Here is a 72067-nt window from a genome sequence, read left to right as displayed (position 1 = left end):
CATTGTTGTTTGGCGGGTCCGGGCTGGGGATTCGAACCCGCCACCTTAGGTGTACGTGGCTGGCGCCTTAGCCGGTTGAGCTATAGGCGCCGAGCCTCTCCAGCATGTTTTATAGCACCTGTTCTCTGTGCCAAATTAAAAAAATAAACCAACTCTAACATGTTGACAGATTTACTCGGAAAAAACAAAATTGACTTCGTATTTGTTTTATCTTCTACTTACCACCAAGAATCACATACTTCACCAGCTGATCACAACAAAGAACTTAAATTCTATTTGTAGAGTCCCCACTAGAGCCCAGAAAAGATGACTTTATTTTAGAGAAGCCACACCAACTTTCTTTTTAGAATGGTAAACTATGCCTGCCTGGTTGCCTTTTCATTCCCCATCTGTTCAGTATTCCTGATACCTTGTCCTGTAAATTACTCCCACCAGTTTAGAGGTTCTAATTTCTCAGCACTCCTTCCAACCCTTCCACCCCTCACTGTTAGTGCATTCCCGCTGCCCAATTGCCAACCCATTACTTATTCATCCTGGTTGTCCTCACCATTCCCGCAGCACTAAACTCACTATATCCTAATATGTGATGACTCCTCTCTACTCCAGTTTATTGCTTGCATCCTAGTGGAAATTGAGTAATGCACTGACATTATATATCCTTACTGGCCTGTCTGGTAAAGGCTTTCTTTCCTCTGGCTCTTCTGTCTCAGAGCAGAGACTACTGAGTAAGAGACAGCCGACTGTCTCTGTCCTTCTGCACCACTCAGTTGGGTCTCTGATGTACCCACTTCACACTGACCATGCAGAACAACTACAGCGCATTCATGTCACACTCATGTTCAGAGTCACCACTCCTCTACATATCATTCATGCCACATCCTTTGGATCTATTCTGTCTTCATAAAACTCAACCTTAAATCACTTATCTCATAAATGTAGCATACATTTACTCTACTGCCATTTGAAGCCAGAGATAAAGGAATTGTCTTAATAATCAGGAAGATCTGATTCATCATATGTCCCCACACACCATTACCTTTTTTTGTTCCCCTAAAACACAATTCTTTTTATGTAACTCTTTTCCCAGTGTCCTTAATGATTTCTCTGTATTTTCAAGGATAAACACAGATTAGGTTAGGGTTCCTACAATATATAGACCTCACCTTACAGTATTGAAGGTAGCAAACAAAAATACAATACTTTATATGGCAAACTTAATTGAAAAGTAATCAGCTGCAACATAAGACTGCATGAATCCCAGACTGTACAAATGCCATGATTACTACTATTTAGAATTCTAAACAATCAGTACCACATGGACACTAATGAATCAGAATGGATCAGATGGTTAATGAGATGGTAAGGTACCAACCTTGAGTTTTTCCCAGCTCATACTGCTTTCATCAAAAGAAATATCCATTGTTCTCTTCTTCATTCATCTAAATATAACCCATCTTTCTTTTTTTGAGACAGAGCCTCAAGCTATCCCCCTGGGTAGAGTGCCATGGCACCACAGCTCACCTCCAACTCCTGGGCTCAAGCGAGTCTCCTGCCTTAGCCTCCCAAGTAGCTGGGACCACAGGCGCCCGCCACAATGCCCGGCTATTTTTTGTTTGCAGCCATCACTGTTGTTCAGCGGGCCAGCGTTGGATTCGAACCCACCATGTTAGGTGTATGTGGCTGGCGCCTTAGCCACTTGAGCCACAGGTGCCGAGCCATAACCCATCTTTCAAAGATGTCTTAATGTTAACTTTCTCTGTAACACCTTTCTCAACTAACTAAAATAATATAAGTTTGGTATTAAAGATCAAGTTCATCATCCCCTTATCTAAATTTCTCTATCAAGTACTGCCTATGTGGCTCATCTTGGGAGAAACTGCCTATTACAAGACAATTTCCATGGGCCTTTTGTGTTTCTGCATGTCTTATGAACAGAGATGCCAACTGCCATTTGTTCAGGACTATCTTTTTGAGGAGGATGTTTACATAGCAAATATCCCTGGAAAATAGAGAAAGGTTTCCTTCTAGGCCAAAGGGTAGGCATACTTTCTGCTTATAACAAAAAAAAAATCAGGTTCCCTGGGCATGGTGTTCCTATATCATAATGAATCCAGAGAGTAAGGAGGCATTCATCTGGCCTATTGGTGTTACTTCTATGGAACTTAGAGGCAAGGAGAACTGACTTAAACATGCTAATGATCATGTCACTTACTGTTCTGGGAGTAATGAAGTCTTTGTTCTCTTACCTTAGATTCTCCTGTCTTCTTCTAGCAGCCATTAAGCTGTGACAGGCCTACCTGTAAGTTTACAAATAAGGTAAAATCTTAGACACTTCACAGTTCTCCATATTGCCATCCTACTTAAATGTTTCAGACATGTAAATCTAACAACCCCAACTAGACTTTATTACATTAATTCTACCTTTTATTCAATGCCTGCACATAGCGACAACTTCTCAAAAATCTCACTGAATGATACTTTAACGTATTTTGAAAGGCAAAACAAAAAACAAGAAGGGAAAGAGGTTATGGAAGATTTTAGGAAAGCCTATAATGGGGGAAAGAAATCCCTCAAGATTAGGCATTGTCTTAAAGTTCAGACAGACAACTGGCAAGTCTTGCTTTAGCCAGTTGTTCTCAACCTTCCTAATGCAATGCTCCTTTAGTACAGTTCCTGTGGGTCTTGACCCACAGATTGAGAACTGCTGCTTTAGGCATTCCTTCAAGCATTGAAGGCCTGCACATTAACTGGGCAGGCTTTGCCTAACTGAGTCAGAAAGTCTCAGAACCTTATCTTGAACTACCCTGACCAAAACAAGATGGAGGCAGGACAAGTTCCAACTGGTTGGAACCAAATGGCAGTGAAATAGACAACTTCTTGACCTCATAGCTTCATTATACCCTCATTATCATAAAATTACATAAATTTTTCTAAGCAAATCTCCCACTCCCATCATGGACCTGATATCATGACAATTCTTATTTAACCATATTTAGTCAAAAGGAAGGTGTCACCCCAATTCCAGGAAAACACACCAGCCCTTTCCCGTAAATAATATGAATATTCCTCCCTTTGGTTACTCTATAATTAAGTCAATGCTTAAATAAAGGGACTAAATTTCTCCTCTTTAGGGAGAACTTACCTCTACCCTGTCTGTGGAGTAGATTTTCCACACTTCTAAATAAAACTCACTTTCACTTTATGCTTGTTCCTGTCATCTTTCTTGTGTGAAGCCAACCACCCCCCTTGGACTTCTCTCCTATGCCTACTCAATAGTCTTTAAAAGAATGCCTGTGCCCTGGGGACGGTATAACTGGACTACAGGAATTAGGAAGGTAGCAACACAGAGCTCCTCTAAGCCTTCATAGGAGGCTAGGTTTATATGGCAACCTTAACTGAAAAGTAATCAGCTGCAACATAAGACTGCATGGATGGTGGACTAGAGTTAACACTCTTCTGGCTGAGGACTTCCTAACAGTACAGGCCACACTGACATAAGCAAGAAGCCTATGTAGTAACCCGATGCAGGAGCTACACTGAAACACGGGTATCTGAGCAGAAGGTCACCACATTGTGCTATTTGAGAGATATAACATCCATATGACAAAAGCTTTAAATATCTCACTTACAATGATCTGTATTTATTTAGAAAGTGAAATCTGTAGCATTACTGGCCCCAGAAGCTCTGGGAAAAATGTGTCAGGATTGACTTCTCCAGGAATCTACAGGTGATTTGTGATAAAATATATAACCTTTGTCATTAAAAAATAATAATAATTTGTAAAATAAATGTGTAAAACAATAAAAAAGGGCCCTGTAATGGTTATAAACTGATGCTATAAAAACAAAAACAAAAAATAGTAATAATAAATGGAATAACCCTTGATTTTAAGAAGTAAAGTCCAAATCTGAAAAGTAAAACCTTTCTTGACCAGAAACATTAAATTCCACATAAGCACATAATTGTGAGCTAAATTTCAACTTTTTCCCATCCTTCTTCCATGACTTTTTTCCACTACACAAGACAATTTTGGATGCCCTCACGCTGAGTCTCATCACCCATTAGAACATTTAAATTAAAAACATCTGACAGACGGACTTGGCTTGTGAATTCATTTTCATAATGTTCAAATATCCACATCAAGGCTCTATGCCTGACAAGTGGGCTTTTTTTTAATGAGCATATTATAAGCCAGCAGGAGTCACCTTACTAGTTACATTTTCATGCAAGAATTAAATATTAGGAGATTCCTAGGTCAGAGTAATCAACTAAGATTTAAACTTTCTTTAACTTTTTTTTTTTTTTTTAGGATTTATGAGCTTTTAGAAATGAATGGACTATCAAAATGAGATCAAAAATGGCAGGAAAGGAAAGCACTGTGTTATATATTTTTTTTTATATTTTTAAGTTTCTTATCCTCAAACCTATAACTAAAGTAAAATAGGTTCATAAAATATGTATTCTACAAGTTTCTTCCTTTTCATTTCAATAAGGACTACAACTTGAAAATCAGTGAATTTTATCTTACCCACTTCACCCCTAACCTCAGTCAGCCTCTACCCCAAGCAATTCTTTAGCCCTTTAGCCTCTAACACTCTATAGCTAGCCCTGGTGTCATACACCAAGTCTCTGCTTGCTCCCCAGACCTCAATCTTAGACCTCCAGGGGATAGCCACACGCAGTAGTTAATAGTTCCAAGGTATAAAGAAAGACCAACCATTTGACACCTTGTTCTTCTGAGTTCAAAAACCCTTACCTCATCATAGCCTTCCTAAGTATGATTTTCCTAACACCAAAAGGTGATTCCAAGAGTCACCTCACATAGTCTGATGCATAGCATGCTCACTTAATGCCTTTTTACCTGAACTAACCTATCATAACTATTTTTGTTAGATCAAGAGAGAAGACATTTTACATGACACAGACCAAGGGCCTGATAGACATTAACCAATCAACTCTGCATAGAGAGAGGGAGAACATACATGGTTGAACACAACCAAACATTAGGTCTATTAATTTTCTCAATAATTCATTATATGAGTAAATTTGAGCCACTTGATATTCATTATTAATTCATCAGATCAATTAATAAAATTGTGATAGTAACCATATGGTGTAACAATTTTAGGCACTTACTATGCATTACATATTGTGGCCACCATTGTTGTATACATTGGGCTATACCATATGTATCAGTCAGGTTATGTGAGTTTTTGCTACAAAAACAAATGGTGGGTTAAAGCAGCAAAGACTTCCTTCTGCCTCATATTATATGGTCAATGGGGACTAGCTAAGGCAGAGCACCATGTCAACTCTTGATTTGGTGACTGGCCAAGGTAGAGCACCATGTCAACTCTTGATTCCATAAGCCCCAAGATAGGAGAAAGGATATAACAACTTGTATACTTATTTCTAGCATTTTCTACCTGGAAAAGACACACATCACTTCAAAAATCAATTTTAATTCTCAAAAATCAAAAAATTGAGTGTATAATGAAACTTAGAAATGTCTTTAAATAAAGTTGTTATAATGATAACAAAGAATTAAAGTAACTAGACTGCCCAATAACTAATATAATAGGTTCAAATTATAATGATAGAAAAATGTAGTGAACATTTTCTGTATACCAGGTACTATTCTGACCTTTAATTAGTATGAGCCCATTTAATCCTCATGACAGCCTTTTAAGGTAAATACTAATACCTTCTTCAGTTGACTGAAGAGGTAAGAGAAGAACAATGAGGTTAATAACGTGCTCAAAACCACACAGCTGTGGACCTGAGGTTTGATTTCAGGCATTCTGGTTATGGTCTGTGTGCTCTCAATGTCTCTCATTCTAAACCATTGCACTACATGTGAGGACTTTATTTATCTGTGAAATATATGTATGAAAAACATATGCAACAACCTACAAATAATATACAGTGTTCACTTAATGTTAATTTCAGTTCCTTCAGCAACATGTGGCTAAAGGAAGTGTTTCTACCTAGCCTTTTCGTTTTGTCTGCTCTCTACGTTCCTGTGGGGCAGAGATCAGGCCAACATCCTACACATGTCAGTAACAATTAATGCTTAATAAACATTTGTAGAGCAAATGAATAAATTCAAGTTTTCCATTGCTTCTGATTTATCAGTTTGACTCATCACATCCAAACTAGATGGTCCTGTTATTCAATTTTTTAAATGTTAATGCACATTTCAAAAGGCTTTATGTTCTAGGCCTGTAAAGTTCAAATGTAGCCTATGTATCAAATGTTAATTTCCGTCAATACACTCTGCAAAATTCTGGCCAAGTATTCTGCCCAAGAAACAGCTTGTTGCTGTTGCAAGAATATTCCTCTGATCTCCCCATGCTGTTTAACCATTTGATGCTGTGTGCTGTAGCCTCACATGTATCCTTCAGCTAGCAGAAAGCAAGCTCTCCCTGAGTGCATGGGAAGAAATTCATTTGCATATAATGCTCTCATACAGAAAGTTCCCAGTGTGCTCTTGTGTGTACCCCACTAACCAGAATCCAGACTCCAAGAAAACTAATACCAGACACAAGATTCACCTTCTGTGAAAATACACCTTTTCACATAGACATGTACACTGGAAGTTCCTTTTTCCTTTGATGTATTGATCACTGACTGTAACAAAATAGGCACAAGAAGAGAAAGATAGAGAAAAAAGAGACTGCAAGATAGGCTATTATACCCTAAGTACTATTGTCTATATTGGGAGTGAGACTGTCAGGATCCCTTTCTGGCTGTTGTACTAAGTATATAGTTTCCTATGTGAACTCTGCTTTATATACTTATAGGAAGTTCTCTAAGAGTTTGGAATAAGCCACAGGACAAGGAGAACATTTTTGGAACTATGCTCCCTTGATTTGATTTTCTTCAAAACATTTATATACTTGATATTAAATAGATATTTTTATAAAATAAAACAGGAAAAAAATGCACCTAGAACAATCAAACAAATTTCTTTGTGCAGAACTCAGGTACTTTTTAATGCACACAATTGTATAAACAAGTTGAAAGTTGTCTTATGGCCATTGTATTTTCCCATCTTTGTACAACATCATGGTGAAATAAGCTATGCTTTGGAACATCCATTTTTCTGTAGAAAACGTAGGCTTTATAGTTAAGGATCTGTGTGTCAAAGAAGCATGTCATTTTAATACTCAGCCCCCCTAAGTGCGTGTACTCACACACACACAAAGACATAAGATCAGTAAACTTCATTTTCCTTGTCTAGGCAATTAATCATTCTGTATTTTGTAGTTTCTTACTTAGATGTATCTTTCCTTGAGTTGGGGGTTCACCTTCCACCTAATTAATACATTAAGAATGACTAACCAGCCCTTTTATCAGTTCTGCATGAATCAGCAGTATACTTAAAACTGCTCTCTTTTAACATCCTTCTTTCCCTATGATTATTATATTTGAGCTAGAAGACCTAAAGTCCACTTCGAAGATTACCACTTAGTCACTGCATAATTAGTCACTGCATAAATTGGACAAATTATTTAAACTTTGTTGTTCTCCATTTCCTCACCTATTAATTGCAAATAGTCATACTTCCCTTGCAGAGTACTTGTGAGATTGAGTAATAGAGAGCTGGTATAACTCAGTAAGGGGAAGGAAGGCCTCTAAGGTGCTGCCTTCCTTATTCCACCACTTCCCCTCCACTTCCCTCCCACTTCATCATCTAATAACTCTAAATATTTTAGTTAAAAAAATGCCAAAGTATACTTCCTATTTTTTCTAAAACATATAACCAATTTCTAAACTGTCTGCCTAGCTAGTAGTTCTCTTAAGAGGTGGCGAAATTACAAAGAAAAACCAAAGGCACAACCTTGCTATGGGTGGATACATTTATCTAGTCATCAACCACAAAAAAAGATGCATTTCCCTCCTTGAAAGTGCTATAGAAAAGCCTTATGAAAAGATATTTAATGAGAAATTTGAAAAAAAAAATAAAAGAGACACATTTTCTTTTTTGTTTACTTATATCCTTATACCTTATTTAAAGAAAAAAATGTAGGTGATCCATTTCAAGCTTCATATTTCTTATTAAAAACAGGAACGTTCTTTTAATTGTAAATGTGGATTTAATACACCATTTGAGCTAATGCATATAATTGTAGGCATGATAAATAAGGCAGATAAAGCTTTCTTCTTATTCTAGTTATGGAAAATTAAAGTACAAAAAAAGTACATGCTTTGATTTTGAGATATCATTCAGATCGTGTTTCCATGCCTGAAAGAAACAGAATCAGGTTGAACATGTTGGTGTCTGCTTCAGCTCAACAGATCAGACATTTCTCTGATTAACTCCAACATAAAAAAAAAAAAATCATAGATTTTCCTAATTTCCCCCTTGCTTTGTGATATATTGCCAGTAGGATTTTAGAAAACTGTAAGTTTCATTCTTCATTAGCAAAACAATTTTCTTTTTGAAAAGTATTATTACTCCTAAATTATAATTTTAAAAATAGTTAATATCCTCCTTTACCTCTTAAGCAATAAAATATACGTTGTTTCCGACAAATTTAGGCTATCTATAATGTTTTAGAATTGGGATTTTTAATCAAAATATGCCTAATAGAAAAATAACTTAACACGCTGTGATTCACCCAGTGAGATAAACTCATTGTTGAAGAAGAATCTTCTTGTTCTGCCTATGTAGAGTTGCTCTAGTCATCGTTTGTTTAATCACTGCCATTGAGCATAGAAGGAGTTCCTGATAAGATTGCCCTTCTGAATAACAGCAACCTCCTTTCCACTTCCTGGTCAGAATTTATTGGCCTAGCCAAATATTGTAATCACTTTCTTCATTTTACCTAAGGATGATGAAGTTTTCAAGGGGTGACGGTGTCTACTTCCAATTAAATTGGTATCTCTAGAGGCATTCCCCCACTTCAAGCTAGATTCAGAAACCAGAGTCCTGAGAAAGTAGAAATTTTCTAAGTCTTTTACAACCATATCTTTAATACTGGATGAATTTCACTCATGTAAGAAACAGCACCACATGTTGGTAGTTGATTCAGAACATATGTTGCACAGTGTAAGAAAGAATTGCATCCTACTTGGCATGAACTTTAGTACAACATCCTACTGTTTATAAAACTTTAGCTACTTTGGGGTGATGAGGAACATCATTATACCAGTAAATCCCAAGGCAACATCCCAACTCTTGACTTCTCTCCCTCTACCAGGGATCCTCAAACTTTTTAAACAGGGGGCCAGTTCACTGTCCCTCAGACCATTGGAGGGCCGGACTGCGGGCCCCGGGATGAGTCGGCTGCTAAGCAAGTCAGGCAGTGGCAGCAAAAACACCCAGCAGGCCAGATAAATGTCCTAGGAGGTCTGCATGTGGCCCGTGGTCCATAGAGAACACCTGAGAAAGAAGCAATATTGTGTAGGATACTCTGCTGCCAACCACATTCAGTAATTCTCTGGCAAGGGGCAGTTGAGGGGTTGATGTGATGCTGGCAAGAGTGTAATGGAGGAGGAAAATCAATCTGAACCCAGAATATCTATCTATCTCAAAAAGGGTAAACCGCTACCTCCTCCAACCAAATCAAACTGTTGCAAGGTAGATGGCAGGTCTCTCCTGGGTTAGTATCAAATTGGGGCTCAGTGTTGGACCCTCTACTCCTCGGAGGGCACTGAACAAGTATGGTAGCTGTGTTCCTAAGTATAGGAAGAACAAGTACATGTTGCTGGGCTCAGGCCAAGTTTGTTTTTTTATTTGTTTGTTTTGAGACAGTCTTAGTATGTCACCCTCGGTAGAGTGCTATGGCATCACAGCTCACAGCAACCTCAAACTCTTGGGTTTAAGCAATTCTCTTGTCTCAGTCTCTCAAGTAGCTGGGACCACAGGTGCCTGCTACAATGCCTGGCTATTTTTTGGTTGAGTTGCCATTGTTGTTTTGTAGGCCTGAGCCAGGCTCGAACCCACAAGCTTCAGTGTATGTGGCTGGCGCCCTACTCACTGAGCTATAGGCGCTGAGCCTCAGTTCTTATCCCTGACATTGCAATCACTTTCTTCATCCACCTATTCAGTTTCTTCAATGCAGTTTTCAGTGTTAGTATTTTCACTTTCTTGCCTCAACTTACTCTATTGCTCGATCCAGACTGGCATTCATACTCATGACTATACTTAAATAGCCCTTTTTAAAGTAACTAAAAACCTCCATTTGGTCCAGCTAACAGTCAGTAATCAATCCATATCCTGATCAATTCTCTCCTTGAGACTTTGCTTATTTTCGCCTCTGGGACCCCATTTTCTTCCTACTTTGCTCCTTCTTTATCCTCTTTGCTAGATCTTTCTCATCTCCCAATCTCCAGTCCAGGAGTTCCCCACAGCTCTGCCTTTGGATATTTCTGCTCTATCTACACCGTCTGTGAAGATGATACCATCTAAGGCATTGGTTTTAATTTTCTCTATATTCTAAGGATTCTCTGCAGCACTAATTCAAACCTCCACCTTAAATTCCACACCTATATAACTAAGTGCCCATTCAACATCCCCATGTATTTAATAAGAATCTCAAAACTGCTATGTCCAAAAACAGTTTCTTCGTATCTCACAGTCTGCTTCTCATAAAGGCCACTTTAGCTCAGTAAATGTTAATTTTACACTTCTGTTTGCTCAGATGGAAATGTTTAGAGACAACTTTATTTTTCTCATATCTGTCTCCAATCCATTAGCAAATTCTGTTAGCTCTATTTTTGAAGTATATCCACAATTGTACCACTTCTTACTACCACCTTCCCTACAACCACCCTCATCTGATCTACCTTCTCTCTTCCTGAACCATTGATGGTTTCCTAGCCTGTTTTCTTCTTCCCTGCTCACTCCCTGTAGTCAGTTCCTCGCATGGCATTCCATAAGTTCTGTCATGTTACTATTCTGAATGAAACTCTCTAGTGTCTTCCCATCACTTAGAAGGAAATCCGAAGTCTTTATCGTGGTGGATGATACCTTACATGATCAGGCCTCTGCCTCCTGCACCTTTTCCCTTACTTGCTGTCAAATTGGACTCTGCAGATTCTGGAACAGACCAAGCACATACCTGCTGGTGTATTTCAAACTGTAATGCATTTACCCCTTATTAGTGCAAAATGTTGCAAATAATATCTAAAAAATCACTTCATTACTCTCTACCCTCAATATTATGGCTAGACAGGTAAGATACCCCAATTTATGAGGAGGAACTTGGGTTACTTCATTCCCTGGTCCTGTGGGTTGTACTGAGCAGCTGCAAACAAGACCTGCTCCTCAAAATGAGTACATTTACTTTTCCAAAAGGAGCAGATTCTCCTCTTAGAGTTTGACTTAGGTTCACATAAATTCCCAATTTGCCACAGGCTTCATCGCTTAGCCCAGTAAAGCAGACTGGCACAGCCACTAGCCTGGACCAGTTAGAGAGCTCTGCAGGGTCATAGAACATATGCAGATATGAAATGTGTTACCTCTAAATACACACTTGCACACACCCACAAATTCCAAAGGATTGTACCTCTTTCTTAGTGGTAATGAATATTTGTATTGATATTCCCTAAATATTTCAAAGAAATAACAGACCTCAGGCTCCAGGTAAGAGCACACTTTGGCCAACATCTCGTTAGACCCTGAGAAGAAAACCCAGCCAAGCCAGTACAGCCTTCTGATGTACAGAACTGTGAGCTAATAAATGGGTATTGCTTTTAAAAAAAGAAAGAAAGAATAGACCTCTATACTATTGAGATGCTTATCTTCCTCCTCTGGCACAGTTGTCAAACCAAGATTTACAGGATTTCTTCTTCTTCCTTTTCTCATCATATATTATCAGGATGTGATAAATTCAGTGAACCAATTTATGACATTCTGTGGGACATTGATATGGTTGTATTTCCATTAGATAAAACTGTGGCACAAAGTTGGACAGTTGACTGGATTCTGAAGCAAAATAGTAATGGTGTACTGTTTTCCCTTTCAGGTAAGAACAAACTGCTTCTGCTATTTTCTATTTACCAGACAAACGCAGTTGGGAGAGGGGGGTCACCTGTTTCATTGCTACATAACAGATTCAAAGGTCTGTAGTGATTTTCTGTACTAAGAAGATCTCATCAATAAAATCAACCATAATTGAATTCACCACCTGATTAAGCATATAATAATCCACCATTATTCTTCAAGATACATCTGTCTTCTGCATTAATCTAACTGGGGATGTGAGAAGAATCATCCATCTTCATCTTTCAAGCCTTTCATAATGGCATTAACATCTATATTTCTGCAGAGACACATGGTTGGTTTTGATTTACACTTTTGGAAGAGAGGGGAAATGCCAAAAGCTTCCTTCCACTTTGGCATTTCTACCATGGTGGGATTTACACTAGTGGTTCTCATCTTACAGCAAAACTGTGATGCAATAAATTATGTTTATATTTCTCTTTTCTCTCCTTTTACTTTTTACTCCCAACTTTACAGACTTAATGCCTGATTTCTAACAACCTCCTGTATACAAAGCCTAAGATGTTCTGTCATTTGCCCTGTAAAATATGTTGATGTCCAAATGAAAAAGATCAAAAGCTTCAAACAGAACCAAACAGATTTCTAGTCACAAATCCATCATTTACTAAATCATCTGAAATTTTGCCCACATTATTTAACTGCTCTAAGCCTCAGTCTTCCCTAAAAGGTGATTGATACCTTCTCTAAAGACTTAAGAAGCAAAATCACTTAACATAATAACCACATTCGTAGGAAGGAACCACAGGATTCTAGAGCACATCCTGTTTGCTTTGTCGGAAATTCTCCATCCAATTCTCCAACCTTTCTACTCTTCCTTAAGATTTCTCTGGAAAATATCCATTTCTTTTCTCTGCTTAGGTTAAATTTCCCTCTTCTATATGCTGTCTCTCAGACTTTCTTTTCATTTTTTACCTGAGGTGCTATTTTATATTTATGTTACATGTGTGTAATTAATGTCTGTCTTCACCACTGCTCTATATGCTCCTTGAGGGTAAGCCATGTCTGTTTCTGCACATCTTCATAGTCCCACTATTTAGAGCTTGACCTTATGGGAATTTAAAGATAGTTGGATAAGGGCCTGGCTTAGTGGGTCACGCCTGTAATCCTAACAGTCTGAGAAGCCCAGGTTGGTGGATTGCCTGGAGCTCAGAAGTTTGAGACCAGCCTGAGCAAGAGTGAGACTCTGTCTCTCAAAGTAGCCAGGCCAGGCATTGTGGTGGGTGCCTGTGGTCCAAGCTACTTGGGAGGCTGAGGCAAGAGAATTGCTTGAGCCCAACTAAGACTGAGGTTGCTGTGAGCTGTGATGCCACGGTATTCTACCCAGGGCTACTAAGTGAGACTCTGTCTCAGAAAAATAATAATTAAAATTTAAAAAAAATAGATGAATGAATCAATGAATCAGTGAGTTCACTATTGAACTCATTCAGAATAGATGAATGAATCAATGAGTTCACTACTACTATTAGTAGTACTCCCTATCATGTGCTTTATGTCCACTACCATGTTTAATACTCAAGGAAAGAATATTTTTTGTTGCTAGGAAAGAATACCTGGGGCTGGGTAATTTATAAAGAAAAGAGGTTAATTTGGCTCAGAGATCTTCGGGCTGCACAAGAAGCATGATGCTGGCACCTGCTTCTGGTGAGGGCTTTAAGAAGCTTTTATTCATGACAGAGATGAAGAGGGAACATGTGTATTATATAGCAAGAGAGGGAGGAGACGGGAGGGAGATGCCATACTTTTTGACAATCAGCTCTAATAGAGAACTCATTACAATGAGAGGGCACCAAGCCACTCATGAAGGATCTGTCCCCATGCCCTAAGCAGCTTCCACTAGGTCCTCAACTCCAACATTGGGGATCAAATTTCAATATGAAATTTGGAGGGGGAAAACATCCAAGTTATACCACCAAACATTACTCATACATCTTCACCATAAATTTAAGAAAATGAGATTTAGGGAACAGTAAATGCCGAGGTTTTACTTGCTGTTTTCTTCATTGGTCTGTCTTCTCAAAGTATCAGGTATTCAAAATCTTAGGCCCATGATATAATTTGTGTGCACATTCAAGACTTCTAACACAATTCCAAAAGTTGATTCTGAAACTCTGGTCTTCATCAGAAATACTCTAAGAGCTGGTTTAAGTATTTTTCTTTTTCATAGAGATTCTACTTCTATAGTTGAAAAGTGGGACCAAGCACATGTGTTTATATAAAATACTTCAACTGACACTAATGCTGATCAGACAATATGCATATATTACTTTAGAATTTTTTAGCTTTTGGAATCCTGAGTTAGGTAAGGAAACAGGTGGTAGAATTGGAATGCTTAGTGGCAAGATCACAAAGAACTTCAATTTTTATTTTTCCCTGAGACAGGTTTCACTTTGTCGCTCCCAGTACAGTGCTGTGGCATCATAGCTCATAGCAACAATCAGACTCCAGGGCTCAAGTGATTCTCTTGCCTCAGCAAGAGAACAACAACAATGCCCCAGTGAGGCAGGGTTTCACTCTAGCTCAGGATGGTCTCAAACTCATGCACTCAGGTGATCCACCTGCCACTCTCGGCCTCCCAGAGTGCTGTGATTACAGGCATGAGCCACTGTGCCTGGCAAGAGCTTCAAATCTTAAGGAAAAGAAATTCTCAGTCTGGGAGGTTGAACTCTACTATTTTAAACTGAGCAAATGTTCTAAGGAATCAGAGATTATAATTTAGTACCATGCTATGCAAAGAAACCATTGACACTAAAAATTTGAAATACATATATCAAAAAGTTGGCTTCACAGGCTAAGAAATCTTGCTTTAGTTCTATGAAAGAAGCACCAGAATTATTTATGTGAATTGTCTTACACTTATGCCTAATCACCAGGCAGCCTAACAATACCTGGGTATATTCCTAAATATGTGTCAGAGTACTATTCATTTTTGGTGGTTGTTTGTAACATTGTTTCTATACCCTACTAAAAGGAGAGAGTAGTACATACCTTATCTAGAGAGTAATTTGGCATCTCTGCACATAACAATTGATATTTTAGAGATGTACACAAAATGATTTGTGCTCCTATACCCATTCCATACAGTATCTCTAGCAGTGGACAGAGGAGCCTTGTATACTCCACTACAGCCCACATTTCAAGTGCTTCATAGAACATAGTACATGGACCCCAACAAGAATGGACATTTTCATTTCATGAACTAAATGATCTATCTTGCCTTTGTTTTTCATGAAAATTATTAGATTTTTTTCCTTAAAAGTATTTGCCAAGATCTCCATAAAAAAATAAATAAAATTTTCACTTTCACATTCAACCTATACATTTTTTATATAATTCTTCATATATGAACATTTAGACAGATACAACAAAGCCCAATGAATTAAGCTAAAAATAAATATATTATCAAATCAAAGTAAATTCAAATCTAATGCTATAAATTTTAAGTTTTACCCAACTCTTCTTCTTTAATGCAATATAAATATTAGATTGCTATATATAATTGTTAAGCTAAGATTGACCCTAGTTCTATTATCAGCTTTACCATCTACTAGCTGCGTGGTAAGAAACAGAGTTTATGTCTCTAAGACTTGGGCTATTCATTGTAAAATGAGGATAATATACTGCATAGGTTTGACAGACGTGTGCCTTTAAAAGTAACTAAACTATATCTGTTTCAAGGAAATATGGAAGAATTATTATTTTTTATTATTACTAGCATCATGGTTAATACAATATATTGAGAACAATCATGATAGTGACTATTATGGGGATATGATAGAAAGGATCAGCTGTTTTTTATGAACTTTAGATTTGTAAGTACAAATCAGTTATTTGTAAACTCCATTTTTAATTCTGCCTTTTAGACTCTGATAGTTTCCATTTTTATCCTAATTGCTAAAAAATATTTTTAAATTTTAGATTAATTCACCTGTTGAACAAAATGAAAAGGTTCTTTCTGTTCCCAGTTTCTCATGATTCATGATTATTTTAGTGGATTTTTTTTTTTTTGAGAAGTAAATCTATTGTGATATTCAAACGGAAGCAACTTGTATCAGATGGTCCATTAGTCAGTTTTCTCAACATGAAAAGCTGAACCTTGTCTATACAGCTGCCACTTAGCATTTTCAACTGTTAGAAGAAAAATTAAAGGAGGATGGAAACTTGCTATTTTTCTGTTTCAAAAATGAAACAAGGCAAATAAAACTAAAATCAGGTCATTTTTCTCAGAAAAGCATTGGTTGTCACCCCAAAAGTATATTGAATAGTAAGTGGAAACTATCCTCACTTATTTTTGCAGGACAAAGCAGAATAAGTGGGGACAAAGTGGGCCAGGAGCTGAAAATTAGGGAGGAAACTAAACTGTAAATGAGCATCCATGAATTCACATTAGTGTTGCCTTTGCTTTCTTTGATAAACAAAGAAATGATATGGAATCTGATTTTATTGTTAAGTTGATTAACAAAAATAAGTTTAATTTGAGGTACTTACTTCCTATGGTGCTAACTTTGGGCTTAGAATTATAGGCAAATCACCAAGGACTCTGTCAGCTATAGATGAAATATTAGAAGATATGCATGTAGGGTGCCTTTGTTTCCAGTACCTCAATGTGCATTACTTTGGATATAAACAGAAATGATGATTTGACTCAAATATTCAATAATAGTGCTGAGTACAAATACAATCACATCATATCTTACTAAAACTTTTAATTTGTCAAGATAACACTACAAATAATATTGTTGTACTATAAAACATTTATCCCCAAGTGTGATATATTAAAGATTGAAGAAGACACTGTATGATTGAATAAGTAATAACATAATTCATGGGAATAAAAAAAGATTAAGAATCATCTATAGCTTCTTCCTCATAGAATCTTTTCATTAGCTGGTATTAAATGGAAAAACTTTTGGGTGAAATTACTAATGGAAAAGTACTTACATTGTTCTGAGTAACTTTTTACACAGAATTAGATCGATTCAACTTAGAGAAAGATCCTATTTGGGTAAACATCCCTTAAAAGAAAAAGAAAAAAAAGTGGCCAGGAATTATAAGTATAGCTGGAAATTTAAAAACTGCAATAAATTATAATAAAAAAGGGTAAATTTATGAGTAACAAAAAGAGTGATTTTTTCCTAACACTTGAGCAACCCCTCTACTAAATTATTATTTCTTAGTTACCAGTAATGGATGCCAAATAAACTAAATCACAATGTTGATAGAATTTCTTTCTGCAGTAGGTCCTTGGTCTCAGAGATTTGAAAACTGAACCATGGACCACACAGATCACTGGTTAAGACAGGTTTTATTAGACAGAAAGGAATACAAGAAGAAACAAAAAGCACCAGAGCTTCTGGCAGAAGGAGACCCAAGTGGGAAAGCCTCTCACAGGTCTTCTGTCTAGAAGGATACAGGTCTTGAGAATTATAGTTGGCCAGGACTGGGCATATGGACAGATAGAATATACCTTTTCAGTGTTGATGAGTGTATTAACAAATGAATGCCGGCCCTCCAGCTCCAAGCAAAAGAGCAAGGAGTCTGCTTAATTGCCCAGGCCTAAGAAACATACATGAAATTGCCCAAGTCTAGGAAATGGGAGTACCTGTCCAGCCCTGAATGGGGGAACCCTGTATCAACAATGTCTAATAATTTGGGGGGAAAAGTTTATACATTGACTCATAAAACATAAAGAAGCAAAAGACGAAAAGAAGCAAAAGAATGAAAAATTTATGTCAAAATTGAAGAAGTGATCAAGTTTTATGGTAAAAGGCCATATAATTTCACAAAAAAATGTATTGAGATATTATATAGGGATTCAGAATATCAGTTTTAGTTCTATAAAATTATTTTAATGAATACCTTAAGCAGTGAAAAAAATTAAATTCAAATTCTAGAAATAAAAAACAGGTATGATCACTCACTAATGACATTGAGGCTAGTGAAGGTGCCATATACTTAGCAAAACACTATATTAATTAAGAAGCTCAATAAATATATCAGTACCAAGAAAATTAATATAGAGATAAAAGCATCAACTTATATACACTCTTATCTGGACTACTAAAACTGTTTACTTGAATGGAAGTTATCGTCTATATTTTTAAAATGTCTTTCACTGGGCCTCTGTTATTTGGAAACAGATAAATCAACTAGTAACCGTAGTTTTATTATTATATGATTAGGACTACACGTAGTATAATTAACTTTTCACTTAAAACACAAATGTGTTAATCTATTGATACTCCCCAAATTTATTCTTTTAATTACAAATGTTTATTATGTGACCGTTATATGCCAGGGATTTTTCTAGATACAGTAAGGAATAAAGTAGGACCTTATTAGGAAAGCACCAGTGGAATTTACATTCTGGGGCAGGGGGAGAAGTCAATAAACATAGTTTTAAATAATAACAGATGGTCATCTTGATAGTGAAATAACAGAAAAATTATAGTTTCATGAAGGGCTAAATATCAAGCACGCTCTCTCTCTCATCTCTGCCCTCTCTTGCTAGCAGACACCCTGCTAAGAGCTGTTTTCACAACATCTAAAAGGAACCCAATAGGTAAAAAGGAAGTGCAAATCTTTACATTCACAAACTCTTCTCTTTTAGAATCTGTTCTATAGCCACAAGGGTTCCTGAGTTGTCCCAGGATGAACAATGGGGGGGATAACTTCAGGCCTCAGGATCAGAAAAGCCTGTGAAAAAGTCTACTTCCAAGCAAGACAGCTTCTTATCATCCAGCTGCCTATGAAGAAGACTGAGGAGCTAATGGAATAGATTCACAGTAACCTAGGAGTTTGATTACCATTTTTTCCCTCTCTTCTCTTAAATTCAGTCACTTCTTGACCTCCTCATGGACAGTCTTCCTTTCTTTATTTTGGATGCCATGCCAACTCCTCTTTTTCTCTTTCCCTGCTCCCTTACTCTCATACTCCCTCTTTCCTGCTGAAAAACAAAACAAAACAAAACAAAACTTTTTGCTTTTATATCTTAATCTTGGTCTGGAGAAAATCTATTCTTGAGCCATGGAGCACCTACTGAGCTTTCTCCCCTAACATCTGGTGTCCATACTGAGAGGTAAACTGAGTTACATCTCTGCCTCCCTACAAGGAGCTCACTGCTTTTTCTATCTCAAAATTGCTCCCTACTTTCCCATTCAATTCCCAGGACTTTATTCCCATTCTAGGCACCCATTCAGAACTCAGTAAGTCTCCAGGTATTTGGAAATGGTCATCTACTAAAAAAAGAGCTGGCAGATTTGTGGTTTATGGGAAATGCATCTTGTCTGCCACTCTGGGAAAGGTGCTTGTAAAGGGACAACTTCTAGCCACCTCCTCTGGGACTTCCCAGACCTAGGGACTCTTGGCTTTGGGGAAGTTCCTCATTAAGTTTCTGTCTGGACCAGGATGAGGGATGTCCACCTACTGGTTAGCACCTTATGTTTCATGTTGGTCATGTTGGTGGAATGTCTTTCTGCAGTAGGTCCTTGGTCTCAGAGATTCAAAGAATGAACCCACAGATTACAGTCAGTGGTATAATAGGATTTATTAGATAGAAAGGAATACAGAAGAAATAAAAAGCACCAGAGCTTTGGGCAGAGGGAAAGACCCAAGTGAGAAGTTTTGCATGGGTCTTCCATCTACAGGGATATAGATTTAAGAATTACATTTGGCCAGGACTTGGCAGACTTAAATGTTGACTGTATTAACAAATGAATGCAGTCCCTTCAGCTCAGGGCAAAAAGCAGAGTGTTCACTTCAGAAGAGACCAGACTAGGCTTATCTGAAATTGCCTGGGCCTAGGAAACTTACATGAAATTGCCCAAGTCTAGGAAATGGGGAGAACTCTGTATCAATCTGACTCAGAGTCAGGGGCAGCTTATGTCTGATCAGTACCTGAAGGTCTAGTGGAGATTCCCCTCTCAGATCCCCAGGAGGTCAATGCATTATTGTTCCTAAATGCCTTCCCTTTTTTCCTCCTTGCTATTACCACAGGCAATGTTCAGTCTGGTCCCTCCCAAACTCACCTCTGGGCTATCTTCTTAAAAACTTCAAAACTTTGGAACTTACTGACCTCTGACCTTAATGCTTAATCTTTTATTACAATACAGCCTGGTCACAATACAAGTTAGGTGACCAGGAATTTTGGCCTGAACATAGATCTCTTAATCATAATACCATAGTGCAACTTGATGGCTATTTTTACTGACATGGGATGTGGTCTGAAGTCCCCTACGTACAGGCCTTTTTGAGCTTGCTAAAAATCTTGTTGTCCATTCTACCTGTGTCATGCTACTCCTTACTTCTATTTCTCCACCCTCTTCTTCTGACATTTCTCTTTCAGCTCCCCTGCTCCCCCTCCATACCGGGCACTCTCCTTCAGATTCACCACCTAACCCTTTAACTCCATCACCTTCACTTCCTTTGCCTCTCCCCTGCCTTCCTCTTCTCCCCCACCACCTCTCTGGCCCACTCCCCACGGGTGCAGCAGCTCCCTCTCTGAGAAGCTGCTGGTGCAGAGGGCATTCTCCAAATTCTTATCTCTTTTTCTATGTCTGATTTGTCTTAAATAGAAACAAATCTGTGAAGTTCCTTAGCTAAGGTGACCAGATTTTAACATTGGTAAAGCAGGACACCACTGACGGGGGGCAGGGCCTGACAACAATGCAAAACAAGATAAGCAGTTCTCAATAATCACTTCTCAACAATTATTTGTTATTATTACAGTTTAACATTACAAAATTAACAAAAATAATATAAAACTCATATCCTGGCAAAATAGCCACATGGCAGCCAAAAACCACATATTCCCTTACTGTTCTCCTGCCTGTTCGTGCATTCTTTCCAAAAATCGGGACTTTTTAAAAATGCTGTGGGACGCAGGACATATTGTTGAAAATCGGGACTGTCCCGCCAAAAGCGGGACATATGGTCACCCTATCCTTAACTAATCCCTCAAGTTCTCTGAAGAGTTTGAATACCTCACACTTTCCTATGACCTGCTATGGAGAAATATCCATGTAATTATCTCCACTTGCCCTACTGCTGAGGAGAGGGTACATATTTGGTCTAAAGCTAGAGGGTAAGCAGATGATCTTGATATAGGATTTTTCTTTCTCTGGCTAGGTTCTTGGTCTTAGAAACACAAAGAAAAATTCTTGGACCACAGGCAAGCAGAATTTATAGAGCATAGAAAAGCTTCCAGTACAATGAGAGGAGGCCCAATCAGGTTGCTACTATAGCTCAGCTGGTTTGGGACTTTTATGCCTTATCTCCCCACCCAATCTTTGCTGGAAAACACTGATTGAGTCCTCCAAACCTAGCTGGCTTACTTTGATTTCTTTCAACTTTTACCTTTGTTCTCATTGGTATGCTATTTTCACCCAATCCCCTTGTGGGTTCTCCTTCCCCATGGCATGCATGCCCTGCCTAGCAACAGCCAGTGACCAAAGGCTGCACACTTCACCCTAAAGGAATCCTTTTACCTCCTGCAGTTTCCCAGTTGCTGTGTAAAGCCCTCCTTCTGGCTTCCATCAATCTTAATGGAAGGCAGCCTGAAGCTTATATGGTTGACCCCACAGGTGGTGCCAGAACAGGATCAAATTGGGATTACCAACAGGGGTCTCCTCAAGTGGAAAGCAAGACCATATACCTTCCTGGCTCTCAAAGAGAATGAAGAGGGTCCCTGCTAAATCTGTTTATTATGATAAAGTTACTCAAAACCTAGGGTGGGCTTGGCACCTGTGGCTCAAGTGGCTAATAAGACGCCAACCACATACACCTGAGCTGGCCGGTTGGAATCCAACCTGGGCCTGCCAAACAACAATGATGGCTGCAACCAAAAAATAGCCAGGTATGGCAGACGCCTGTAGTCCCAGCTACTTGGGAGGCAGAGGCAGGAGACTCGTTTGAGCCCAGGAGTTGGAGATTGCTATGAGCTGTGATGCTACAGCACTCTACCCAGAGTGACAGCTTGAGGCTGTCTCAAAAAAAAAAAAAAAAAACAAGGGTGAAAATCCAGTTCTTTTTCTTTCACAACTCTGTGACATTTTGCCTGTTTACTAATTTAGATCCTGATACCAGGGAGGGAAAAGCTATTCTAGCCATGCCCTTTCTCTCCCAGTCTCTCCTAATATTTCACACAAAGTCTGCGGGCCTCAGATCCCACAGAGTGAAGCTTTTAGATCTTGGCCTTCAAGGTTTTTAATAAGAGAGACAAAGAGAGAATAGGGGAGAAATGGCAAAGGGATGACAACAGGCCCTGGGGTGCAGAAGGAAGCTGTTCAAATGGTGGCTGCAGCAGTGGGAGAGGCTCTCCAGAGACCAGGACGAAACCCTAGAGGCTCAGGTAAGAAGGCATCAGAACTATGACCTTCTCGAGGAAGAAGCTCCTCCAGGAGCTGCACCCTGTTTACCTGTCACCTATTGGGTCAATGGAGTAAGAAATGCCCAGGAGAACCTCACTGGACATACCCCACCTCAAAAAAGGGCATTGGAAGTGATACTGTCCTCTTTTGGGAGACAGGGTATTGTGCTCAGGTCCCAGAAACAATGGGTAGACCTGCTCTGTCCACACCCACAGACCTTCAGAAGCTGCTTCAGTCTAATCAACAAATCCCAGCTTTGGACCTGGCCCTACTTTGCTACATCTAAATGGCTGAGCCTCGGGTAATCCTCCCTATTGCAGGTGAACACATTTCACAGACAGTGTCTACTTCCTCTGCTCTTCCTGAATTTTTCGGGACCCCTATTTCCCTCTCCTATCTCCATGTTGGAGTGAAAGGTAAAATACAGAGCTCCCTGTGTATTCCACAGCTTCTCTGCACTCTGGGAGAGAAAGTCTTCACCCCCCTTTCTGGTGCTTCCCATTTGCCCTCTTACTGGGAAAGATCTTAAAGTTAACAAGATATTTCCTTCACCTTTGAAAAGGTGGGAGGGGGCAGATTTAGTTTACCTCCTTATAAGATGCCTCTCCAGAGTGAATTTTTTTCCCCTTTCAAGGTACTAAGTTTTTTTTTTTCCACCTTTTTTTCCTTAGCCCTTTAAACACATAAATATTCTATTCCCTTGTCTTTCTCCTTTCTTCTCAATTTCCCACCTCCACCCGGCCCCTCCCTGGCAACAATGAAAAACTCGCTTAACTTCTTAAAGCTACACAGCCTACAGACTAAACTTTACTCACAGTATCCCAGGACAAACTGGGCCCCCTTCAACACCGGAAGAGTTCCTTTTAATTTTCACTGCTTCCATCAGTACAGCTGAGAATCCTGTCCAAGAGTTATCTCTTCAGACTCAAACCCTCCAGTGACAAAGAAAAATAGGGCAAGGTAGTGGGAAAGAGTCATGGGGTTGCATTTTCCACTGGAAAACCAAGTAATGCCTCTCTGAAAGGATATTTGAACAGAAAACTGAATTAAGGATAGCAAAACTAAAAAAAAACAGCCAGGAGGCTGTACCCATGACTCTCGCAGAAGTATCAGGACCACTGCTGGCACGTTGACAGATGCAGTGTAGTGAGGATGGAGGTAGAGAAGGATTCAAGAGAAATTTACAGGGTAGGAGAAAATTACTTAAAAGTTGTCAGTCTAATGGTAGTATTTACTTCAATTTTCTCACTGAATATCATCTAATGCAAATTTCAAAAGGGGCAGACAGAAGACTTTTACATGCAAATCATAGAATTAAAACTAAAGAACTATCTTCAACACAGCAGAGAAATCAAATCTCCAGGGCTCTAAGGATTACCAAAAGAGATAACTGTTAATATTTTTCTTGTCTTCAACAAAAGGCTAAAGCCAGTGAAGTCATGATTAAAACACTTAATGGGAAAGAACTGTGTAAAAGATGAAGACAATTACCATTATATAAACTACTATTATTAGTGGTTATATTAATTGTTCTAGGGAAAGAATATAGCATGCAGTTACCTTGTAATTTTGTGATACAAACTGTGCTGAAACAAAAGATAGGATAATTTGCCTTACGATATTAACTACAGCAAACAATTGCAGGGTTCTCAGAGTTTATTTGCAATCATTGCACATTTTATTCAGAATGTAGCTTTAAATTCATTAGACTGAATATATAATTTCCCTGAAGTGGTAAATTCTTATATGTCAAAAATAAATACACCACTTTCTTTGCCTTCTGCTTAACGTAGTTAAACTAAGAGCCTTTTACATGCCCCCACACAAATGGCTCAGAAGTCTTCCAGAAATAAAAATGTAATGAAAATATTTTATAAGTTTAGTTTATCTCATATTTTAGCAGGTAGATGGATGCATGGAACACAGGTGGCACCCAGATAGTAATCAAGTTTTTATTTTATTCTCTAATCCTAGACATACATACACACACACACACACACACACATATATTTGAGATGTAAAAGGGGCAGTCAGCAATAAGACTAAGCTTTACAAAATTGTAAAGCAAATACTTCAAAGAAAGTACATCTTTTCCTTGGAACACTGCATGGTACTTAGCTGGGATTTTGTCAGCTAACAAAAAGAAATTCAATACCATTGTTAATGACCAAGAGCACACACTATGATAAAGAGAAAGGAATTTGGAGTGAATGAAGAGATGATCCTAAATGCTTAAGACAGTTCATAGCAGCACCTGGCACTGGAACGGCCTTGCAGCGTTTTTCTTTTCTAACCACTGTTTGTTGCCAGCCTCTTGAAATAAGCAACAAGCCCTACTGATATTATCAAAAAACTGAATAAATGAAAGAATAATAGGAAATCTCCTTATACACTGCCAACAGCTTCAAGTCATTATGAATATCCTCATAGAGCAACTAATAAACCAATAATGATATTGCTTCCAATGACATAGCTAAATATATGTCCCTGCAATAACTGTGGTTTGACACTTTATGAATCTGTTACACAGAGAAATTATTTTAGTTCAAACATCTTAATTTTATGAATATTTCATAAAATTTGACCATTAAGTAAAATTACTACTATAAGAAACTATACATTGAGAATCAAACAATGGCATAAAATACCTGAAGTATTCATCTTTTTTTTTTTAAATCTGTAGATTGCCCTCCTATATCTACTATCTACCAATGTTCATAGACTAAACTGTGCCCAGTTGTGCAGACTCACCTGGGTTCACCTTGCTGTCCCTCACAAATGCCTTTTTCTTATAGGATTTGTTTCCTCAGCTTCTTCCTTCTCCTGCACATCCCCAAATACACTTCATGCCACTTTTGAAGTTGGTGTTCTATTTGTTAAGTCTTTTGTATCGAACAAATTTGTACTCTTTGACCCCTTCTGATGTTCTCCCACAATTCATGACCTCAAATATTTTTTTCTTCTGAATTTCTCAAAGAAGTACCTTCAAGGAATTTTTTTTTTTTTTTTGAGACAGAGTCTCAAGCTGTCCCCCTGGATAGAATGCCGGGGTATCATAGCTCACAGCAACCTTCAACTCTTGGGCTGAGATCCTCTTGCCTCAGTTTATCAATTTTTTAGTAGAGACGGTGTCTCTGTTTTGCTCAGGCTGGTCTTGAACTCCTGAGCTCAAGCAATCCACCCATCTCGGCCTCCCAGAGTGCTAGGATTACAGGTGTGAGCCACCAGGTCCGGCATCCTCCAGGGAAATTTTAAGTTGGTGAAAACTATAAATGACATCAACTGTAAGCAAGAAAGTAACTGACAATCCATGTCATGGGCTGTCAGCATTTCAGTTGCATTTATAATGGTAACAGGATGTTCTGTGCTGGTGCTCATGGATAATACCAAGCAGGAGAGAAGGACAAAGAAAACTCAGATGTTATTCATAGTTCCACACATAGAAAGATAGCATTTTTAGAAAGATACAGGTAACACGTTGAGAAAGCGATTGTCAGTATCATCGAGAAGGAAATTTATCATTTGAGGGAGAAATTTAGGATGAATAGTACATTGCTAAAGATTTTGCTCTATAGTAAAAGCAGATGAATTTATGGGGGAAAATGTATCTTTTCTTCACTGTCACTGGTTTCAGAGCTGAGAATCCCTGTAACAAAAGACAGATCAACAAACGAAAAGTATCCAAATTTATTTAAAGTTTTACTTGACACAAGAGCCTTCAAAATAAAGACTCAAAAAATAGGAAAACATATGTCCAATGTGTATTTTTATGCTACGTTTGATGAAGAAATGGACAGTAGCACAGAAGTATAAGTGGACAAAGGGAGTACAATTTAATGGTAATAAACTTGGCAAAACTTAACAAGGACTGTTTCTGAGTCTTCTCTGTCCCATTGTCCTTGGAGTTAAGGGTTTCCCTTTCTTCCAGGTATGAGGAGGGCATCTCTGGAACAAGGGTCTATGTAGGGGTCCTCAAACTTTTTAAACAGGGGGCCAGTTCACTGTCCCTCAGACTGTTGGAGGGCCAGACTGTGGCCCCAGGATGAGTTGGCTGCTAAGCAGGACAGGCAGCGGTGGCAAAAACACCCAGCATGCTGGATAAATGTCCTAGGTGGGCTGCATGTGGCCTATGGGCCATAGTTTGAGGACACCTGGTATGTGCTCATTTAGAAGATCAGAGAAATTCTTTTATGAGCTGCTTCAGGAGAGAAGGGAGTAGGAATGAGAGGGGCTTTCCTGTTTTTACTGTTTTATCAATACCAACGTGCCATATTTGGGGGTAACATGTCCCAAACTCAATTAAATTAAATCAGTAGAATTAGATAAATATAACCCAGAAAGCAAAAAAAATGTTTTGATCAGCAAGGGACTTGAAGTTGAGAGATAATTTCTGGAGAAGCCAACAAGATCATACAGCAAAAGAAAGGGTTTATAGTATGTTAAAAGAAAAACTTTGAGCCTTTGAATTTAAGAGCATGTTTGGCACTGGTCTACCAACTCTGTCACAAACTCAATATATTAAATCTTAAGTAAAATCAAGTTTTCATATTTCCATGTTGCCTCTCAAACCTGTTTTCTGTTATCGACATACAGAAGAAAGTCTGTACGAGGAAGGCTCAGAGAATCTACATGTGTGATCATATTTTGCTCCTTTATAAATATATTTACCATACCATTTATTGTCCAAACAATAAATTGTCTAGGAAATGGTTGAGAATGAGAGAATGAGCTATAAACAATTAAGCTAGCGTAATAGCCATAAAATGCAACTATCCTGAGCAAACCACGACATCTCTTAATGCTATTTTTAAGGTCTTAGAATTTCTGATTTCTAGAAAACTACTTCGCCTAGGCCTTGATCATATTACCAATTACAAGTTTTACCCAAAGCTCCCTGGAACTCCATGCTAGTGTGGGTTACTAAGAGAAGCCAGGCACCCTGACCTCCTCAGTGGGGGAGAGGGAAAGTGATGACACTTCAAAATTAAATCCAGCAGTGGTGAGAATCTGTGCTGTGCTTCTTGTCTGAATCCCCAAGAGACAGACCTCTTGAGGTCGGTGAGTCATCCTAGTGTGGGAAGAGTCGAGAGATGACCGCCTAAGATTTCAGAAGCAGATTAAACCCTAGACACAGCCCCACCAAGCTTCCTATTCCCCAGAGTTGCATGAGAAAACTCCCAAATTTTCCAGTGCCCTCAAGAAGGATATAGAAATTAGTTCCAAAAATGAAAACCAACACTCCCCTTTACTGGCATGGAATATGTTTCATTTGTCTTTGTGGTCCCAATATCAACATATGTCCATTGATATTAAATAAATATTGTATTAATAATGTATTACTATGAATAATTTTAATATTAAATTATATTGCATTGAGCACTTAATTAAATATAATATTGTATCAGTGGGTACTATACACTTACACATGATAAGAAACTCTGAGATCCTTTCTGAAATTTTTCCTTTTTTTCCCATGGGAAGGTATCTGGTGATTATTCTCTAAATGCCCTCTCCGGAGCTTATGTTTGTTTGCTGTTCTATTTTTTTATGTTTTTATGTTTAACTGCAGGCTAAACAATCTTATGGCTGCCTATTCATCCCAGTAGAACATGAATACTTTTGATTTATTTTGTATTACTGAAAAAGAAAGAAGCTAAATGAGTCTTTCTTATTTTGATTAGAAAACCACAAAAATGTCAGGGTGAGATACAGGGTTCAGCGAGAAGAAAATCTCCAGCCAGTCTCTGCACAACCCAAGACTCTCTTCAAATAAGGTCTACATCTGGACATTCTCCTCTTCTATTGATTGTGTCATCAAGAAGACACAGACACAGCAAAAGAGTCACTAAGATTGGATATTTAAGGGGCAAGACATGAGTAAGAGGCTCCTCAGCTGCATTTCCCCACCTTCCTGTAAGGCAGATAGTAGGGAAATGTTTTACTAGTTAGACTTGGCACCTGAAAGTTGGTAGGATAGAGAAAGGGAAATGTTATGATGGAAAGGTACTGTATCAATGAATTTGGGGCCCAGTGTTCAAGAAATCTGAGTTTTCTCAAATAAGAAGAATACATTTCCTACTCTATTTTCTTTTTTTAAAGGATAACTACTGCTTATTGATTGTGGCAACAGAAGTAAAGCAAAATGCTTCCACAATTAGATAAGTAAACTTAAAATACCATCGAGGAATCCTAAGGGAGATGGGAAACCACAGTTGGAGGTGGCTGGGGTTAGCAGAGGAGGGAGGAGAGAATGGAGACATAAAAGAATCAGATCACTTACTTAAACCTATGTCATCTTTTGAAGACTCAATTATATGTCTGAGAATGTAGCAATCAATTCAGCAAATAAATTTTAAAGCCTAGCCTGCTAAAGCCATGTGTAACTTTGAATAAATATAGCACCTGAGAACTGCAATCAAAGCATTTACATCAAGTTTTTCTATGTGAGCAGTATTATTTAGAAGTTACGTGGTAAAGATTACCAGTGGATGTCAGAGAAGACAAATTAACACTGTCATGAAAAGTTTAAATTGCTAAAATATTTCTGGAGAACAATTTGGCAATATGAATCAGAAGCTTTGAAAAGTTGTACAGATACTCAATATCATCAAACATGAGGGAAATGCAAATCAAAACCACAAGGTGATACCTCTTCATGCCTATTAGGGTGGCTACTACTTTTTTTAAAAATGAAAATAACAAGTGTTAATGAAGAAATTGAACCCCTTGTGCAATGTTGTAAGAATGTAAAATGGAAAATAGTATGGTGGCTCCTCAAAAAAAAAAAAAATACATATGAAAAAATGTTCATCATTCCTAATCATCACAGAAATGCAAATCCAAACCACCTTGCAATATCACCTAATGCCAGTGAGAATAGCCCACATCACATGGTCTCAAAGTTGCAGATGCTGGTGTAGACATGGAGAAAGGTGAACATTTTTACACTATTGGTTGGATTGCAAGAAGTATGGAGAATCCTCAAAGAACTCAAAATAGACCTTGCATTTGATCCTGAAATCCCATTACTAGGCATCTACCCAGAAGAAAAAAACATATTTTATCAGAAGGATATTTGCACTAGGACGTTCAATGCAGCTCAGTTCACAATCACCAAGATATGGAATCAACCCAAGTGCCCATCAATCCGTGAATGGATAATATACTGTGGTATATGTATACTATGGGATACTACTCGGCCATAACACAAGATGGAGACTTTACATCTTCTGTATTAACCTTGATAGAGTGGGAGAACATTCTCTTTAGTAAAGTATCACAAAAATGGAGACTGAGCATTCATTGTACTCAATACTACTATGAAGCTAGTAAACAGACTAATACATGCCCACACGAGAGAAAAATTTGATTTAATTCAGGTTGGTGGAGGGGAGTTGTTGTGCTCCCACCAAATGGGCACAATGTAAGGGTATGTGGCACACCACCTCGGTACAGCACACAACTACAATAGGGACCTTACCTAACAAATGCAAACATTGTAACCTAATCATTTGTATCCTCATATTAATCTGGAATAAAATAATAAATAAAATAGAATTATATGATCCAGTGATTTCACTTCCACATATATCCAAAAGAATTAAAAGCAGAGGCTCAAAAATGTATTGTAAGGCATGTTTAGAGTGGCATTATTGGCAATAGCCAAGCTGTATAAACAACCCAAGTGTCTATCCATGGATAAACAAAATGTGGCATATATATAGGTTGGAACATTATTTCAGCCTTTAAAAGGCAGGAAATTCTGACATGAATGAATCTTGAGGATGTCATGCTAAGATAAATAAGTCAGTCACACAAGGACAAAAACGGTGTGATTCCACTTATATGTATTATGAGATAACTAGAGTAGTTAAAGTCATAGAGACAGAAAGTAGAATGGTGGCTGCCAGGGGCTTGCAAAGGAGGGAATGGGAGTCAGTGTTTAGTGGGCCTGGTGGTTCAGTATTACAAGATAAAAAGAGTTCTGCAGATGGACGGTGGTGACGGCAGTACAGAAATGTGAATGCAGTGAAGACCACTGAACTGTGCACCTCAAAGTGTTTTACGTGGTAAGTGTATTTTACTACAGTAAAAAAAAAAAAATTAATGTGTGTTTCTCTTATGAAATTTATCATTAGAAAATCAATGAAGGACATAAATATATCCACAAAACAATTTTTACCTCATTATTTATAATAGGCAAAATTAGAAATAACCAAAATATGCCCCCATAGGAAATTAACTAAACACATTGCTGTACATTCATACAATGGAATGCTATGTTGCCACTAAATAAAAGTAATTGCATGGATATTTACTAACATGAAAGATGACATGATATAATGAGATTTTTATTTATTTTTTTGTTTGTTTTTGAGACCGAGTCTCACTTTGTTGCTCTTGGTAGAGTGCTGTAGTATCACAGCTCACAGCAACTTCAGACTCTCGAGCTTAAGTGATTCTTTTGCCTTAGCCTCCCAAGTAGCTGGGACTACAAGTACTTGCCACAAGTCTGGCTATTTTTTTAGAGACAGGGGTTTCTCTCTAGCTCAGGCAGAACTTGTGAGCTTAGGGCCCAGGGGTCGTCAAACTTTTTAAACAGGGGGCCAGTTCGCTGCCCTCAGACTGTTGGAGGGCTGGGACTGTGGGCCCCAGGACAAGTCAGCTGCTAAGCAGGACAGGACAGGCAGCAGCGGCAAAAACACCCTGCGGGCCAGATAAATGTCCTAGGTGGGCTGCATGTGGCCCGTGGGCCGTAGTAGGCACAGGAGATCTACCCTCCTCAGCCTCCCAGAGCACTAGGATTACAGACATGAGCCAACACACCCAGCCCAATACATTCAGATTTTTAAAAAGACATTATTTCAAAGCAACACGTATGATGGGATCTTACTGTGTAAGTACAGAAAAATGCATGGACAAACATCTCTCTGTGCACAGACACACAAACACTTAGAAATATATGTATATATCATTAAGTAAAACTGGTGATTTTTCCTTTCTAATTTTTTTTCTTTTTTTTTTTTTTTTTTTTTTTGAGACAGACTCTCATTTTGTCACCCTCGGTAGAGTACCACGGCTTCATAGCTCACAGTAACCCCAAACTCTGGGGCCCAAGCGACCATCTTGCCTCAGCCTCCCGAGCAGCTGGGACTACAAGTGCCCACCACAATGCCCAGCTATTTTTAGAGACAGGGTCTCACTCTGGCTCAGGCTGGTCTTGAACTCCTGAGCTCAAGCAATTCACCTGCCTCCCAGAGTGCTAGCATTACAGGCATGAGCCACTGCACTTGGCCTTTCTAAGATTGTTTCTTGCCAAAATTTCTTTGAATATGAGCATAATATATTCAAAAATTTGTAAAATATAAGGTTATATTAATTTTGTAAAGTTATTACAATTAGAAAGTTTTCTTCACAAAGAAATGAGAGTCCCTAAGGCTTAAAAGATAATCTGAAATAAGTAAGCTAAGAAATCTATTGGTTATTTTCTAATAGTCCCATAGACCGACACCAGAAACCCTGAAGCTATGATTTACTCAAATTATTTCAACACAAATGTCTGTTTCATGTATATTATTTCATCTAAGCAGAATTCTTCTGAAAATCCTATTCTTAATACTGAAAGAATAATTATTCTCGTGCCTGTTAAGAGATAAATAGAGATAAATAGCACAGTCCTGACCCTGTAGTAATTTGGTATTCAGCAGGCTTTCCTCAGCTCTTGAAAGACGGATGTCCCATAGAACAGCTCTTCACCAATTCATCCCTTTCCCCCAATCCCACTACTGCTAGAACAGATTGTATTCTATCGTGTAAACCCAATGGCATTTGATTCACCTGATGGCAGCCACCCAACCCTATCTGGACAAGCAGGTCTTGCTGAACAGAAGACTTCAATATTTTTTCCCATAGTTTTTATCAGCTGTTTTCACACTGTTGAAATGATCTTGGCAATACCATTCAAAGTAATCTCTCACTCCTCTTCCCCACCATGGTTGTCCTTTGAAACACAGCGTCCACTCTGTGTTTAGGTTTATTTATCTTTCAGCCCCGGTGCCCACAAGGCTTATGGAAGTTATCAATCAAACCAAATTTATGAAGTTCTTTTGTGAAAGCACTGCAAGGTATTGGACAAAAGTCAATGGAGAATAAATAGTAGAGAAACAAATGTGAAAGCTCAATTAAATTAAGGAGTTTATAGTTTCACTGCAAAGTGTTCAGTGCAGTTAAAAAATGGCTTAGGAGGAATATAGCCAGGCTACTGACTTGTTTTTAAGTTGCCTGCTTTCAGAATCCAGTTTACGTGTGTCAGAACTAACAACAGTGAAAGCCAGGTTAACAGACAACAGAAATTCAATTACAAAAAGAAAAGAATTTCTGCCTCAACTTTCACATTCTAGGAGAAATGAAGAACAAACTTAGATATTGGCTATGTTGTTGAGTAAAAGCCCTTAGGCATTTTGTTTTTTTAAGATGTGCAAAAGTGGACCAGGAGCTTAATCTAGATTAAAACCAAATTGTTTTACATTCTAAACAAACCAAGTTTGCTCCCAGGCAGCTGGATAAACAGGAAAGGGTATTGCCTGAAAAGAAGCCAGCTAACATGGCAGCAAAAGAGTCCACAGAAGAAGATGACAGATAAAACTCCCCAGCACCAGTGAGGCCCGGGAATTTATAAGAAGACTGATATTGGGGTGGAGTTTTCAGACGGCTGGAGCACCGGTCCCGAACATCCTCCTGCTTCAATCATGGCTTGTGGTCTGGTCGCCAGCAACCTGAATCTCAAACCTAGGGAGTGCCTCAGAGTACGGGGCGAGGTGGCCCCTGACGCCAGGAGCTTTGTGCTGAACCGGGGCAAAGACAGCAACAACCTGTGCCTGCATTTCAACCCCCGCTTCGATGCCCACGGGGATGCCAATACTATCGTGTGCAACAGCAAGGACGGCGGGACCTGGGGGCTGAGCAGCGGGAGGCTGCCTTTCCCTTCCAGCCTGGAAGTGTCGTGGAGGTGTGCATCAGCTTTGACCAGGCCGACCTGACCGCCAAGCTGCCAGATGGTTACACATTCAAGTTCCCTAAGCGCCTCAACCTGGAGGCCATCAACTACATGGCAGCTGATGGTGACCTCAAGATCAAGTGTGTGGCCTTTGATTGAAGTCAGCTGGCCCGTGACCTCCAATAAAGGCAGCTGCCTCTGCTCTTCCTGAACCAGCCCCCCCCCAAAAGAAGACTGATATTATATACTCGAATTTGGCTGTGTTGCTGGGTTCCCCACACATCACTCCCATCATATGTCTATTGCACACAACAATATTATGTTAAAGATGCTCTGACGAGTGAGGGAAAGAGTATCCACCATGAGAAGCTTTCTGGAGATAACATAAGGAGGACGTGGTCAGGAGACAACAGAGCAGCCAGCTGGTGCATGGGCCAACTCAGGAGTAGACATAACTCAAATCTCATTTTCCCACAATCTATCAGAAGAGGTCTGGGGGGAAAGGCCGCAGCTAGATCCAGCCCTTATGTGAGCGGAGATATCCTGCTGCAACTGCCTTGCCCCATGAAGTTTATGTCATTGCTTTAAGGTTCTGTACTTAGAGATGAGGAAAATGAATATTGAAGAGAGAAATAAGTAATTGATTTAAGGTCACATTGGCAAGTAACTGAAAAAAATCAGCCAGGCGGGACTGCCCATCCCCTCTGCATCTGTCCACCAAGCCTCTCTTTTTACAAATACCTAACTGTTTAGGGAATCCTTTACACCTGACTTAGATGCCATTTGGAGCTTACTGTCTAATGGCAGAGCCACCACATCCAGAGCATAATGTCATAATTTTCATAGCAAATAAAAAAGACCAGTCCATAAGTCCATGAGTATAGGATCATGTCCTTTTTCTATCCCCTCCAACTATTTTCCCTGTGCTCCAAATTACTTACTATGTAAAGGACTAGCACATAAAGGAAAAGTTTAATCTCAGCATTTTTAACTGAATATCCATGCCTAATCTTCTTTTCTTGATCAGCTCTAAAAGAAGAATTTCACATTGAATATAACTGATAAAGTTCATTTGAAAAGAGGCTTTTCTTGACTTAAAAAAATAATACAAGTAATCCATGTTCTTAAAGAAAAATTAGAAATTTTAGATAAGCAAAGAAAAAAAAAGAAACTTCCCCTAATCCCAGCGCCAAGAGATAAATCATATTAATGCTTTGACATCGAGGACTATTCACAGTGAATAATGCTGTGTGAACCGATGCCCCTTCTGAAGAACCATCAGGCATGCGCAGGGATTGGACCCTGCACAGGTGTCATTGTTATCATCATCTCAGCTGCGCAGACTGATACTATGTATCATAGGGACTGATTTACCAATCAACGGAGGAGAGCAACAGTAACAATAGCAGCTGAAAACTTTCTGTAAGTAGAACACTAAACTGGTGAGTTTCATGTTCAATTCAGGAGAAAGAGTCACTCCTCCCAAGCCCTCTCCCTGTGAAAGATTTCCTGTACTTGCTGCTAATCTGGGATAGTAGTGATCAAATTCAACTATATTTGAAAAATAAAACTCAGTTTTTATTTGTACTTCAAGTTGGATCCAGAACATAAATTATACTACCTGGACCATTCTAATACATAAAATTTGAGGGCCGGGCACAGTGGCTCACACCTGTGACCCTAGCACTTTGGGAGGCCGAGGTGGGTAGATTGACTGAGCTCCCAGGTTCAAGACCAGCCTGAGCCAAAGAGAGACCTTGTCTGTAAAAATAGCCGGGTGTTGTGGCAGGCACCTGTAGTCCCAGCTACTAGGGAGGCTGAGGCAGGAGAATGCCTTAAGCCCAGGAGTTTGAGGTTGCTGTAACGCTATGACACTCTACCAAAGGCTACAAAATAAGATTCCATCTCAAAAAAATAAATACATAAATAAAAATAAATTTAAAAATTCATAAAATTTTACAACTTTGTTGCCTTAATTTGTATATTGATATACCCTAAAGAAGTACCTGATTCATAAGAAAAAACTAACTTACTTGGAAAAGTTCTTGAAAGGGGAATTGCTATCCCTAAAGCTTCACCTTTAGAGCTTGTGAAAATATGCAATAGGAAACCTGCAATCAATGCCAAGGTCCTCGCAAGTGAATGGCTCTGGATGACTTTGCTAATCCTTTAATTTTTTTTTTTTTTATCTCATTGGGTCCTTCTAGTTCCACATTTACCATCAATAGATAAACAGCAATGAAGATGTGTAGGTCTCTCAGTTAACATTTTTAGAAATTATTTTCAAAGACATCTATTTGAAAGACATAGCTATTTTATTTTAATACCTACCATTTATAACATTTTAGCAAGTACTCTGCACTCATTACCTCCTTATCTGACCTTGCCAGTTGGATATTGTTATTATACCTACTTTACAGACCAGGAACTGAGGCTCAGAAAGGGTAAATGCCTTTCTTAAATTCATACAGCTACTAAGTAGCAGAGCCTAGATTAAAATGCTTGGGTGTAGTATTTTAAAACCCATACTTTTGATAAGTAAATTCTGGAGATCCGTTAATTAGTATGGTAACTATAGTTAGTAACAATGCATCCTACAGTGGAAATTTACTGAAAGAGTAGATCTTATATGTTCTCACCACAAAAAAAATACAATATGAAAGGTGATGAATATGTTAATTAGCTTTAATTATTTAATTATTTTGCAATGTACACTCATATAAAAACATCATATAGTATGCCATAATATGTACAATTTTTATTTGTCATCTTGACCTTAATAAAAGTGGCAAGGGGACAGGAAGAGAGCTCCTCCTTTTAATCACTACTTGCCCCATTTGACTTGAGACTTGGGCAACACAGATGCCCTCAAATGAAGGAAAAGGGAATTTGAACTTTTACTATTCTCTGATTTTTTAGCAGGTGCTAAATTGTGTCTCTTTATCATAGTGACTCCGTGCGAGGCAAACCTTCAAGTGAAATCTAAAAGGAAGAGGCTCAACTGAAGCCAGGCAGCCTGGGGAACCAACCCCTTTATCAGCAGCAAGCAGGAGAACATGCCACCAGGCAGCAGGGATGCTCTGAGAATTGGGGGGAATCACCCGGCCTCTGAACTTGCTGAGTAAAACATGGTGACTTTTGCAGAAGTATGATTTTTGCCTACCCAAAACCAAACTGCTAAAATGCTTGTAAATTCCAGCTTGACCCTAGGGGTGTCTAATTCCCTACAACCAGGATATGTTTATGGAACAAGAAGTCTCAAATACAAAGAAAATTAAGACTGGCTACAACTGCAACCATTTTGTGGAAATAATATTTTATTCAATCATATAATTGATAATATTCTGATGGGTAAAATCACTATTCAATGATAGCTTTATCAACTGATTGAGAAAAATTTAACGACATTCTTGAATATGAACTAAAATACATTTTCCATAAAGTGACTTAGGGCATAAAAACAGACACTGTGGAATAAATGCCATACAGAGGGATTTTTATATAAGCATCTAGTTCTCTTCAATGAATAAAAGTCTGCTTTTTCTTATTTTGTTTGATGTATGTTGCTCTTTTCTGGGAAACTCAGTTTTCTTGGGGCAGGTCTGCTGCAGTTTGAACTTTTTTGTGCCATTCCACGGGGTCCTTCTCTACCTATGAGCTGGTTCTGTTTGTTGTGGCCGTGTTCTTCATGCCTCCACGCTCTACATCACTGCCCAATAATTACATGTTCCTCAAAAAGAGAAACTATTACTTCGGCTATGCTAGATATTAGTTATATTTTTTCATTTGAGCCCTAAATTCTCCATAGTTTAAGAAATCATTAGGTAACCAGTTAGTTAATAATATAGGGTATTAATAATAGCATATATAATATAATAATATCACCCCCCTTATTTTGGAAACATCTAGGACTGGACTTTTAGATCTGTGAATCTGTCATTTAATAGACAAGCTCAATGCATTAACATTTATTGTGATGATCAATATATATAGATGTGTTTTTCTCATTTTATGCATCCAATTTTCCAATTACCTTTGGTTGAATTAATCTAGATACTATAATCTGGTGCACTCAACTCTGAGTCAACCACTCTTCTAGCTAGTTTTCCTGTTCTATAGGGTCTGCCATACTGAGGACTGTTTCCAGGCCCTCAGAAGCTAGATATCTACAAGGGACTCCAGTTCTGCCAAGTCGGGGTGTGCACACGAGGCTCAGAGACAGCAATCTGCAAGTGCCAGAGAAAGCCAAGAGCAGAGAGGGTTGGTGTTTAGGCAAATATGAAGACAGGGGCATCTGGTTCTTCTGGGGAGAAATGGCAAAGTCCCTCATGTGTAGTTTTCACCATCATAGGTGCCAAGTGTCCTGCTGGCTGTGTCCAGCAGTTTGGGTAAGTGCTCCTGCCTCTGGCAATATTGCCTCCAGCTCTGTAGCCTGCTAGCCCAGAGGTTCTGTGAGTTACCAAAAGTTCTTTAATAAGTTTCTTTTGCTTAAATTTGATAGCGATGATTCTGTGCTCTGCCACTAAGGATCCTGACTGAATCAACTTTTACGTCTGAAACGTGTTTGCTTTGCTCTTGCCTTTGAATCATAATAGATTGACTGGTTATGAAATGATAGGTTCAAATTTGTTTTCCCTCAGGATGTTAATATGTTTCATTTTCTTCTTGCACTTGTGTATCTGCTTCTTATTCCATTGTCAATCTGGTTCTTGTCTCAGGAAGTTTTAAAGTATTTTTTTCTTATTCTAAGTCTTCTGAAATGTGTCTGCCTTTCGTCTGAGTAGGAATTGCTGCCATTCCGTTTTCTCCTGCGCAGCACTCAATGAGCCCCCTCCGTCTGACATTTAACGCGGAAACATCCTCCTCTGCTGTTCTTGGCAGGTTGCCTCTGCGAAGGTCTGTTCTCTCTGGTCTCTTCTTCTAGGTTTCCCAATTGACTGACATGAGAATTTCTTGTCCTGTCCTATATATTTTTAAAGTTTTCTTTCATGCTTTCAATGTCTTTATTTATTAACTACAGATTTTGTCTAATATCCCTGCTTCTCAAACTTCCATGTACATGCAAATCACCTGGGCATCTTATTAAAAATGAAGATTCTGAGGCTGTGTGTGGTGGCTCACGCCTGTAATCCCAGAACTCTGGGAGGCCAAGGCAGGTGGATTACTTGAGCTCAGGACTTTGAGACCAATCTGAGCAAGAGCAAGACTCCATCTCTACTAAAAACAGGAAAATTAGCCAGATGTCTCAGCTACTCAGGAGGCTGAGGCAAGAGGATCTCCAGAACCCAAGAGATTGAGGTTTTTGTGGGCTATGATGATGCCATGGTACCCAGGACAACAGAGTGAGACTTTGTCTCAAAATATGAAGTAAATAAATAAATAAATAAGAATAAAGATTCTGGTCCAGTATTGTTAAGGTGGGGCCTAAGGTCCAAGATTTCCAACACATTTCCAGGAGATGCTATTGGTGCTGGTCTAGAGACCAAACCTTGTATAACAAGACCTTAGGTAACAAGCTGGGCATAGGAGGTACAGAGATGAGTAACAGCAAACACATGTTCTCCACAGGCAGTGTGGGAATCTTCCTCCACCACTCACTAGCCATATGACCTTGGGAAAACTGGCATAATCTCTTTAAGAACAAGCTTGCCTTTCTATAAAATAGAGATTTTTAGTCCCTGTGTTTCTTGTTTCCTGCAGGGATTAAGTGTGATTTTTAGCCTTCACAGACCATAGGAGGCATGAAATGGAAAAAGGAGAACCCTGGGCTTCTGCTGCAGAGATGAGCTTTAATGATGCAGGATAGAAAGTGTCCTGGGGCCCGCCATGCTGCCAGCAGGGAGGGTTCTGTTCTCATCTTTGACCTCAGCTATGAAGTTGTTCTTTGAATTGAAGAGATTGGAATAAAATACCCACGCCTGTTTCATCCCCACCCAGATGTACAGCCCATCCATAGAATAGAAACAAGCATGTTCCATTTTAACAAAGAAACAACCTGCCACGTCAGCCACTTGAATAGAGAAAAAGTAAATCATTCTGTGACTAATACAGTATATTGAAGGAGTAAATTTCTGTCAAAAAATAATTCATATAGGCAATTTTTAAAATGGAAATCGTGGAAAGTCATGAGAAAGAGGATATGCCTGAAGTTTGGAGAGAAATTTTTTTGCTGTAAAGTCATTTGAAATTGATGTTTGCTCTGAACAGAGGGAATGAAAAAGGAAGGAAGGAAGGAAGGAAGGAAGATGGAGAAAATTGGGAAGGAAATCAATGAGGTGGAATAGCTTTGTCATGTCAGCATTTTTCAAATATTATGATGTAACACTGGCTCCACTAAGGCTGAGTGCAGCATACGCCCACCACCAAGCCTATGAAAAGAAGAGGGTGATCACAAAAGTAGACTTAAGCAGCACAATGGGAAAAGAAATTGGCCCAGACAAATGTTCAATTTTTTTTTCTGGTATTAGAAATTTAGCTACTGGTCCATATTTGATGATAATCTTGCTGTTAACGCTTTATAAAAGCAAATGTTTGGTTACAATTTCACTTTTAAAAGGCCACTTGAATTAGCAGGGCAATTTAAAGATTGAGTTTTGGTAATGACATTCTTAGAAAGAGAAAAAGGTTGAATAACTTTTGTAAGACCAAATGCAAAAAGAAACGAAAAGCAAAAGATCACTAGAGTCTTTAAACCGTTGACAGGTTTTCTAAGAACAAATTTTAGTTCCACTAATTCCCACAAAGTTTATTTAAAAATTGCCTAGCATTTTTTAGCCAAGCTAATATCTTTCCAGAAGGAAAGTTATTAATTATATTGCACAGAAAAGATGTCCCAAGGATTATTGGGTAAAATTTTTTCCTTGGCTAAAGATTTTCACCAGCTTTTTTAGTGAAGAAAAACCTAGCAATTTAAAATCTACTCAATGTAAGATAGTTTTCTAGGTTACAAATGAGAAAACTTTTTTCTAAATGCTGCTGCAAGCCATTTTTTCCAAGTGAGAAGGGGTGCATGAAAGAAATTCCCACTCGATTATTTTAGCCAAGGTTCACCTTTCCTGAGTAGGAGAATCGGAAATGTGGCACCTCTTAAAACATGATCCTTCAGTAGGGTGTTTTCTGTGTAGGTGGCTGTGTGCCACACCAGGACACAGGTGACACGTCTGGCACTCAGAGTGAGCTCAGATCTACATTTTATTCCTTCTTTAGTTTTACCCATCCTCCCTCCTCCTTTTCCTTCCTTCAAATCTTCCATAAAGACTTATTTCTGACAGGATTTCAAGAGTGAAGAGGCCTTCTCCAGGCTCCTATAAGTCATCCTAACCTGCTCACATCTACCTCAAATATATCTAGGAAATACAAAGCCCAAAATTGCACATTTAAAGACAAGAAGATTAAAATGCAAGTACCTAGATGCTATGGGCCTAATATGTGTATCCTTTCAAAACTCCTATGTTGAAATGTAAATTCTGATGTGAAGGTCTTTGGAGGCAGGGCTTTCGGTAGCTGATCAGGTAATGGATGGGATTATTGCCTTTATAAAAGGGACTCCAGAGAGATTCCTCACCCCTTCTGCCACAGGAGGGAACAGCCAGAGATGGCCGTCTGTGAGGAATCTGGTGCTCACCAGACATCAAACCTTCTGGCACCTTGATCTTGGACTTCCTCACTTCCAGAACTGTGAGAAATAATACACTGGCCTGCTGTGTATAAGCCACCTCGTTTCTGGTATTTTGTTTTATCGGCCTTAATGGACTGAGGCACAAGGACCAAAAGCACTTGGTGCTCATGAGTTTCTTTTACGACGTAAATTTTTCAGACGTTTTTCTTTTTTATTTCAGAAAGACTCAGAAAAAAAAAATCAAACCCAAAGTATAATGGGATGACAACAACAAGCTTTTCTTCTGTATCCCTAGATCTGGAGCTGCCTCTGTGAAGAGGCTGCAGATGTGCAGGTAAGATCTGGAGGCTCTGACCCACTGGTCTCGTCTGAGACCTGCAGGCTCCCCAGGGCATGTTCTTCTCATAGCAATGAGAGAAGCACCACTTCTTTTTTTTTTTTTTTAACTTTGTTGCCCTCAGTAGAGTGCTATGGCATCACAGCTCACAGCAACTTCCAGCTCTTGGGCTTAGATAATTCTCTTGCCTCAGCCTCCCAAGTAGCTGGGACCACAGGCACCTGCAACAACTATTTTTTATTGTAGTTTGGCCAGGGCCAGGTTTGAACCCGCCACCCTCAGCATATGGGGCCGGCGCCCTACTCACTGAGCCACAGGTGAGGCCCCTAAATATATCTTAAATTATATCCACAAACCCCTCATTGGCCAAAGCAAATCACATGACCAAGCCCAGCACCAATAGGGCAAAGAAGTGGGAGAGAGAAAAGAGTATTTGTTGTACAATCACAAACTTATTGCAGGCATCTCTTCTGATCTATACTTATTCATAACCTTCCCACCTGCAAAACTCATTCATCCTCATCCAAAGTTCCACAAAAGTTTCATCTAATCAAAACCTCATATTCAAAGTCTAGGATCTTATGAGCTCTATTGGGTTGAATGTGGTTCTTCTTAACTCAGATACCTCTTAATGAAAGGATGAGTGTCACATCTACTCAAAACAGACTGAACAAATAAAGGTAGAAGAGGAATAGAATAAAAGAAAGAAATACTCTCAGCAGAGAGAGGGCAGAATGGGAGGCACATAACAGAGATTGCTTTGGAGCTGGAGTAAAATCTCATTGGTCAACGTTGCCAAACCCACCACTCTGAGGGTAGGAAATGCTTGTGCTTCTGCTCCTGGAAGCGACACCCTCATTCCCCGATTTCCACAGCTCTGCCCATTAAAAGTGTCTTTTTTTACTATCATCTTGCTTTGCAGTTCAGGAGAGGACAGTGAAGGACACACCATTTTGGTATGCTGGATAATTTTCCCAGCTTGGTCTCTACCTGAGGAAAACTGGGGATCCTCAGAGTCTTTATATTGCAAATAATTTCCATCTTCTTTACAGGCTAGCAATGTTTTCTCTAATATAGCTTTTTCCAAAACATTATAAGTTCTAAAGACTGTGGCACCCATAATTATTTTTGAGACATTTCTCTTTCTCTCTAGATACTCAATTACAGATACTTCGGAAGTTTCCAGCTTCTATAAAATCAAGATTTTAATTCTTCCAGGGGTTCTTCTGTCTATACTAAGAAGTCCACTGTAAGCACTTTAATTATTTCAAAAGCCTTAACAAAAGGCCTTACAACTTCAGTCCTCACATAGTCTTTAACGTGAGAGGTCTTATTGACAGTACTCTGAATTTACTCTTTTCCCTAACACTGTAACATAATGGTCATAGGCTTTGGTGAGGAAGTTTCATTTTTAGTCTCCACTCTCACTAGTGGGTATTTTTTCATGCATTTATTAAACAAAACCTGATTACTCTACATGACTAAGGGATGGCCATTCCTACGAGCATTCTTACCAAGAACAATAATGGAAGCACATGGATCCCTTCAAATTACATGTTTTGATCCTTTAAGTATCTTCTAAGACCATGGTTCCATCTAAGGTAATTTACAAAGCAGGAGTTGAGGCCCAGCAAAAGGAAAAAATGAATGATTACGTTTCAGGCAAAATGTCTGTTCTTGATATCGGTCTTCCACACTATCAGAGAAATCTAATAAAAGAGCTTCAGAAAATATTAATAGACTCACTCACTGTAGTGCAATGTATGTTATTAATGAATGAGAACAATCATTAATGATTATACCTGAGACCTTGGTGTGAGGAGAGCAATTAACAGTCACTCAATTTAAAAAAAATCCAAAGTAAATAAATGTTCATAATAAATGCCACACAATTATGTGAACTGATACCATCTTATAGAATCACTGGATACCAGAAAAGTATTCAGTGTCATCAAGTAGACCTTCCTGTACTGACATAAGAAACTGCGAAATATAAAGCTAAACAGAATTACCTCAAATCATGCTTTTTATCCTGTCTTCGCCATTCTTGACACTCAGAAATGGCTTCTGATTTTCTCTCAAATAAGATACCAAGTCTAGTCATAGATACCACACACCATATCGATGATTCCCTGAGTATGCCTTTGGTTCCTCAATTCCCCATGGTCTTCTTTAGTCCTTCATTACCTCTGACACGACTATGATGATAGCTGTGCTGCTCCATCAGCCTTAGCTCTTCCTCGTCTTTCAAAGCCTTGCTCCAATGCTACTTCCTCCATAAAGCCTTTCCTAATCACTCTGCTCAGAATTGTTATTACCTTTTCATAGCTCTTCGTTTATCTCTCATTTGGGCATGATAATGATTATCCCCAAGTCCTTCCCAGGGTCTGCTACGTCTAAGTCTGTCCTCTGTACTGGAGAGGAAGCTCCACAAGGTAGCATCTGAGTCTCATCCACTTTTCTCCTTGCACAAAATATTCCCTGCTTTAAATTGTATAAAGTTTAAGACTTACTGCAAATAAATCACTTATAAAATAATATAGATTTACAAATATGCTCAGACCCCAATTAGACAAACACAGCCTCCCATCCTATAGACCTCACTCCTTTATTTTTCCAAGCTGTAGTTCTGCAGTCAATCTCATGACCTCCAAGCCCTTCAGAACAACCTTTGCATAGAATTTGAAGCCAAATTTATGTCCAAGTAGTTGTAATCCTGCTAGCAACAGTAATCACAAGGAGTCTAAAGTGCACTCAATCATTATAAAAATAAGGAAATAGGGAAATGTTCATTTATGTGTAGGTAGAAGATTTTCAGAGTCTCTGAGGCTAGCTAAAGATGGCTGACTAATCAGAGAAGCAGCAGCACAAAATCTTAATTACAAAAACAATCAAATAAACTAAGAAAGAGCAATTCCGGAAGATTTATTTGATTGCTAACTGGAAAACCTGAGCATATTTTTTATGAACCCAAAGATGAATGAGACTAGCTTGGAAATCACTGAACCTAAGAGTTAATTGGGTATGCACACACTTTGTAAAGGTCAGATGATATAAATAAACCAGTTTTCTGAGAAAACTTTCATGAAAAAAAGCCGAAGTTGAAAGCTTTAGTTCACCCAATACATATACTGTATTTGGCCTGTCAAAGATGCAAATAATAACTAATAATGGTAAAGCGAGTTTTTCAAGATTTTATTTGTTATAATCTGAACTAGTGGCGAGAACTGAAAAGTTGAGATCATCCTAATTATGGGAAATAATGTTTTAAAGAGTTAATGCAGTTATCTCAATGTGGAAGACATATTAAAAAGATATGTAAAAGCCATATTAGGCCAGACATGGTGGTTCATGCCTGTAATCCCAGCACTTTGGGAAGCTGAGGTAGGAGAATCATTTGAGTACAGGAGTTTAAGACCAACCTGAACAACATAGAAAAAAATTAGCTGTCTCTTTGGCAAATAGAAAACTTAACTGGACATGATGGTATATGCCTGTCATCCCAGCTCCTCTGGAGGCTGGGGTACAAGGATTGCTTGAACCTAGGAGTTTAAGGTTGCCATGGGCTATGACCAACCACTGCCAGGTGACAAAGTGATATCCTTTCTCAAAAAAATAAAATAAAAAGCCATTTTAAACATATTTTTTTCTGGATATTGAGTTTGTTTGGTTTAAAGTACATGATGAATCTGGGATATTTTGCAGTTATGAGCACAACCTAAGTCCTAAAAAATGGTGAACAAAAGTACCTGAGTCTTTGTCCCCCTAAATAAGATAAACTGAGTCTTTTTCTTTGAGTACCTCTTAAGAATAAATAAACCCGGGGTGGCACCTGTGGCTCAATGGGTAGGGCGCTGGCCTCATATACTGAGGGTGGCGAGTTCGAACCTAGCCTCAGTCAGCTAAAACATCAACAACAACAACAACAACAAAAGAGCCAGGCATTGTGGCAGGTACCTGTAGTCCCAGCTACTCAGGAGGCTCAGGCAAGAGAATCACTTAAGCCCAAGAGTTGGAGGTTGCTGTGAGTTGTGACTCGACAGCACTCTACTGAGGTTGACAAAGTGAGACTGTCTCAAAAAAAAAAGGATAAATAAACCCTTGCAAAATGAACCCTTCTATCTGCTAGTTAGAAGCTAAGAAGGGGAACCTGTTAGAATTCACAGATGGAAGCTGTTGCAATTGATGTGCTATCTGCATGTGCCCAGAAACTCAGCTCTACTGTTTCACTGACCCTTCCTTCACCTGTGAACAGCACCCTCTGTTAGGGGGCCCACCACTGCTTAGTTGCACTCAAGGAGCCATTAAGCGTCCATCCTTCACCAATCTCACGCATTCCAGTGGGAAGTGCCCAGAAAGGGAGAGTGTCTGACCATGAGACAGAAAGTGGAAGAATTGAATGAGTTGATGCCACTATTTCCACTTGGTCCCTTACTGCTTAACAAATAAGTCACCACTCCTTTTTGATTTTTAATACAAAAGATGTGAACTCTGAGCTTTTGTTATGGCTGAATACTATTCCAGGGTTAATTAATAAATTAACCACAGTTTCATTAACTTCAGGCAATCTACCCACCTCGGGAAACAAATCTCTATTTAATAAATGGTGCTGAGAGAACTGGTTAGCCACAGTAGAAGACTGAAACTAGACCTACACCTCTCACCACTTATAAACAGATTTAAATTTAAGTAACAATGGGATTTTTGGTTGTCTTGTTTGATACTGGTTCTCTCTCTACCCCCCACCCCACCCCACCCCACCCCTGGCTAGAGTGCCATGGCATCATCATAGCTCACTGCAACCTCAAACTCCTGGGCTCAAGTGACCCTCCTGCCTCAGCCTCCCAAGTAGCTGGGACTATTAAGTGAATGTGACCATGGCTGGTTAACTTTTTTATTTGTTGTAGAGACAAGGCCTCATTTATGACCAGACTAGTTTCAAACTCCCGGCCTCAGGTGCCCCCTTCTTCCTTGGCCTCCTACAGTAGATTAAATCCTAAAGTAGGATTATAGATATGAGCCAACAATTGTTTTTTCTATATACCTATTATTTACTCCTCAAGACAAGAGCTTTGGCCAGGCATGGTGGATCAGGCCTGTAATCCTAGCACTCCAGGAGCCCTAGGCAAGTGGATTGCCTAAGCTCAGGGAGTTCAAGACCAGCCTAAACAAGAGAGACCCTGTCTCTAAAAATAGCTAGGTGTTGTGGCAGATGCTGGTAGTCCCAGCTAATTGGGAGGCTGAGCCAAGAAGATTGCTTGAGCCCAAGAATTTGAGGTTGCTGTGAGCTATACTGTCCTGACACTCTACCAAGGGAGACAAAGTGAAACTCTGTCTCAAAAAAAAAAACTGAGGACTTTGGTTTTCCTTTTGTTTGTTTAGCCTGAAGCATTTCCTTGTTTGTAGGGTCTTTACCTATCCCACTCCCAAAGGAGAGGACAACTTTTAAATGGGTTGCTTAAGACTACTCTTTTTACATCACTGATTCTACTTTAGGAAAAGTTCTTTCGTCTCCCAGATTGCCTCCACTCCATGCTCTGTGTATTTCCCTAACTCTCCTCAGTAATTCCAACATAACTGTTCTAATCCACATGCCACCCACTAGTGGTACTATCTATTTGATATGTTATTTCTGGTGGTACTAACTATTTGATTATGTTATTTCTCTATTTAAAATCTTTTGATTTTTCCATTTCTTTAAAATTACATTGAGAGTAGAGTACCTTGCAAAATAGGCAAAGCTATTCAGGACTTCCCTCTATCTCTTCACTCTCATCTCTTTCCACCTCCCCGCCTGTGTCCTTATCTCTAATCACCTGACAGTTACTCTCAGCTTTCTAAAATATAATGTGCTTTTGTTCGTGCTATTCCTGCTTTCTGATCTGCTCTGTGATCACTTAAAGAACCCCCAATTCCCAAATTTATATACGGAAGTACTGTCCATTCTGCAAGACCTTTCTGTAATGAGATAAATGCTTTCTCAGGAAGCACTGGCAGATGGGCCTTGTACTGTCTTTGTTGTGTTAGTATCTTGCTATTCATTTTAAATAGAACATTTCTAAATGTGGGCATGTGTTGATGCAACATAAAGTGGTTTGTTTAATCAAATCCTGAATTCCCATTACTAAGTGAATGGAAATGGTAACAGGCCAAGGGATTTCCAAAGAATATTTTGTGGACAAATATTTATTCAATTGGTCTGTCATTTTATTGAGGATTAACCAAATGCCAAGCATTTTTAGAGTAGAGAGATGAACAGGACAATATTTCTATCCTCATGAGGTTACATTCTGAAGAGGGGCATGGAGACATTTAAAAAAAGAAAAAAACATGCAATATAATATCTGTTAGAAATATGGAAAATATAAAGCAGTGTAATAAGCGAGTGATAGAGCATTCAGGGAAGGCCTCTCAACTGGTAGCATATAAGAAGCGGGCTAATCCCGTGAGAGCTTTCACCAGGCATATGAAGCCCTGGGGAAGTGTAAATGCAAAGGGCCTGTGGCAGGAATGAGCTGCCTGCACCCAAGGACCAATTAGCAGGCCTGTACAGCTGGAGCCAAGTAAGTGGGAAGACAGCAGCAGAGAAGGCCAGAGGAGACATCGGCAAGGGCCTTGTAAGGAGGGACAATGAGTGAACTGACTGTGCTGGGATTGTTCCCCACCTGTCTTCACAAAGCTCTGGCAGCACAGACCAGGAGCCCAAATCAGGCAGAGGGGACTAAAGCCACTGGCAACTTAACTCTGCCTCAGACCTGTGCACTTCCAGGACATCTCAGAGACAAGCACTAGAGCTTCCGTAACAACTCCCAGCAAGAGAGCTTCCAGTGTTGTTTGTTTTCTGCCTCAGACATCCATAAGCCAACCACGCCCCAGCCACTCTGCCTCCCCTGTAATGAAAGGTAGGGGAAGGAAAAGGAGGCTGGGCTGAGCGTCCCACATCTTGCCAATGCATAAGCTTCTGCCTTTGGAGCCTAAGTCTGTGTTTGCAAATGTTATATACAATGCAGGGATCACCTGGGAAGCTTGTTCAAAACGTGGATTTCCACCTTTCCCAGCACTCACAAATAGGCAGCATTTGCAAATACAGAATCCACAAATAATAAAGATAGATTGCACATATCTGGGGGCAAAGTAGAGACAAATCCCCATTCCCACCATTTGCTGGGGCAAAAAAAGAACCCACTACAGTACCATGACTATCTATAAATTATCGATGCAGCTGTTTTCTTAGTGATGACAGAATTCACTTCTCATATTTTCTTTTTTTTGAGACAGAGTCTCACTATGTCACCCTGAGTAGAGTGCCACAGCGTCACAGCTCACAGCAACCTCCAGCTCTTGGGCTTAAGCAATCCTCTTGTTTCAGCCTCCCAAGTGACGGGGACTATAGGCACCCGCCACAACATCAGCTATTTTGTGGTTCTAATTCTCTTTGTTGTTTGGCAGGCCCTGGCTGGATTCGAACCCGCCAGCTGCGGTGTATGTGGCTGGCATCTTAGCCGCTGTGCTGCAGGCGTGGAGCTTATTTCTCATATTTTCATCGCTATGATTCCATTGCTCTTACCTTCCTGAATAAGCCAAGCACTCTCATATTGGAGAAGTGGCCTCATTCAAGAGTTTTCACTTGTCATTATTCAAACACATATTTTCTACTTCCTCCCCAAGTCACACGAAATGGTGTGACTTTCTTGGAACAAAGTGGCTCAGAGACAGAGAGGTGTTTAGGGGGCTTTTCTAATGGGACTCAGCACTGAGGTTAAATAAAAATGGGCCGTGACAGAAGGTTCCCTGAGCTGCTTTGTTACAGCTGCCTTCCTCTTGTCATCTGCATCTGCTAGAGTGGCCAACCTCAGTGACAGACAAGAAGAAAATGGGAGATTTAACAGGTCTGTTCGTGAACAACCAATCTTGCATGACAAGACTGCAGCGAGCTGTCAGTCCTCTATGTCCCCAGCCTCTGGACCTTCTCACCCTCTCCCGTGGGACATTCCTGCTGACCTATTATCCTCTACATAGAAGAACAAAATGCTAGCTGCCATCTGACTTGATATTTTCTGTGAGATCCCACAATTTGTAAAAACGGAACTCAGTGTTTCTTTTTTTTTTTTTCCTCTAACATGTTAAATCAGGACTGATTAGTCAAGTGGGAAGTACTTCAGTCTTTTAGGCTTGAGGTGCAGTTGGAAATACCAGTAACATTTATCCGCAAGCACAGGAAATGGCAAAGAGGTAAAGAAAGAAATGAAAGCAAAATTTTCCCATGGAAATAAATAGTAGCTACCTTTGTTTCCCACATGAGCCTCCATCCATTTCAAAATCTGAAATACACCAAGTAGTTAACTCACAACCACATGTTTATCCAATGAGAAAATGTCCTTTGAGCATTTTTCTGCAGTTTTGTTTATTTGCTTTTGTTTAATGTAACAATGAGGCAGTCCTGGAATTCTTCCCACTCCCTGACACAATGTCGTGAGATGTTTAGGCAATTTGATTTCAAGTTATCCTAAAATAAAAACAATTATCAGTCAGTTTTATGTTGATCTTTCCATAACCCAATAATGCAAATGTGTGCTGTTTTGCCGATAATTTTTTCTTTACCAGAATGTCTCCCTCTTTCTTACATCAGATACCGCATCTGTCAGAATTTACCTAATGTGGACACCTTTATCTACAAGATAGTTTATAAAGGCAAAAAAAAAAAAAGTCAAGAGTTCAACTTATTAAATGATATTTTTGTCCCCTACCTACAGACATAACCACCCAAACAAGCATGCGAGGGTCAGTGCTGTGCACCAGCCCCTTCCCTCTAAATAGCATTTGTTTGCAGAGGCATGTTTTAGACGCACTAGATTTGAAAAACAAAAGGAATTTTCATAATTAAATCCATCATTCTGGCAGTATGGACAGAGGGAAGATAAAGCACATTTACAGGAAAATGCTAAAGGCTAGAAAAAGGGAACTCTTCCATGCCTAGTGGTGAAGGAGACATCAAATGTGCATTTGACCGCCCTTTCCAGCATCTCATCCTGGTGCATGTTGCAAACACTAAAATGATCAGCAGATGGCGTGAGGCTAACTCCAAAGCTTTCCAGAAAGCTAGAGAGAGTTCCCATTCTAAAGGGCCCCAACATATCAAACTACAAAACTAAGAATTATTTTACAGTCCGACTTGTGGGCTCTTTTAATTTCATTTTTTAATTGAACATAGACTTAGAACAACCTATCTCATTCCTCTTTCTCTCCTTTTACTATCCTGAAAAAGTAAATCAGGGTGGTGGTGGTTAAAGCAGACAGACAAACAAAAACTAACACACACACATTCATTCCCTTCTGTTTAATCTGCCGAATAGATTTGTTTTTCAATACATAGTTAACATACACAGATCAATCGTTTTTCCATGCGATTTATTCATAGTGTTGTAAGTAAAGGTAAACGGAATTGACAAGTAAGAAAGACTTCAGAATGGGAAGGAAGACTCTCGTGATCCCTAACGATGTCAAACACTCTTGTTTTTTCATTAATAGGTACCACCATTTGCCTCGAAATTCTGCAGGAATTTTGTATAAACAATCAAAATCTAATTCTTGTACAGTATTCAGAAAACATTCTCAATCACCTGATTTGGAAAACCAATCAAAAGGACGCAGATGTTTAATGGCAATGTTAAATGGAGAAGCACAGACTTTTCAAGAATGGAAGCGGGATGCATTTCATAAATACACTGACACAAAATTCTATAGTTGTGTATCCTCCCTCAGGACTACTGTTCCCATCGCTAAGTTTTGATTTTACAACACTGTATAGCTCATCCTAGGAAATGCTTAGAATGATGTCTAGCTAGTAGATTCCTTCAGCCTAATTAATGAAGTGACTATGTGTTTTCCAGTAATAAATGTCAGTGCATGTGTTTTCTGCTGATTTTATCTTGTACTCACTCACTTCACTCCAATTAATATGCTATGTTGTAATTTGTGGGTCATACAGGTACTTCTCTAACTAGATTGTAACCTCCGTGAGAATGTGCACTTTCATCTTCAGTGTCCAGAGGGGCCTGAGGAATAGGAAACGCTCCACAATGCCAATAAAGTACAAATGTTATCAATTTAATAAAATAAACAGTTCCGTTTAACCGGTTTTGTATAGACTTTGTGAACAGATTTCTTTTTGTTTTGGTAAGTAATAAACATCAAACAGGGAGCAACACCTGTGGATACGGCAGTCTTGATACAGGATTCCCCTATTCTCTAGGCCCAGGTGAGCTCAGAAATCAGACCCCTATTTCCAGGCACAGACAGGCTGCCTTTTCCAGGCCACACCCTCTGGGCTAACAAGGTCATGAACAAAGCAGCCTGAGACATTTTGTAGTTCCACCTTGAGTAGGGAGCCCACACCCCAATCCCTTCCCTAAAACAGAAACTGCAAAGACCAAATAACCTTGCCCCAGGGGAGGGACTGCATTCAACTTTGAAAGGATATTTTTCCACCTACTAAGTCCTAGCCAAAATGTAATTCTCCAGACAATATATACCTCTAGACAAAGGACCCAGCGAGACTTCTGACTTGGGTCTTCCCCTTTGCCAGAAACTCTGTGTTTTTTTACTGCTTCTGTATTCCTTTCTGTCTAATAAAATCCTTTCTTACCACTGCTCTGTGGTCCATGGGTTCATTCTTTGAATCCCTGAGACCAAGGACCTACTGAAAAATAGCGTTATCAGTCTCTCAGCTCAAATACCTTCCAAGACTAGGAGATGCTCATCTAAAAAGATTAGGCTCCCCTCACCTGCAGGAACATAAGCAACAGCTTCTGCAAGAAAGAAAATTAAATAAAACTCTAATTTTTACTTCTTGGGAGTTGGGTGTGTTTGAAGTGACCACGAATTGCTACAAAATAGCATTGTGAGTAGCGTCATTTAAAAATAGCCAGCTACGGGCAGGTGGTGCCTGTGGCTCAGTGGGTAGGGTGGTGGGTTCAAACCCGACCCGGCCAAACCGCAACAACAACAACAAAAAATAGCCAGGCACCATGGCGGGTGCCTGTAGTCCCAGCTACTCCAGAGGCTGCCGTAAGAGAATCGCCTAAGCCCCTAAGCCCAGGAGATAAAGGTTGCTGTGAGCTGTGACACCGTGGCAGTCTACCAACGGTGATAAAGTGAGACTCTGTCTCAAAAAAAAAAAAAAAAAAAAAAAAAAAAATAGCTAGCTACTGCCAGAGAAGGCAGTAATAAGGGAATAAGTATAAGGGAAACTGGGCGTTTCCTTATAATACCACAAACTACTTTTACTCGGTTCATTCTTCCCTTTTGACATATTTTGCAGTTGTTAAAAATCACTGAAAGCAAAAGAGCCAGGAGTGGTGGCTCATGCCTGTAGTTCCAGCACTTTGATATGCTGAAGTGGGATGATCATTTGAGGCTGGGAGTTTGAGACCAACATAGACAGATCTTGTCTCCACAAAAAAAAAAAAAAAAGAAGAAGAAGAAGCAGAAGAAGGAGGAGAAGGAGGAAAAAGAGAAAAAAGGAGAGGGAGAAGAAGAAGAAAAAGTATCTAGGCATGGTGGCACGCATGCCTACTACTCAGTCCCCACCTACTGGGGGGACTGAGGCAGGAGGATCACTTGAACTTAAACCCAGGAGTTCGAGGTTACAGTGAGCTATGATTGTAACATTGCACTCTAACTTGGCAACAGAGCAAGACTCTGTAATTTTTTTTTTTTTTTACTGAAAGTAATTTAAAAAGGAAAAAGTAATAAGACATATAAGACATGTACCTCAAATAGTCATTTGTGTCACTCACCTATCTTGAAGCAGTTTTTGTATTCAAAAAATTTCTGAAAGCTGATTATATTCCCTTTTTTCCTTTTCTTTTCTTTTGTTGCAAATCCCCTTATCATCTAATATATTCCCTTTTGCTCTTTACTTTTGAGTGTATTTAAAATTTACATAAGCATAAGATGCTGGTAATGTATTCTTTCACCCTATACAATAGAATCTAATTTCCACCTCTACAATTACCATTCAGCTACATTCTCCAGAAGAATGATTGTTCTAAATTTGTATTCCTTTTGAAATGTTCTAGGTATATACAAGTATATACACATATATGCAGGTGTTTTTAAAATGGACTCATAGACCACAAACTATTCCATAGCTTGCTTTTTCAATGTACACTACTTATTTTACTGTGGAGCATTTGATTATGAGGTTGCATAACCATTTATTTAATCACATCCTTTCTTGACCAATGTTTAGGTTGTTTCCAATTTTTCATTTCTACAATGTGCTTCTGTGATCCTCCTTTCATCTATCTTTCCATATATGTATGAGCACGTAATCAGGGGACATTTCCTAGTAATGAAATTGCATGATCAAAGGAAATACGTGTTTTAAATTCTACTATGTATTTCCAAACTGCCTCACAAAACAGTGCACCAAATGACCTTGCCATCCAAAAGGTATGGAAACACTCCCCACCTTGACTTACTCCTTCTCCACGTAGATTGTATTATTAAGAAAAAGAAACCCCAGATGTGTTCAATCATAAAGGAAAAGAAACTGCAGGTGTATTTAATTATCAGCACACAATTATAAGCATTGATAGATAAAATTTGTAAAAATAAAGCAACAGCAGGAAAGACGGAAGATAAAGCTTATTCTTCACACACTATGGACAACCGTAATTTGTGTTATTTTAGTCTGTTATTTTTGTAACAGCATAAGTCAAAAACATACTGTAACAAAACAGTATGAATAGACGTATAATCAATGGATGTAGAAATTCCAGTTTGCTCTGACTTTGAGTCTCCTGCTTGCTGAGACAAAGAGAGGCAGGTGGTTGGCTTCACCCACTGGGAAAACAAACCAAACCCTTTTACCCGCAATTCCTTACAACTCCCCTGCTCGGTGACACACCAATGAGAATATAATAAATCTGCTCGTCCACAAGAGGCCAACACGCCCAGGTCAGGAAGGCAGCACACAGCAGCCTGTGTCTTCACTTACCACCTGGCTGTGCCTCTGGCTGTGCCCTGGGGAGTGATGGCACTCCGCTTTTTCTTGTTTTTGCCACAGGTTCCTCCAGACATCTCAGTCTCATTGAACACAGCTGTTTCCTGGCTGTGTTTCCCCGTTTCCTGCTGCCTTCCATTACTTATACTCAGATAAATCTCCTCACTTTGGCAGTGGGGTTGAATGTGCAGCCTTCTCCTCTAGCAGTGATCAGTACCTACCTAGAGAAAAGTCAGCCAACAAGGGGTGGATGGGAGCGAGAGGACCGGCTCTCTCCATGATGACGTGTTATGTTTGAAGGACTTCTACCCTCCATGGGGTAATTCACAATACTTCACAAGGTAGGAGGACATGACCACAGGCGGGACACCAGCATGACAGTGCTATAACACACGTGAGAGAGGTTTTCAGGGACATGGTAAGGGCCACGAACCATAAGACCCGAGCAGGTTATTGGAACATCTGGTTCCATCATTATTTATTTGAACCCCAATTCTTCTAGACCAAGGATGTCTGATCTGCAGCCCGTGGGCCACATGCTGATTTTGTGAGGACATTTTTTGCTTATCTGCAGTGTTGGGTATCACAAAAAGTAGACAGGGACCTCTTTGTTGCTAATCAGCTTTCGTTAGTGTTTGTGTATTTAATACATGGCCCAAGACCACTCTTATTCTTCAATGTGTGGCAGAGGGAAAAAAAGCTTGTATCCCCCTGTGGACTTCACCCTTATGTGGAAAGAAATGGTATCACAGTATCTATATTAACACTGATTTCCATGACATTGATTCCATCAGCTGAGCCTGTCCCCTGTAAAGTCTGACCCAATTATTTTGGGAGTCTCCAAGGGATCTCCCTGCTGTGCTCCTGTAGCACACTCTCAGCTCCTTCCAGAGTTACACGGGAGCATCTGCCATGTTCCCTTTGGTCTCCTCCTTTCTAACTCTACCTGCAAAGGCACTTGAGGTGCTGCCCTGCTAGCCATGTCAGCTGTGAGAACTTGAAGGTCTCTGTCAAGGGGGAAGCTCCCGGATCCCCCAAGCCTTCAAGGAGCTAGTGTAGGGCTGTGTTCCTTGAGGAAATAGAAGTGTGCCCTTCTCCCTGACACTGTGCTGCCCTCAAACACCGGGTACCAAAGCATCTTTACTCATTCCCCTTCCCCCATATTCCCTCATGGAAACAGCTTCATCAGTCTCAACCTCTAGTCTCTCTTTACAAGCCTCAAACCATCTGGGCCACCAAACTGGGCCACCAGAAGCAGACCTGGCTTCCAAATTCTTCCTCCTGCTCCCCGCTTTCTTAAAAGTCTACCTCCTCACCCACCCATAATCTCATGAGAACAGAGCCCTCGGGCCCATCAACCTTCCTCCTATTAATGTCTAATGCAATCCTCTGGCCCCAGAAAGACATTACATGAATAGCTACATTTTGCAAATAACATGAAAGGTAGGCTTATGCAATTAGTCTTCACCAACAAGTTGTAATGACCTTCTGGCGTTACTCTCTAGACAAGTGGTTGCTGTGGTTTTTAATTACAGTTTCATATATTCTAAAATTCAGTGTTGAACTTATTTGAGCATGCTGAGTTCTTCACAGGAATGTTGCATGTAAAATCAGTAATGAAGATAATATTTCATCCAAAGCAGAACTCCATAATCAGTCCCTTTCTTTCTCTTTTTCCATTTCTGGCTTCACCCCTTCATATCCATTCCCTCACCACTCGTACTGAATGACTTTCAGTTCCCAAACATGTTTTCCTCTGTCATGCGTGTAACCCTTGCTCTCAGTGTAACTCAGCCTAGAATACAATCCTCCCTATCTACTGACCTTTCGAAATCCAGGCAAATACCACTGCATTAACACCGATTTCCTCCCTCCTTCCTTACTCCCCTGAGAGAATTCATCACATCCTGACTCAACACCACACCGTACATACTTCTACCAGAGCTCCATAATATTTTATTTTACAAAACTTGCTAAACGTAAGGACAGGGTAATTTCATCAGCACCTACATCAGTATCTGGTACTCAGTAAAAATTTATTTGATGACTTAATCTCTTAAAAATAAAATAAAAAATATTAGCACACCTTTGCAAGCACATATGAATAGTAGTAATCAAAATTATTCTTTTTCCCAAAATGCTTAGTTTAACTTTTTTTGTTTATAGAAAATTCTACTATAGAATAATAAACTGAATACAGAAAAAAAAAAATAAGGAAAAAAATGCAGACAAATTCATAACATGGAATGTAGCTCCTGGTTCCCATATCACACCCCATGGCCCACCTCTAATTGCAGCTGAAGTGTACAGATGCTGGGTGAGTCTTTCCACATTCTTGCCTAAGACCTTCTTCTTTGGTGTTTAAGTTCTAGGTCTGCACAAGCACAGCTCAAAGCAGAGGGAAGTGAATGCCTTCCTTCCCAAGGGAAGTTGGTGGTTAAAGACCTCAGATTCCATCTCTCAGCTGGAAAACATGAGGGGCATTCTGGATGCTTTTCAAGGTCCTGGCAGAATTGACTTAAACTGCTTCAAATGGCAACTTCAGTAACACATCCTCCCCCCTCAATGCTTCCTTCTTCCTGTTTGTCTTCCTGCCCCTGTCCGCTCCTTCAAGGATCACATCCCCAAAACTCCTTGCACCCAAGTCTTCATCTCCAGCTCTGCTTTCAGAGAAGCCTAAAGTAAGCCATGGGACCTTGTCGCAAATGACTGGCCCACTCTTTCCTACACATTAGTGTGAGGAAAAAGTGTTCCAGGCCAGATTGAAAGAGAGTTAGGAGACATAACAATTAAATGCAATAAAGGACATTCTGGAGATAAGAATGTGAGTGTGGTCTGGTGTTTGATGTGATGAAAATATACTGAAATGAAAAAGTAGATATTGTTAGCTAAAGAAGCAGATCACATCCCAAATTATCGACATATGTATTCCAAGCAACATAAAAAATAATCTGGGAAGATGTATGCTGAAGTATCATTCAGTCTCTAGGTATTTGCAATATAGTCTTTTTATTCTCTTAGTTTTACTTGTCTTTTTTCTAATATTCTCCCACACACAGACACTGCTGCTGTAGTTTAAAATGTATTTTTAAAAAGCTAATGCTGCGTCCAACTTTCAACCGTTATTTTGCTATTCCAAGGCAGTTTCTATACCGTTCAGTGATGAATGAGTCTGAGAAACAAGGAAAAATGGAAATGAACTAAGGAAGGCCCCATAATGCATTGTGGCAGGATAAGAATATAAAAGCCCTGACCCGGCTCCGGTGTAGACAGGAGCCTATAAATACCAGCGTCCGATGCTATTTGAGTTATATTCACTCTTCCCTGTAAACTCATTCACATGCATTCATTAAAATACCGAAAGAACAAAGACACATTCCTCAGCCCAGATGCTTGCTTTAGCCAGCATTTTATAATTTATGATTGCAGGGATTAGGAGCCAGCCTTCCTGCTTACTAACTGCACCTGATGTGACTCGGCAGGAAACTTTCCCCACAACACGCACATTCTCCATAAGCTGGTTATCCTCCTATATACTTAATCTTTTCCCAGCCAATCTCCCCAAAACAAAATAAATATTTGTAGATTAAAGGAGAACTGCCTTCTCATCCTCTCCAGCTGCTGGCGCGCAAGCTGTTGAGCACGGAGGGTTTAATTAATGGATAGACACCATTAGAGAGACAGCTGGACCTGCATCCAGATGAGTTTGGATTCAAGGTGCCAGGAGATAAAGATCTGAAAGTGGAAAAGCTGAACTGCAATTGGGTTCATTTATAAAAGAGGCTGTTAAAGGTCAACTGTGTTTTCTTGTGCTAGAGATAAAGAGATGCTATTAAAAACAATTGGAAAGTAATTCGTAAGGGAGCAGTAAGTCACTCATGTTAAATTAATTTGTCTTTCTGATAGCATGGCACTCATGATGGGAAAGTAAATTGACCTAAAATCAAGATCTTTCAAAAACAGCCATTGATCATGTCTTCCCTGCACAGCCTCTGGAATAAGCTCCGGTGTGCCGGGACCATTGGTGTTGTCTGATCACGGCGTCTCCGTAGGTCACCAAAGCCCCTGCCCAAGCTGAAAATTAACCAATTGTTCCTAAGGACAGTAAGTGCAGTGGCATTTCCACGGATGTCCTGATGCTGCCGCTATCTTCCCGTCGCCTCTGATGAACTAACAGCCAAGCACCAGAACAAGCTACCGTGGGCCATGCCACGCTCCTGACATTCAGCAACATATTGGAACATTCTAGCCCATTGCACTCCGTTTACAACCTCCCCATCTCCCTGTCCCCCCACGACACTCCCCATGTTCCCACATGTACCTACCAGGATGAAAACTTTTTAATTTATCCAGAGAATGCATTTACAATTACAACTGGCAGTTTATTTAACTCCACATGGTGACCTGAAACACATTCTTTTTTGTCTCCTCCTTAGAATAAATTCTTCTCTTCAAGCACTACAAAATTCCGGTTCTCCTCCCCAGTGTACCCAAGCCAACATGTGGTGTGACCAAAGGCAATTGCTTTTAGTGCTCAGAAATGCCAGCCCCATTAAGTCACACCTTCATCGTCCTCGCAGCAAGACGCAGGCTGTGTCTATCTGCTGCCCAGACAAATGGGGACCAGAAGGGGAAAGCCCCCTCCCCCAGAGTGGGACCTTTGGAGGACCAGTTTCTCCCCCTTTCCTTGTTCCCTGAAGAAAACTGTTGCTTTTTTCCTTTGTTGGGGTTATAGACTAATTGAAGTCTTTCTTTATTTTCTAAAATCATGGGAGTAATGAGCAATTCCCTGCAAAGTTCTATTTGTGAAAAATCTGCACTTTCAGGCACTCGCTAATTACATACAGCCCAGTGCGGCTCTGCTGCTCGCCATTTTCCCAGCAGCCTGGGTCTCGGTTGGGAGTGTCAGCCAAGGAGAGACAAAGAGGGCTAGAGGCAGTTAATGTCTCCCATTTACCATTGCTGATCATTTGCAGGTTTTAATAACAGCTTTGCAATTCAGATTCTGCACTAAAAAGGGTTTCCAGGTCAGATATCACAGGGCTGCTTCTGAGCCCGTCACCTTTGAAAAACTAGAGACACGGGTATGTTCAGCACTAACGGCACTGGAATTGATGCACCTGCTCACATCCAGACTTCATAAACATGATTTGAACAGCCTGTGCTTTAGGCTGCCATCAGCGGAGAGGACCCCAGAATGCAAATGGCAAGGTCAGGCAGGCTCCCCTCCTTGGGTGGGAGCTAATATAAGAAACAGCACATCCCAGAAGGGACCAAGAGTAATAGCAACTGCAACAACCAGCGCTTCTGCTGCCTGCTGTAAGGCACCGACTATGCCACTTGTTTGACATACATTACCTCATTTCATTCCACCCTGGGAGAAGGGAATTGTTGTTTTCATTCTTTGATATTCCAAGAAATTAAGTCAAGCTTCCCTAACATTAAATGCCAGGAAAACAGAAGAGACAGGATGGGTGCCGTTCCTTGCTCTGTGATAGGGTTCTGATATCATTTGTTGTGATCCAGAGTTTACAATGAACTCATGATTTGAGTAATAACTAAAATGTACAAGGTGCATTTTTTTAATGTCTGTGCATCTTAATGCCCAGCCTTCGTCCCATCTCACGGTGGGATCAGCCTTCCTGCCTCCTGGGAGATGCTCCTTCCTCCGCATCCCAGCAGCTTGTTAAATGACATCTGAAATCTTTTCACAGACCCTCTGCCCACACTTGATTACTCCAGCGATGGATTTTCGACCAAGTGAGGCCAGTTTTCAGGCTCTCCCATCTCCCAGGCCACAGAAATCTGTGAGTGGGCATGTGAAACAGTAATAATAATTATAACTAAAATGTTTTAGTGTTTTTTATGTGCCAGACAGTTTATATTTTACCTTCTCTTATTCTCCCGATTCTATGAATAGGTACTGTTACCACCATCATTTTGCAGAGGTGGAGGGTAGAATACAGATGGGTAGGTATCTTGCCCAGGGTCGCATAGCTAGGAAGTCACCAGGCTGAGTCTTAGTCTTAGCTATTGCTACAAAAATTCTGGATTAAAAACTCAGTAGCTGGGTGGCACCTGTGGCTCAGTGAGTAGGGCGCCGGCCCCATATACCAAGGGTGGCTGGTTCAAACTGCAACAAAAAATAGCCGGGCATTGTGGCGGGCACCTTTGGTCCCAGCTACTTGGGAGGCTGAAGCAAGAGAATCACCTAAATCCAAGAGCTGCAGGTTGCTGTGAGCCCTCTACCAAGGGCAACAGTGTGAGACTCTGTCTCTAAAAAAAAAAAAAAAAAAACAACTCAGTAGCTAAGAAGAACCATTTATTCTCCCCAGTCTAGGGGTGGCTGGGCTCAGCTGTGTAGCTCTGAGGCGGTTGGCTGAGCACACTTGTGCGCCTGGGCCTGGTGGGCTCAGCAGATGCAGCCTACACCAGGCCGGGAGGCCCTGCTCCATGTGTCTCTTTTCTTTGGGAGACCTGACAGCTGACCTGAGCATCTCTCCTGCATGGAACAGCCAAATAACAAGAACAAGGCAGAAGCAAGGGAGGCCGTCAGGCTGGCCACACTGCAGTCTCCACTTTATTCGAACATGCAGTCAGGAGATGGGAAACATAACCTGCCTTGTAAGAACTTCACAGTCAATATTAAAGAATAATAATAATTCAGGGAGAAGTGAAGAAGTGGATAACAATCTACCACATATCCCATATAATCTTCAGGAATTTTCCTTTTCAAGCTGAGGAATTTTTCGTTTCCTTGTCAGTAGCAAATATCACATACAGCATGGCAAGCCCTGAGCTTGTCAGCACCCACCTTGGATGCGAAGTGGTATGTGAAGAGAGATACAGAGACAAAAGGCAGAGAGAAAGGCACAGAGATGCCCAAGGCCCTGGGACCAGCTGTCTTCAACCCTCAACGGTGTCCCTGCCTTTCCTGGCATTTTAGTGTTTCAGCCTGCTTTTGAGGTCTTTACCCCAAACTCTTTTGTTACTTTGATTTTTTTTGCCACTTGTTACCCAAAATGTTCTGAGCAACACAGCTTTCTGTAATCATCTTAAAATTAACTGTAGGAATATGTGCTAATATCTTTTAATGCATTTACTGTATGCTGTGGATTATATTTAGAAATGGGGGATCAAATTGAATGGGTAAAACTGGCCAGGCACAGTGGTGCATGCCTGTAACCCTAGCGCCCTGGGAGGCTGAGATGGGTGGATTGCTTGAACCCAGGAGTTTGAGACCAGCCTGAATGAGAGGTAGACCCCATCTCTACTAAAAATAGAAAAATTAGCTGAGTGTTGTAGTGGGTGCATATAGTCATAGCTCCTTGGGAGGCTGAGGCAGGAGGATCCTTTGAGCCCAGAATTTTGAGGTTGCATTGAGCTATGATGATGTTACCACACTACTACCCAAGTGATAGAGCAAGACCCTATCTCAAAAAAAGGAGGGGAGGTAAAATTGAACTCATAAATCCTGTCCTCAAAGAAGTCATAATCTAGGAGACAACACACACACTGCTCAGAATGTCATGGCAAAGTAAATGGATTTTTGCTAAGAGAAGGTAGAATTAAACCTAAGTTGGACAGAAGAAGGAATGTCTCACAGGGGAGTTGATATGTGCAGCCATCTTATAGAAGATAAGGAGAATTCCTACAATCAAAGAAGAGAAGTTGGGGTGGCAGTGAGGGGCTTTGGGCAGGGGGAAGGGCAGTGAGGGCAATGGGCTAAATCATAGAGGCAAAAATCATTTAGTGATTGATAAGAAAGTGAAAAGTGAAAATCATTTAGTGATTGATACTGAAGTGAAAAGTTGGAGAGAAGAATTTGTCAATGTGTCCCCGAGAGTTATGTAGGAGAAAGGGCCTTGTTTAGCTGGCAGAATTGTTCTGCCCTACTTAGCAGGCATTATGTCCCTACAGTGCCATGGATTGTTGAAACTGCCCCTTGAGATTGTCCAACTCCTTTTATCCTGACATTGCACTTGCAAAGCAACCTTTTCATCATAATTTGGTTTCCTGCATAGCCTGTGCTCTAGGGAAGAGAATGAGCTAACCAGCCTACAGTAACATTCCAATCTGCTTGGCAGTTATTCCTTAGCATAAATTTTAAAATTGACAACCCAGTTTATAAAATAAACTCTTGGGAGTCTAGTGGGAGTCTTTATTTTACATGAATCCAACCTATACTAAACAAAAAAGGTTTTCTGGAAAATTATCAGTTTGGCTCCCAAAGGAGGAATGTCTGGCACCAGGGCTGCTTCAAAGCCTTGAGGACATGCAAGCCGGCACTCCGGGTTCTGCTCTTGTTATGACGGGAAGCTTTCCTACACGTGCAAGGATGCTAGTAGCTCTGAAGTTACAGTTTATAGCTCATAAGCAGAAAAGAAAAAAGAAATTATTTTGCTAGTTTCAGCAGAGAAAATCCTAAATGATGATCTCCTCTTGCTCAGATTCAGACTCTGCTTGCTTGTGGGGGATGCCAAAGAATTGAAAGGCAATGGTTGCCCCACTTTGGGATCATGTGGTCAAAGATAGGGGAGAATCCTTTCCCAAAGTTTGGGAGTGAGGTAGAGGGGGTATGTTTTCTTGGACAGACAAAACCAGCATCACCACCTTTGTTTATCTTGAACCAATCATGCCAAATGCCTGTTGGTCCCAAGGATAACAGGTGGAATCAAGTCTGAACCTGCAACGAGTGGACTAGACATGGACCCACCTCCCCAGCCCAACCCCCCTTCCAAGGATGGGGAGGCCTAACAACTCTTACTCTGGCACTGCCTTTTCTTCTTCTTCTTCTTCTTTTCTTTTTTTTTTTTCCTTTATTTCTTTCTTTCTTTTTTCTTTTCTTTTTTTTTTTTGAGACAGAATCCCATTATGTCACCCTTGGTAAAGTGCTATGCCATCACAGCTCACAGCAACCTCAAACTCTTGGGCTTAAGCAATTCTCTTGCCTCATCCTCCCAAATAGCTGGGACTACAGGTGCCCACAAGGTCTGGCTGTTTTTTGTTGCAGTTGTCATTGTTGTTTAGCTGGCCCAGGCCGGGTTCAAACCCGCCAGCCTTGGTGTATGTGGCTGGCGCCATAACCACTGTGCTACAGGCGCTGAGCCTGGCACTGCCTTTTCTTAAAGTCATGATTTGTGATAACACAAGTTGAACAAGTTTTCTGACAGGCCACCAATAAGTCTGTATAGATCAACCCTGTAAGTAGGACAATAAATTTATTCTAGAGAGGAAAAATCTGGCTGAGTACCAAATGATAACAAAAGATGGGTGTTGTTATCTCTATCTGCTTTGTCCCCTTGTTGTTCTTGGATGTTCTCATATACCCTGCAATCCTCCCTCAGAAGATTTGGAATTGGCTACATTCTAGATACTCAGGGTGAGAGGGGGTGGAAAGAGGAATGGCCCCCCCAGAGCCGATGAAACCATTCTGTGGACCTCAACCCAGGCAGATGGCCTCCCCTGAACCGCTACCCAAGAAGCTCAGCATTGCTTTCAAAACAGCACAGAAACCCACAGTACTCACAGCTACATAAGTCAATGATTTTTCAGTGATAAGCGATTTCTTTTAGCCTAAATTAAATGAGGGACTATTCAAGCAGGTCAAAAACAGCCCATTAATAAACTTGCTAAATTAAGAGTAGTTTCAGTTAAGAATACAAAAGGACATGTGAAGACCAAAACCCCATTGCTCATTCTGTGTGTACCCTTGAGCAAGGTGCAGCCTCTTTGATGCCTGTTGGACAAATGCATGTCTGAGGATCTTTCCATATCAAAAGATCCAGCAGACTTCCCAATTCCTAATCTTTTCCAGGATTGATGTCTTGATGTGTTCTCAGCGTGCTTTGTTATTAATGAGGATAGTGGAAACACTGGTGTGGGAACAGTGCCTGTATGCTAAATCATCCTTGATAACTAATTTATACAACATAGAAGAGTATTCAAAGCTCAGCCCTTGGGTTAGGGCCGGGGTGGTGGGAGGCTGAGATGGGTGGATCGCCTGAGCTCACAAGTTTGAGGCCAGCCTGAGTTAGAATGAGACCCCCATCTCCAAAAATTAGCTGGGCATTGGGGCAGGGGGAGCGCCTGTAGTCCCAGATACTTGGGAGGTCAAGGCTAGAGGATTGCGTGAGCCCAAGAATTTGAGGTTGCTGTGAGCTATGATGTCACAGCACTCTACCAAGGGTGACAAAGTCAGACTCAGTCTCAAAAAAAGAAAAAGAAAAAAGGAAGTTCAGCCCTTGGAATCACACAAATCTATGTTCAAATCATGCCTCTTTTACACTGTTTAGTGTGAGAGACATTGTGAAAAAATAATCTATAGCAGTGGCTCACAGCCATTTTGGCACCAGAAGCCAGTTTCATAGAAGACAATTTTTCCATGGATGGGTAGGGGGAGGTTTGTGAGGGGATTGTGTGGAGTGATTCAAGGGCATTACATCTCCACCTCAGATCGTCAGGCATTAGATTCTCATAAGGAGAATGCAACCTAGATTTCTTGTGTATGTAGTTTGCAGTAGGGTTCATGCTCCTATGAGAATTCAATGGCACTCACTGCTGATCTGGCAGGAGGCAGAGCTCAGGCAGTGATGATCGTGATGGGCAGCAGCTGTAAATACAGATGAAGCTTTGCTTGCTCACCTGCCACTTGTGTCCTGATGTGCAGTTTAGCTCCTACCAGGCCTCAGACAGGTACTGGTCCACAACCCAGGGGTTGGGACTGCAGATCTAGAGCATTTGGTTCTTGTAGGGTATGGGACACTCAACAACGGTTTTTGGCCTCAGAGTCTGGGAGATATAGGAAGATGAGGATGCAGAGTCTAGTTTTAGATATCCAGGAGAAAATGTGTGGGAAGCAGAGAAAAGTAAGATTAGAGGCCAAGAACTACAGATTTTTAAATTGGCAATAAAATTAGTATTATTTGTTGCTCTTTCAACAATGAAAGATAGAGGCTAAAAATTTTGATTCTGATGTGTGAATTAGTTATGGTCTCAAAAGTGGTGTTTCAGAAGGGCTGGGATAGGTAGGCCCTGGAGCACAAACACAGCTCTAATGCTTTGTTGACACAGATGATACATGGGGATGGCTCAGTGAAGTGGCTATGCCTTTCTCCTTACACCTGGCAGAATGAGGACAAGTCCACTCAACCTCATTCTCCCTTTATTTGGTTAGCTGACTCTCCCCTCATACTTTATATTGATGTCTTGGGTAAATAAAGGAAAGACTCTGTTGGGTACCTATCTCTTCCTAAGGCAGGTGGGCCCTTGCCTAAAATCTGAAGGCAACTAGAATTGGGCTTAAATCCTAAACTGAGCCTTGTTTATTACAATTACATCATCTACCTTCTAGAATGTGGGTTGACAAGTGTCCATCAATAGATGACTGGTTAAATAAGCTATAATCAACTGAATGAAATGAAACTGGAATTAGATTCTTATAAGGAGAATGAAACCTAGATTTACTGGATTCATAATCTTGAACATAGATTTGCATGATTCCAAATGAATGAATGAACTAGTTAAATAAGCTATAATCAACTGAATGAAATGAAATAGTATGAAGCTATGGAAAAGAATGATAATAAATAACAATGGAAAAGTCACCAAGAAATTGTGTTATGTGAAAGGGGAAAAATACAAAACAGTTTAAGTGGTACGCTGCTTTGAACTACCAAGGAAGACAAGATTATATTCACACATACAAAGATCTGACAATTAAGTTCACAAACTCGTCCTAGAAAAAGTGCTGCATTCCTCATTGCCGAATATCACTATGGTCACCTGAGAGCAGTGGTTCTCAACCTTCCTAATGCCACAACCCTTTAATATAGTTCCTCATGTTGTGGTGACCTCCAACCATAAAATTATTTTCATTGCTACTTCATAACTGTAATTTTGTTACTGTTATGAATCGTAATGTAAATATCTGATATGCAGGATGTATTTTCATTGTTATAAAGGGGTCACAACCGACCGGCTGAGAACTGCTTCCTTAGAGGTACTTCCCTTGGGAAGCCATGCACTGATCCCAGTGCCTAGTCCACCATTCAGAGCAATTATGGAACTCTTTTTCTGGAATGGCCATTAGACCTTTCATCCTAGGTCTGACAATTAAGTTTGCAAACTTGCCATCATGTGCTTGTGTTGGTAGCACTGTACAAACAACTTGGTCAGGTTTCATAACCTTGGTCTATCAGTGTCTCACAGGTGTGTTGTGTCACTATGTGGTAGTGTCTTCCCAAGATGCATTCATTATTGCTGCTTCCTGTTTTTGTGTGTTGTATAGCAACAGGTCTGGTGGCCATTCCAGAAAAAGAGTTCCAAAATTGCTCCATCGAGGGAGGCACCTGTGGCTCAAAAGAGTAAGGCACCAGCCCCATATGCCAGAGGTGGCGGGTTCAAACCCAGCCCCAGCCAAAAACTGCAACAACAACAAAATAATTGCTCCATCCATATCCTTTGTAATAAAACAGTAAACATGTTTCTGTGAGTTTTCTGAGCTAATCCAGCAAATTGATTGAACCCAAAGTAGAAGTTATGGGAACCCCAACTTGAAGCATGTTGGTCAGAAGTTCCAGGGGATTTGGACTTGCAACTGATGTCTAAGGAGGGAGAATTTGGGGGACTGAACTTGTAATCTATGGGGTCTGATGCTATCTTCATGTATTAATAGTGCCAAAATTGAATTAGAGGACATACAGCTGGCATCCACCACTTGATGTGTGGGGAAAAATCCCCACATTTGGTGTGGATTCTCTACTGATGATTGTTGTGGTGTGAGAACAGAAGAAAAGTATAGTTCAAAGAGGTTTTCTGAAGCAGATGTGCATTCATTAAGGTAATTCTAGCTGCTCTTGCAAATAAATCACAAAACTAAAGGCTTGATATAATACACACACATTTTTCACTCAAGACAAAAGCCCGTGGTCATTCAGGGTGCCAGGGTCCTTTCAAAATAGGTCTCCATTTTCCTATGCAACTTGGAGTCCTCTGCATCTAGCTGGCAATGAGGAGGCAGGAAGCATGGGCCTGAAAGTGGTATAGTCACTGCTACACACATTGCTTTGGCCAGAATTTAGCCACATAGCTTCACCTGACCACAGAGAGAGCCAGGAGCCAGGATTAAGACCAGTGAACAGCCAGTTACTAACAGCAGTGAAAAGACTTACCAAGAGAAAATTTCTGATGAATTTTATTTGTTCAGTAAAGTTATTGTTAGAGCATTGTTTTGAAATTTTGGCATTAACTGTTCTTGTCTCGAAAACTGGCATTTATAAAGCAAGGCAGGTTTATATTGAGGAAATTTGCACATTCTCTAATCCCATCCTATCATGAAATGCCTTAGAGTTAAGTTAAAGCCAGATATCAAAAGAGATGTTAGGGCAAATCTTGAGTTTCCTCAGAACAATAAGGCCCTATCCAAGACATTCTATTTGGTGTACTTTAAGACTGAAGGCTGTTCCATTTATGATCCCAGGAAGTCTGATAAAGAACATCAAATGCTTCAAAATACCCAAAGGTGGTATTGCTAGCACCAGCAGGGTATGCAGCATGGAGGTCAGATTTGCTTAACAGAGTAAGGAAATTCAGAATAAACAAATCAAATTACTAGGTCTCTCCTGTAGAGAACTCTGCTTTGTGTAGAGACACCTTTCCAGGGTTATCTGATTCTATCCTTTGATTACTTCTGAGCTATTTCACAATTGATGGCTAAGCAAATCATATATGTCTAGGAGCGTGCAAATAAATTGTAAAGGACTGCCTTCTTCCACAGAAAAGCCACTTCTGGGTCCATATGAAATTTCATTTCAATATTACTAAGCTACTAATTTATGTGTTCTTTGGATTCCCTTTGGAAGCAGCTGTAACAGCTACCTAGCTCTTCTGTTAACAATGAGTTAAATAAAATCTTTAACATATGCCTGTTTCTCATCTGTTTGAGAGTCATAATTCTATCCTCTTTTGAAATGTTTTCTGTAATACCAGTAATTGTTGAGGATTTGTGTGGCTGGCTCTTGTCAAGCTTTCTTGTTTTCTTTCTTTGGTTTATTTGTTTGTCTTCTCCTTAAGTTGTGCCTGTCATCATTGCCCAAAAAACTGTTATGTGGTACAGCATAAAAATCAGGCAATGAAGCAATTCTATCTTCCACTTCCACCCCTATCCCAACTGCCAGGAAGTGATGCCTGCATAATATCATCAGAAAGCCTGTTCTGACATTTCAAGCTCCCACGGAAATTCTGTGAATCTTCTGAGAAGGCCTTATTTGCAAGATTTGTTCAACAAAGAGGATGGATGAGCATCTTGGATCAAACCTTCAAAGCAGCAGGCTTTTGGTTACTTTTTCCCTGATTAACCTGGGAACACTTTCAAACTCTTTTTCTTAAAATAATGTTTTTTGAAACTATCGGTTTTATAATGAGATATACTTTTGTAAACATGTTTCTTTATACATGTCTTTGTAATTAGCAAAACTTTTGTTTTGCACAAAAATTTCCATACTCAAACTTTACCTGCAAAGGATATTTAGTGTGAAGTATTAAAGAGCTAGATAGCTAATGGAAGAAATACTTTTCCTACTGATACCAGATCAAAATCTGTTAGTCTACACACTAATTTCTAGCTCTTTAGCCTCCAGGAAGCTCAGAGTCAAATTTGTGACTTGACTTTAATAACTCAGTAGACCTACCTATCTGCATTTCACCTTTTTCCAGTCTTGACCTTGGATCCTAATTTCTATTTTACTTGTTCCTGATTTTACTTATTATGTTATTTTTTCTCTTTCATTTTTTTCATCTTAAAAAGCATCTCTACTTCTTTAGGAAATAGGCTAGATATAAAGAAATAAACTGATGCAGGTAGATTATATATGCCTCTATATTTACTCTTATATGAGAAATTCCTGGGGAAAATCACAATTCTTCTTGTCATCAGCCTCCCTTGGTGTAATTTATTGAGAGATAATCTTAGTATCTTATTCAACTTGTTCACATGCTATGTAACTATTGAATACATTTTAGGATGGATAAACAAAGTCGTAGGAAATTCATTTAGCGTGTGTCAGTTCCTACAGTGATTTACATCACTTAAGTGATCTTATATTTTTAGTTTCCATAAATATTTCTCAGCCATATCATCGTTTATGAGAAAAGCACTCTCCAATCACTAGGTCTTTCTGTAGACCTCTCATGGGCTAAAATATGTCCTGTCATTATGCTTACAGATTATGAATTCAATTGAACAGGCCTACATCCAAGGGATTTCAGTTGCATCTACATCAGGCTGTGAGCCCAGTGTTCTCCAGATCCCCTTAGAGAGGAGAAATCCCCATAGTAGGAACTTACAGTGTTGCCTTTAAGAGGAAAAGAAAATGGATTAGTTTACTGCCTTCCTGCTTCAGTGGGGAAGGCTTACTTGATGGTATGGAGTTAAAACCACACTGAACTTGAAGCCCCAGATGTGGGTTCAAGTTCTAGTTGTGTGACTCACTAAAGTGTAATCTCCAACACTTAGAAAAACATTCAGCTAGCCTCTAGAGTGGTGGTGAGGATTCAGCGTGAACACATTTGGCGTGGAGCTGGGCTCCTCATTAGCTACTCCTTTCCTGCTTTGTAGTAAGAACTAACTCCGTGCATGCATGAACCCCAGGGCTTGGTCAATCTCCATCTTTCCTCGTGACTGACTGCTGTGTTCAGGACTTTAGTCAGGACCTTAGATTTGACTCTGTTTTGGGGGATATGCTTGGTTATATACGTGGACACTTTGCTTTAACCATCTATGAGAAGACTTGTATTTATAAATTTATTTGCTCATTTGTGACAAACTGTATTTTGCAAAGATGGCCATATCAACTCTTCCTATCCTATAAGCTCTTCTGCAAAGTGAAAGTAAAGAATAGGAAATCAGGTTTGTGAAAGGATTTAATATCCAGAATGTCATTCACCTTCTCAACATGGACACTATGTTTCAAATTGTCCTTTTAATTGTCATCTATTTGAATGGATGGGATTTATTTGAATGGACGGAAGTGATGCCTTTCTTTTGTAAAGGAGGAATGGAAAAAAATCTTGAAGTCTCGTCCCCAGGGGTATTTTCTGGCGGGTCAGTTTGAAAAGAGACTACAAGAAGTGGAGAATCTGGAAATAGATTCTCTTAAAGCCACCATGAGCAAACATCTGTCCTGCAGATCTTAATGTGCCTCTGGAGGTAGGAGGGGAGAGGTATTCCCCAGCCTGAAGGTTATTGCTCTTTGCAACCACCACTTTATGGCGTGATAATTTTAAAACTAATTTTACATTATATCAATAGAAGTTTAAAAATGAAAATTGGACTGGAATCCATAAAAGAAAAACTTAGAGCAACTCTTGATTTAAAAAAGATTTTTCATTGTATTTCTCAGAATGCACTGTGCCTCTCTAAGGAGGTGGAAGATACAGACTCCAACATTTCCCAAATTAATTTGGACATGAAAACATTTTTTTTTCCCCTCTTAAAACACGTTATGGGAATGATGCTGAACACGCCTTTGGAAACACCAACTGTTTCAGCTCTCTACTGGTGTATAACAAATGACTACAAACTTAGCTAAAATCAATACACATTATTGCACATTTTCTGTGAGTTGGGAGTCTTAGCTTAGCTTAGAGCTCTGCAAAACTGTAATCAAGGCATTGATTCATTTCAAGTTTGCTCAGGTTGTTGGTGGAATTTATTTCCTTGTACTTGTAGGACTGAGAGCCTTATTTTCTTGCCGGCTATTGGCTGGGGCCATCCTCAGTTCCTACAAGCCCCCATTCAGTTCCTTACTACTAGGATGTCCTTACATAAAAGCCAGCAAACAAGCAGAGAGCCTTTCCTAGTCTGTTTCAGCAGTTATAATAAATTAGCATGTATGCTGGGTGGCTTATGCAGGACAGAAACTTATTTCTCACAGATTCAAAGGTGGGAAGTTCAAGAAGAAGCACCAACCAACTTGATATCTGTTGAGGACCCACTTTCTGGATCATAGATGGCACAGCCTCTCTGTGTCCTCATTTGGAGGAAAGGGCAATGCAGCTTTCTGGGTCTGCTTTATGAGGGCACTAATACCATTCATGCTGGCTCTATCCTCATGACCCACTAACCTCCCAAAGGCCCCACCTCTTAACACCATCACTTTGTGAGTTAAGAGGACACAAACATTCAGACTTTTCACAGGATGGACGTTACCATCTTGTGTAACATAGTCACATACGTGTGATCATGTTCATCCTGTAATCTTTATAATAATCAGTAGTTGAAGCAACTCATAGGTCTTGTCTGCATTCAAAAGGAGGGGATTAAACAAAAGCTTAAATACCAGGAAGTAGGTAACAGGGGTGAGAACTGTGAAACTCTTGACTTTGCCACCACCCAGACTCTTTGAACAAACTCTAGTGTGGTTTCTAATTGCTCAAGGTTGTGTCCTAGGATGATAACCTCAGGTTCCCTAAAATGCCTGCCTAAGAAAACTCAACAGGGCCAAAATAATTTACTGTTTTTTCCAGCCTAAACCTGCCCACTGACCTCCCTTCCCTATAGCATTTACTTTAGAAAATTTACAATTGGGGCAGCACCTGTGGCTCAAAAGGGTAGGGCGCTGGCCCCATATGCCAGAGGTGGTGGGGGCTTGGCAGGTTCAAAACCAGCCCTGGCCAAAAAAAAGAAAATTTGCAATTGTAAATCATTTCTCTATCCCTTGGAGATGTAA

General features: G+C 39.9%; 1 pseudogene; it reads left to right on the top strand.

Annotated features, from left to right (window-relative positions):
* The first annotated feature begins 33108 nt into the window (after positions 1–33108).
* LOC100941082 lies at positions 33109–33586 on the top strand (annotated as a pseudogene).
* Positions 33587–72067: the final 38481 nt, after the last annotated feature.

This window comes from Otolemur garnettii, unplaced genomic scaffold, assembly GCF_000181295.1.
Source record: "Otolemur garnettii isolate 467f Iridium unplaced genomic scaffold, OtoGar3 scaffold00005, whole genome shotgun sequence".
Classification (NCBI taxonomy): Eukaryota; Metazoa; Chordata; class Mammalia; order Primates; family Galagidae; genus Otolemur; species Otolemur garnettii.
The sequence above is the reverse complement of the archived record's forward strand: the minus strand, read 5'-3'. Positions and strand labels throughout refer to the sequence as shown.